At 39.3% G+C, this 72089-nt stretch overlaps 1 protein-coding gene and 1 long non-coding RNA gene across 5 annotated transcripts; one reads left to right on the top strand and one right to left on the bottom strand.

Annotated features, from left to right (window-relative positions):
- Positions 1-34440: 34440 nt before the first annotated feature.
- Positions 34441-35214, top strand: LOC110908004. Of its 2 annotated transcripts, none has more exons than XM_035982757.1 (3): positions 34441-34548; positions 34642-34787; positions 34853-35214. In XM_035982757.1, exons 1-3 carry the CDS (start codon positions 34535-34537, stop codon positions 35008-35010), a joined length of 318 nt encoding a protein of 105 aa, XP_035838650.1. In that variant the 5' UTR covers positions 34441-34534; the 3' UTR covers positions 35011-35214. The 2 variants fall into 2 exon arrangements, with proteins under 2 accessions (XP_035838650.1, XP_022008600.1); XM_022152908.2 differs by having other exon boundaries at positions 34457-34548; positions 34642-34764.
- A 14523-nt stretch (positions 35215-49737) lies between these two features.
- Positions 49738-54719, bottom strand: LOC110908005. Of its 3 annotated transcripts, none has more exons than XR_002574091.2 (6): positions 54434-54719; positions 54040-54165; positions 53831-53887; positions 52952-53072; positions 50672-50844; positions 49738-50017 (listed from the first exon to the last, which is right to left on the bottom strand). It is a non-coding gene; the product is annotated as an uncharacterized LOC110908005 (long non-coding RNA). The 3 variants fall into 3 exon arrangements; XR_002574093.2 differs by having other exon boundaries at positions 50676-50844; XR_002574090.2 differs by having other exon boundaries at positions 50766-50844; positions 54434-54715.
- Positions 54720-72089: the final 17370 nt, after the last annotated feature.

Raw genomic sequence — 72089 nt, 5'->3', positions numbered from 1 at the left:
CTAACTAAACATCAACTAACTAGTTGGAAATGAACTAAAAGCCCCCCCCCCCCCCATTGTAATCGGCCCAACTAGGAGGAGACAAGACTTGATTTCTTTTCATTATTTTAATCAAGGTGTTTAAAATCTAGAAGGCACTTGATCCATTGGATAATTACCCTATGATTTGTCTATAAGTAGTAACCTAAACCCACAAGATCATTCACTCAACTCCTCACCACCTCACACCTCTCTTTCCCTCTCTACATAGTCACGGCCGAACCCCCCTTGGCCCATCCATCCATTTTCGACTTCCACCTTGCAAGTTCCAATCATCTACAAGTGTTAAGGGTCGCATATAAGGAGCCTTGGAGCAAACGGAAGACGAAGGACCTCTCTACCTAGCTTTTATCCACGCATTTTTCGCATAGATTCTTCCCTAGCCTCGAGCTAGAGGTATAATGCTTAAAACACTCTCTCGAACTATTCTAAAGTGGTTAAAATGTTATGTAACGGTTAAAATTCGGAAACTTGCAATTTGAAGCACAAAAGTCTACTAAAAACATGAATATGTTGGTTAAAAGATCACTAGTTGTGTAAATGTTGTAGTATTAATTTTGTGTGGTTATCTAGACCCGATCTATGTTGTGGTAGCTCGGATCATCGTTTAACCCGGTTTGGTTAAGGTCATGGATCTTGACATAAGCTTGTTTCAAATGGTACAAGGGTTAAAAGGTGAAACTCTACCACACGCGAAACATGAACTTGTGTAAAAATGTTTTACTTGTAAAATAGTATTTGAAACTAGCAGATCTACGTATCTGCAAGTGGTATTTTCAAAGGACCAAGCGTCAAAGAAAATCATGTTTTCTAAAAATAGATCTTACATTAACAAGTATGATTTTTATAAACCACAAGTGTGTAAACACTTGTGAAATGAAAAGTTTCGACAAAATAACAAACTTTGAAAAAGATGACGGGAAGTTGTAAAGACGGATTTACTTTAAAAACGAGGTTTTTACGAGATCAAATTACTTTATATAAAGATCCACAAAATATAATGGAATTTACACTATAGTTTCGGAAAAACTACAAGTTCATGTACTTATGCGATTTACATACTTGTCGACTAGTTGATGTGTCGGAAATTGTTTGATTGACCAAAGAAGTTGTTGAAATTGATTTAGTAAAAGAAAATGATACGCTTGAAAGCGTGGCCACCTCCAGTTACAGAGGAAACTCTGGCGAAATTTTTCTAAAAACCTAACACTTAGAAATATTTACACTACAAGTGTTAGAATTATTTTTGACATGTTTTCAAAATAAATTTCGCCATGACTTTATTTACAAATATTCGGAGGTGGGATTTTCACAGAAACTAAACGTGATAAATATATATATTTAGTAAATATATTTTCACCACACGGTTTATGATTATTTTGTGAAAGATACATAAATATTATTTTTAGAGTAAAAATAATATTTACGAACGTTAACAGATCCAAAATAATACGAACGCCTCTACGATAATTATATGAGTTACACCGGTAATTACTATTACCACTCGAACGATAAAACGTAACTTACGGAAATATTTACGAACGCGTATTTTATCAACGTATTATTTTTGGGGAATATTATGTGAAAAGAAAATATAATATTTTTGAGAAAAATATTTATATTTTGGAATTGAAAAATAAATATATATTAAGTGAGACTTAATGATATAATTCGAACGCACATGTATTAAATCCCCCATCCTTGGGAAGGAGATTAACTACCAAGTATATACGAAAAGTAAACACGAAATAGTTGTCTAACTATTTCCCAAAAACTTTAATTATAAAGCTAAGGCACGGCCGTCTGTCTAATAGAATTAGCACATGTAGGTCGTTGCACAGCTGCCCGATTTGGAGTACTTGGTAGAGACGCACCGATTGTGAGTTCATGTCCCCCTTTTCTCTTAACTGTTTTCAGTTTTCTAAACTGCGGGGGTGAAATACATGTTACTATGATTATGAGTACTTTTTACATGGTATGGTTAGCGTAAGGAGGGTTACTACTTAGATCATGTGAGTGGGTAGGCGGGAACTGGAGGCCATGAATCCTCATTGTAGGACCGAGGGACGTAAGCGGTAGATCTATCTGGGTGTAGCGAGCCCAACCTCAGGTCTAGCATAACGGACCTTGGGGTGACTTTGTGCCCTGACGCAAAATCGCAAGGGTTGAGTCTTCCTACTTGCACTTCACACGTATCAATGGCCTTGCAAACCATTGGTGATCTCTTTTTCCTTATTTGCTACATACCAGGATTTTGATAACTACAAAGGTTTATTTACTCACTTTCGCATGAACTCGCTCAACATTATTGTTGATTTTTCAACTTACATGTATTTCAGGGAATTAAAGATCTGGCACGGTATGGCACGTTTTCCCGCTGCACTAGTTTCCAAGGTCATCCGGGGTTTAGGGAATGTGACTCTTTCCTGGACAAGTCACAGTCTTTAAACCATGTTTATGTTTTGTTTGTTTGTTGAACAATGTTCTGATTGTTAGGGTGTTTTCCCGTTAAGACAATGGTACTGTATTTGGGTTTTTAAAACTTATTGGATGATCTTGCATGTTTTTAATTCATATAGCTTTGTTATGATTAAGCTATGGTATTAAGAAGTCACACCAAATTAACCACGCTTCCGCAAAGCCAGGGCGTGACATGCATAAACTCCCAACTGCATCATCAAATATTAATCAACCTTTTTTTACCTCTTTGTTTAACAGTTGCGTAATCATTTCCAATGCATGCGACATTTTTTTGACCCTTTATCCCTTGATTTCAAAACGAAAGTTACCTTCTTTGATTTTTTTCCGTTATTGATCTACAATAATAAAAAAACAAAAAAAAAACAAAGGATTAACAAACATACAATCTCAATGAATATGTGCATTAATATTAACTTTATCATTACTATATATACTATGCACACGTGCATCAACATAAATTACATTGTTAACATATTCTGGCAAACTATGTGCATGTGCATAACTATGCACACGTACATGAATGACCTTATTACCATATTCTGGAAAATTATGCACATGTGCCTAACTATGCACATTTGCATCCATATGACTTACCATATTGAAATAATCTGGAAAAAATATGCATATGTGCATAAGTATGCACATGTGCATTAACATGACTTACCTTATCAACAGGTTTGTTTTAATAAAAAAACCCCTAACCCTTACCAAATCAAATTTCATATTACCACCAATCATAATTAACATTAATCACTAATAAAACTATTATGGAAAATTTTGCACATGTGTGTAACTATGCACATGTACAACCAAAAAAATGACCTTGTTGATAAATTCTAGCAGACTGTGTACATGTGCATAGCATAATTATGCACATGCGCATCAACATGAATGACCTTATTAACCTATTTTGGAAAATTATGCACATGTGCATAATTATACACATTTGCATCAATATGATTGACCTTATTAACCTAATCTTGCAAAATATACATATGTTCATAACTATGCACATGTGCATTAACACAGCTGACCTTATCAACAGGTTTGCTTCAATAAAAAAACCCTAACCCTTACCAAATCAAATTTTGTATCACCACCAATCATATCTAACATTAATCAGTAACAAACCTACATACAGAAAAACACATAAATACCACATTACATATTGTTCTATCAGAACAGTCGCCTCTAATCTCTCAAAAATCATATATATCAAACAATATTCACTAGTGCATATATGAAACAACGATTTAAGCATCATATTAACATATAAAAATCTGAATCGACGATTAAGCGTCATGTTATCATATAAAAGTGCAAAACAAAGAGTATAAACTTACAAATTCACGAAACGGTGTAGCGACACTCAATAATCCGACAACTAGATTACGACGAGTCCGTTGGACGTCTGTTCTTCAGATTCTCCCTAATTGTGTCACAGTCTTCGATGATTATGTTCTTATTGCCCTAATTTTGAGCAGATGACGAACGAATATATGATCAATGATTCTGTTCTTATTGCCCTAATTTCGATTATACGACGAATACACCATGAATAGTAAGATTGAGATGACGAATTTTGGAGATTTTGGTGTGTAGACGTGAACTGAGATGATGAATTTTGGGGATGTCGGAGTATTGGACATGAACTAAATGAAAAAAGATGATTTAATTGTTCTTTGAATTCCAGTAGGAGGAGGATGGACATGTAATTTAATTTTTGTTATGTATTTACACTAATGCCCTCTGTTCACATTGGTTCTTGCTGTGACAACTCGAGTTTCCAAGATTCCATCTTCGCATTAATTGCACGTTAATTGTTAGTTGTTTGCTTGCGCGACTTGTTTACCTTGTAATTGTACACGTGTCTGATTTATGTTGAGACATTTTGTGATTGTTGCATTTATATGTTTGTTGATATAACATGAGACTTGTTTGGAAAACTTAAACTGTTTAAAACATGAATGAGTCCGATGAAACAACTTCAGTTTCGCCCTAACCCACACGACGAAACAAGGAGCATTTCGCCATAAACTCTTCCGACGAAACAAGTGTGTTTCGTCACACACATCTCGACGAAACAAGTGTTTCGTCGGCCCACTGATTCGCCGAAGCCCATTAAGGGCCCAGTATGTTACGCGTAATACTTATAAAGTCCCGGTGTTTCATTCGTCACACCTTTAACAATCAGAAACCCTAGTGTCACACCCCAACCGATGGCGGAATCATCGGGGCGCGGCACTGAGCGAAACAGATTGTTCAGAAGTTTCCACAACAACTATCATACAATTCAGTTATATAACACGTCCCATACCGTGTCCCAAATAATAACAAGTTATCATAGAAATCAACTAAACAATATGGGAACTGTTCCGACAACTCAAGTTTAATTATTACAGACCGAATTTAAATATTGTTTTAAGACTTCTAGACGGCTAACTGTAGATCTTACTGACTACAGGTGCCAGTACAAGATCTACAGATAATTATGGCCCTGGAGCAGGTATGTGGACACTGTCCCAAGGTCACAGGCTCCTAGAAGCTTATTATTGCCTCGCTTCCCTAGCACGCTAGTAGCTTAAACACCTGTCACATACGTTAAAATAAAAGTCAATACATATAATGTAAAGGTGAGTACACAAGTTTGATATAGCATATATAGTTCGAAAAGTTTACGCATAACCAAGCACGTACACAAGGGCAAACGATGCATGTAAATTATCAACATGGGACCATCGATACCAACGACTTCAAGTTGACTGTCCGAGACAGTTCGCAATACATGATTACCACTGTAATCCATGCAAGTAATTGTCCTTAGCAACCCCCGTGTGAACGGGTGCTGAGTCCAAACTATAGTACTACGTTGCTAAAGCAGGCAGATAGCACTCCACGTGTAAACATAATAAACAGCAATCATTTAGTCAAGTAATACATGCAAGTAGGTTAGCGTTCAAATAGTTTGCGTTGTTTGTGAATTTGATAGATTACGTATGTAACACCCAAAAGTGCTGAAAGCAAAAAGGGATCGAGTATACTCACAGTGGTTGATCGTGGATTGAGAGGAGCACTGAGAATAGGTTAGCCTGAATAGTTCGATTACACAACGATGAGTAACGCGGAAAAGTAAACAATGTACTTGGATCGAGTAGGCCATTCGATCGGACGGCAGTTCGATCGAGTGGGCTGTTCGATTGGTTTGAAAGTCCGTTCGAACATCCATTCGATCGGCCGGCTGGCTCGATCGGCTGGTTCCTTCAAGTGGATTGTTTCTTCCTTTGATGTGAAGGATGTGTTTGTGTATGATGGTTTGTACTACCTTTCAAGTTGGCCGATCGAACGGGCTGTTCGATCGGTTAGCCCAACCGATCGGCTAGCACTTCATTGTTTTCAAATATGTCACTCGATCGGCTGGCATGCTCGATCGGGTGACATTCCAATGTTTCGAAAGTCTAAGTGTTTTGAAGTGTAGTATCTCATGATTCGAGTAGTAATGATTACAATCGAGTGGCTCGATCGATCGAATAGAACTCTGTCAATATTACACTTCATGAGTTTGTGGGACTAAGTGCTAGTCGATCGGTTAGCCTAGTCGATCGGCTGGCATAGTCGTTCGGTTGGGCTGTTCGATCGAACAGCCTAGCCGTTCGGCCAGCTTCTCGATTCGGTTAACCTATCACTTAACACTTGGTTATTCCCGTTAATTGTTGATGTTTTAGAGATATTTTGACTACGAGTTGAACCACAAAGCTGAAGTCCCTACTTAGCCTACTGACTCGAGCAGGAATCACCCAAACTCGGTCAGAGACGGTTTGGAACCCAAGTTTAACGTTTAACCCGAAATCGGTATATCTCTCGGTAGAACCCGAATCTTGAACCATGTGTTTGTTTAGATTGATTTGTAAATCGGTTCAAGTCTCGTTTTCACCTTTTTGAGTGTAAAAGAGTTGAAAGATAGATGAAAACCCATCTTCCAATCCTTTTCCACCGTGAAATGTTAAGATCTTTGGAAGATTTTAGGTTATTTATGGGGAAATCGGTTAGATCTAAGTTATTCATGGTGGAATGATGCCAAAACTTAGTGTTCTTGAAGAACACATGATGACATCACCCAAGAACACCTAGATCTTGGTGATTTCATGGATGAAATCCAAGTTTTGAAAGATAGAAAGATGTAGAATCGATTAATGAACAAAAACGTACAAGGATTAGAGCGAAATACTTACTGGTTTGAGAGAAATCTGAGATTTAGTGAGAAGAAGAGGCTGGTCGGTCAGAGCTTTTCCAAAAGTGGAAAGTTTGACAAGGACAGCCCTATTTATAGGCTTCCAAAAGAGGAAAGGGTCAGCTGATCGAACAGCATCCCTGATCGAGCAGCTGCCCGATCGAACAGCCTGTTCGATCGGCTAGCCTGTTCGATCAGGTTGCCCTGTTCGATCGGCTTGCCTGTTCGATCAGGTTGCCCTGTTCGATCGGCTTGCCTGTTCGATCAGGTTGCCCTGTTCGATCGGCTTGCCTGTTCGATCAGGTTGCCCTGTTCGATCGGCTTGCCTGGTTTAGAGTGTTTCGCGACGATTTTTGATATTTCGACTTCGATGAACGATGATTTGAGAATGATAGAATTCCTAATCAAATTACTTTTAGTCTCAACTACTATATCTAACATACGAGCATCCTTACAACCATTTCGGGTTCGATTTCCATTGAGTTTGATTCACCTTTGAGTCTTGATTGATTTTGATTGATTCACCACACACTTTAACATAAAAATAAACATGCACAAGTAACACATAAGGCACACACACACGTATAAAAGTACTAAAATCATCCACACTTGAGTTCAATGATTGATTTGATTAGCTTGATTATTGATTGACTAGCTTTATTGCGTTGTTACTTCCTATCATTCACAGTCGGTCGTTGATTCACAGTTCGATTATCGGTCGATTAGTTTGATTATACAACACTTACTCCAAATAATATGAAAATCAAAATGAAACTAAAATGAAATTAATCTTTATTGATCTTTAATTCCAATAACAGTCAACTCTTGACTTTGACTTTGACCTTTGGGAAAACACGGGGTGTTACAGTCTCCCCTCCTTTAGGGAATTTCGTCCCGAAATTAGGCCGAGAACCGTACATCGCCGTGTGATTTTTACCAATTTGATGCTTCAGATCTATCTGAACAACTGCGGGTACTTGGCCTTCATGTCACTTTCGAGTTCCCAAGTGAACTCCGCGCCTCGTTTGCCTTCCCATCGTACTTTTACAATAGGAATGCGAGAGCGTCTGAGTTGCTTGGTCTGTCGGTCCATGATTTCGACAGGCTTTTCCACGAAGTGTAGCGTCTCATTGACCTGAAGATCGTCGAGTGGTATTATTGCGTCGTGGTCGGCTACGCATTTTCGAAGGTTTGAAATATGGAAAGTCGGGTGGACATTGCTGAGTTCCTCCGGTAATTCAAGTTTGTAGGCAACTTTACCGATCCTTTCCAGAATCTTAAAAGGTCCAACAAATCGAGGCGCAAGTTTCCCTCTTTTGCCGAATCGGACTACTCCCTTCCAAGGTGATACCTTTAGGAGCACGTAGTCGCCAACTGCAAATTCGCGGGGCTTGCGTCGTTTATCGGCGTACATCTTTTGTCTGTCCCGGGCCTTCACCAAGTTTTCCCTTATCTGGTGGATCTTGTCAGTCGTTTCTTGCAGAATCTCGGGCCCAGTCAATTGTGAATGACCGACCTCGTGCCATACAATAGGCGAGCGACATCTCCTACCATACAAGGCTTCGAAAGGTGCCATTTCGATGCTGGAGTGATAGCTATTATTGTACGAAAATTCGACCAACGGTAGGTGTTTGCTCCAACTACCACCAAAATCAATAACACACGCACGGAGCATGTCTTCAATAGTACGAATCGTTCTTTCAGTCTGCCCGTCGGTTTGCGGGTGGAATGCGGTACTCAAATTCAGCGTCGTACCAAGAGCTGCTTGAAAAGTTTCCCACAATCTCGATGTAAACCGAGCATCGCGATCAGAAATGATGTCTCGAGGCGTACCATGATTCTTAATGATCTCGTCGGTGTAGATTTGGGCTAGCTTGGCCACCTTATAGTCTTCTCGTATTGGCAGAAAGTGGGCTGATTTGGTTAGACGGTCGACTATAACCCAAATACTGTCGTGACCTGATGGCGTGGTCGGAAGCTTAGTTATGAAATCCATAGCTATGCTTTCCCACTTCCATACGGGTATCGGCGGTTGTTCGAGTAAGCCTGAAGGTCTTTGGTGTTCAGCCTTGACTCTTGCACAAGTTAAACAGCTACCAACATATAGAGCAATATCCCTTTTCATCCCAGGCCACCAGTACTTGTAGCGGATGTCCTGGTACATTTTGTCCGCACCGGGATGAATGGAATATCGGGATTTGTGGGCTTCGTTCATGATGATCTTTCGCAAATCTGTCCTCCTCGGAACCCAGATTCGGTCCAGATAATAGAATATCCCGTTGGCTTTGCTCACGAGCTGAGTTCCATCGTGATAGATTCGTTCTTTCTTCAACGTACGCTCGTTAAAGCAAGCGTGTTGTGCTTCGCGGATGAGAGCTTCGAGGTTATACTGAGCCTGGATGTTTCGAACACCTATCCCGTAATTCTTTCTGCTGAGGGCGTCTGCAACTACATTCGCCTTGCCTGGGTGATAACGGATCTCACAGTCGTAATCGTTGAGAAGTTCTACCCATCGGCGTTGACGCATATTGAGTTCCCTCTGGTTAAAGATATGTTGTAGGCTCTTGTGATCGGTGAAGATCGTACACTTTGTACCATACAGGTAGTGTCGCCAAATCTTTAAGGCAAAGACAACTGCGCCTAGCTCAAGGTCATGGGTTGTATAGTTCTTCTCGTGAATTTTGAGCTGTCGAGATGCGTAGGCTATAACCTTGTCTCGTTGCATGAGAACACAGCCAAGTCCAAGGTTTGAAGCATCACAATAGACAACGAAGTCATCGCTTCCGTCCGGCAGTGTAAGAACTGGTGCATGGCACAGCATGTGTTTGAGGGTTTGGAAAGCAGTCTCCTGCGCGGTTCCCCACACAAAAGGCTTGTCTTTATGAGTAAGAGAGGTAAGTGGTACAGCAATCTTTGAGAATCCTTCGATGAATCGCCGGTAGTAACCTGCTAATCCGAGAAAAGAGCGAACTTCTGACGGATTCTTTGGCGTAACCCATCCCTTGACTGCCTCAATCTTTGCAGGATCAACGTGTATACCCCGACTATTCACAATGTGACCCAGAAATTGAACCTCCTCCAACCAGAACTCACACTTGGAGAATTTGGCGTAGAGTTGGTTTCCCTGAAGCAACTCGAGAACCAATCGCAAATGCTGCGCATGTTCGGCCCTCGATCTGGAATAGATCAGGACATCGTCGATGAATACAATGACGAAACGGTCTAAGAACGGTTTACACACGCGATTCATCAGATCCATGAAGACCGCGGGTGCGTTGGTCAGACCAAAAGGCATGACAACAAACTCGTAGTGGCCGTATCGGGTTCGAAAAGCGGTTTTGGGTATGTCTTCCTCTTGAATCCGCAGCTGATGGTAGCCTGAACGTAGATCAATCTTGGAGAAACACTGAGCACCTTGTAGTTGGTCAAACAGATCATCGATTCTTGGTAAGGGGTATCGGTTCTTGATGGTCAGCTTGTTCAATTCCCGGTAATCGATGCACATTCGGAACGACCCGTCCTTCTTTTTGACGAAAAGGACTGGTGCGCCCCATGGAGAAGTGCTCGGGCGAATGAAGCCTTTTTCAAGTAACTCTTGGAGTTGGTTTGAGAGTTCTCGCATCTCAGATGGAGCGAGTCGATACGGAGCTTTGGCCACTGGGTTGGCTCCTGGAATAAGGTCGATTCGAAAGTCGATATCACGACTAGGAGGTAATCCAGGAAGATCATCAGGGAACACCTGAGGAAATTCTCGGACAACGGGAACATCCTTGACTTCAACTTTCCTTTTCTTGTCCGTCTCTGCTACAACAATGTTGGCCAAGAAGGCTCGATATTCCTTGCGGAGATATTTGCGAGCTTGAAGACATGACATGAGCTTGAGATCTTTTGCAGTAGTTTCACCATAAACACATAGAGTATCACCACTAGCTAGCACAAAACGAATCATCTTATCGGAACACACAACTTCAGCACGGTTTTCACGAAGAAAGTCCATGCCTACTATGACATCGAAACTTCCGAGTTGCATTGGAATGAGATTAATCGGGAATATATGATTGTTGAGCTCGAGAGTACAATCACGGAGCACAGAATTGACAGCAATGGTTCTTCCGGTAGCGACTTCTACTTCGAAGGGTGACGAAAGATAAGAGCGCTTACGTCTAAGAAGCTTCTCAAATTCAAATGACACAAAGCAGTTATCGGCTCCAGTATCAAACAAACATGATGCATATATACCATTCACAAGGAACGTACCATTGACCACGTTGTTATCAGCTTGAGCCTGGCGTGCGTTGATGTTGAAAGTTCTGGCGTGAGCGGCTTGTTGTTGAGGCTGCTGTTGTTGTTGCTGGGGTTGTTGAGCTTCTTGTTTCACCACCCTGTTCGGGCACCGGTTTGCGAAGTGGTTAGGGTCACCACATGCAAAGCAGGTCCGAACATTGTTTGCCGGGGCCTGTGCAGCTTGAGGAGCTTGAGGAGCAGGTAGCAGGGCTTGGTTAACAGCGGCTTGTGCTTGCGTTTGACGGGGACCATAGCGGCAATTCGCAGTGAAATGCCCGTAAACGTTGCAGTGGGTACAGTAACGGCAGGCCACACCCACCGGGTGATGATAAGAACATGTAGCACAGAGTGGGTGGGGGCCGGTGTACGCACGCTTAGCCGGCGGCGCATTGATCACTGGCGCAGTGCGCTGTGGTTGTTGCTGTTGTGGCGGTACTGACTGAAGAGGAGCAGCATTGGTTGCGGCGGCGCAACTCTTGTTCTTCTTTCTTCTTCTCGAGGACTTGGAGGCTTGAGCAGTAGGGTTGTCGGTTGATGCGGTAGTAACTTGATGCAACGACTTGGATGGCTTATCCCAGACTCCAGCCTTAACTCGCTTGTCGTTGATCTCGGCAGCGAGTAGGTAGGTTTCCTCGATTGATGCGGGTTTGGCGGCGAACACATAATCTGCAACACAATCCGGAAGAGCACGGATGTATTTCTTGATGGTCATCTCAGGAGTCTTGACCTGGTCTGGACAGATAATGCTCAGTTGTTTGAAACGGGCGGTGAGACCAGCGTTGTCGCCCTCCTTCTGCTTGATGGTCCAGAACTCATCCTCCAACTTTTGGCGTTCGTGGGGAGGACAGAACTCGTCCAGCATGATAGCCTTCAGTTCCTCCCACGTCAGCTCATAGGCAGCGTCGTTCCCGCGCTTATTCCTTTCGGCTGTCCACCAGTCCAATGCCCGCGACTGGAAGACACCGGTAGCATTGAGAGTTCGAAGATGATCCGGGCATCCGCTTTGACGAAGGGTAACTTCCACAGAGTCAAACCAGTGAAATAAGCCTGTAGGGCCCTCTTCACCGGTGAACTCCTTTGGTCCACATGCCTTAAATTGCTTGAAACTGAACGAAGCTTTGCTGGGTTCAGTGAGGGTTCGGGATTCTTCCGACGACTTGCTGGTGTTTTCGTACACCTCACTGACAGCTTTTGCTACAGACCTCGAGATGAGCTTGGCGAGACGTCGGTCTCTCTTTTCCTGACGGGAAAGGTTTTGGCGAATTCTTGATGATGACGACATGGTCTGCAATAGACATCGCCATAGGGCTCAACACAACGAATTCGAATCTCGCACGTCTTAGTTTACTAAAGCTTAGAATCACGTCGCATCTCACGTCACGTAACACATATAATCACATAAGCACATAATCATAGAGGCACATAAGCACAGAAGCAATTAGAGCACATAAGCAATTAAGCAAGTAGAGCACTTAATTTCCTAAACACGTACGCATTTTTATCACAGAGGCGGTCAGAAAACAGAAACCTATAACCACAAGTCGAGTGCTGTTCGTTTTGCATATCGGATAGCATCACATTGTATCGTCTAACTTAGTCGTATAGCGTAGCATAGCACACTGGTTTTGTTTAGATCACATCAACAGGGATATGAATCGAGATAGGATAGCAACAAAGGTCACGCAGATTGATAACAAATGGAGTAACCAACGAATCTTAAAACACGTAATCAGGTAATTCATATAAAATCAACAAAGCAACACTCAAAATCGGAAAATGGATTGTCTGCGGCTACTAGACTTCGACTAACCATGGCAATTTAACTATTCACAGTTGACTTGTCGTCACTTTCGACTCTAGGGGACATGTTCCTGCCTCGATTCTTGGGCATTATGCATGCGCATTCTAGGCCATACTCGTGAGTTCAGGTCGTTGGAGTCCGTCAATTGCCTTGGCGAGATAAAATAAAGTTGGAATAACTGCCAAGGTTAGGGTTTCACCCCTAGCTCAGCAATTTCTTCCTTGTTTTAGGAAAATTTAGAGGAAAGTTTTCATCAAATTGCGGGTTTCAGCCCTGATTTGGTATAATTCTCCCCCGTTTGTTGTTAGGAAAATCGCACAAAATAATTGGCAAAAATTTGTAATTTAGGCAGGAATTCGCGGGTTTCACTCCTAATCCCGTCCAAATTACAAAATTTGGCTCGGAGTTCGGATGTAATGATAGAATAGAAGGAATCAACATAAAATAAGCACGTAAACTTGGTCTCTTGGTTCCTAACTATAGTCTAGGTCTCTAAGACAGCGATCCGGACTAGATCGTGTCTAACCTAATTCCCTATAGTTATGGCTCTGATACCAATCTGTCACACCCCAACCGATGGCGGAATCATCGGGGCGCGGCACTGAGCGAAACAGATTGTTCAGAAGTTTCCACAACAACTATCATACAATTCAGTTATATAACACGTCCCATACCGTGTCCCAAATAATAACAAGTTATCATAGAAATCAACTAAACAATATGGGAACTGTTCCGACAACTCAAGTTTAATTATTACAGACCGAATTTAAATATTGTTTTAAGACTTCTAGACGGCTAACTGTAGATCTTACTGACTACAGGTGCCAGTACAAGATCTACAGATAATTATGGCCCTGGAGCAGGTATGTGGACACTGTCCCAAGGTCACAGGCTCCTAGAAGCTTATTATTGCCTCGCTTCCCTAGCACGCTAGTAGCTTAAACACCTGTCACATACGTTAAAATAAAAGTCAATACATATAATGTAAAGGTGAGTACACAAGTTTGATATAGCATATATAGTTCGAAAAGTTTACGCATAACCAAGCACGTACACAAGGGCAAACGATGCATGTAAATTATCAACATGGGACCATCGATACCAACGACTTCAAGTTGACTGTCCGAGACAGTTCGCAATACATGATTACCACTGTAATCCATGCAAGTAATTGTCCTTAGCAACCCCCGTGTGAACGGGTGCTGAGTCCAAACTATAGTACTACGTTGCTAAAGCAGGCAGATAGCACTCCACGTGTAAACATAATAAACAGCAATCATTTAGTCAAGTAATACATGCAAGTAGGTTAGCGTTCAAATAGTTTGCGTTGTTTGTGAATTTGATAGATTACGTATGTAACACCCAAAAGTGCTGAAAGCAAAAAGGGATCGAGTATACTCACAGTGGTTGATCGTGGATTGAGAGGAGCACTGAGAATAGGTTAGCCTGAATAGTTCGATTACACAACGATGAGTAACGCGGAAAAGTAAACAATGTACTTGGATCGAGTAGGCCATTCGATCGGACGGCAGTTCGATCGAGTGGGCTGTTCGATTGGTTTGAAAGTCCGTTCGAACATCCATTCGATCGGCCGGCTGGCTCGATCGGCTGGTTCCTTCAAGTGGATTGTTTCTTCCTTTGATGTTTGTGTATGATGGTTTGTACTACCTTTCAAGTTGGCCGATCGAACGGGCTGTTCGATCGGTTAGCCCAACCGATCGGCTAGCACTTCATTGTTTTCAAATATGTCACTCGATCGGCTGGCATGCTCGATCGGGTGACATTCCAATGTTTCGAAAGTCTAAGTGTTTTGAAGTGTAGTATCTCATGATTCGAGTAGTAATGATTACAATCGAGTGGCTCGATCGATCGAATAGAACTCTGTCAATATTACACTTCATGAGTTTGTGGGACTAAGTGCTAGTCGATCGGTTAGCCTAGTCGATCGGCTGGCATAGTCGTTCGGTTGGGCTGTTCGATCGAACAGCCTAGCCGTTCGGCCAGCTTCTCGATTCGGTTAACCTATCACTTAACACTTGGTTATTCCCGTTAATTGTTGATGTTTTAGAGATATTTTGACTACGAGTTGAACCACAAAGCTGAAGTCCCTACTTAGCCTACTGACTCGAGCAGGAATCACCCAAACTCGGTCAGAGACGGTTTGGAACCCAAGTTTAACGTTTAACCCGAAATCGGTATATCTCTCGGTAGAACCCGAATCTTGAACCATGTGTTTGTTTAGATTGATTTGTAAATCGGTTCAAGTCTCGTTTTCACCTTTTTGAGTGTAAAAGAGTTGAAAGATAGATGAAAACCCATCTTCCAATCCTTTTCCACCGTGAAATGTTAAGATCTTTGGAAGATTTTAGGTTATTTATGGGGAAATCGGTTAGATCTAAGTTATTCATGGTGGAATGATGCCAAAACTTAGTGTTCTTGAAGAACACATGATGACATCACCCAAGAACACCTAGATCTTGGTGATTTCATGGATGAAATCCAAGTTTTGAAAGATAGAAAGATGTAGAATCGATTAATGAACAAAAACGTACAAGGATTAGAGCGAAATACTTACTGGTTTGAGAGAAATCTGAGATTTAGTGAGAAGAAGAGGCTGGTCGGTCAGAGCTTTTCCAAAAGTGGAAAGTTTGACAAGGACAGCCCTATTTATAGGCTTCCAAAAGAGGAAAGGGTCAGCTGATCGAACAGCATCCCTGATCGAGCAGCTGCCCGATCGAACAGCCTGTTCGATCGGCTAGCCTGTTCGATCAGGTTGCCCTGTTCGATCGGCTTGCCTGTTCGATCAGGTTGCCCTGTTCGATCGGCTTGCCTGTTCGATCAGGTTGCCCTGTTCGATCGGCTTGCCTGGTTTAGAGTGTTTCGCGACGATTTTTGATATTTCGACTTCGATGAACGATGATTTGAGAATGATAGAATTCCTAATCAAATTACTTTTAGTCTCAACTACTATATCTAACATACGAGCATCCTTACAACCATTTCGGGTTCGATTTCCATTGAGTTTGATTCACCTTTGAGTCTTGATTGATTTTGATTGATTCACCACACACTTTAACATAAAAATAAACATGCACAAGTAACACATAAGGCACACACACACGTATAAAAGTACTAAAATCATCCACACTTGAGTTCAATGATTGATTTGATTAGCTTGATTATTGATTGACTAGCTTTATTGCGTTGTTACTTCCTATCATTCACAGTCGGTCGTTGATTCACAGTTCGATTATCGGTCGATTAGTTTGATTATACAACACTTACTCCAAATAATATGAAAATCAAAATGAAACTAAAATGAAATTAATCTTTATTGATCTTTAATTCCAATAACAGTCAACTCTTGACTTTGACTTTGACCTTTGGGAAAACACGGGGTGTTACACCTAGAGCCTCTCTTCTGTGTGACGGCAACATTGAGTTCTTGAAGCTTTTCCTAGCGATTAATCCATTATTCATTCCATCTCGGTTAGCAACACTTTTGTTTAAATGATCCCATGATTCTTTGACTGATGGATACATGTTCACATATATGTTTTTTATTGATAATACGTTCTGTGGGCATAGGTTTTGTTATAGAAGTCACGACCATATATTGAATTAATTAGGGTTCATGAATCTTACAATTGTTATGCATGTTAGTGATGGTTAGTATAGAATCTGATTATTATTTAGATCGTAACCATCTGATAATCCTTGTGAAAAATAGCCAACAGAACTGAATGATTATCAATTGTGCATATGGATTGATCATGTAGGTTTTGGGGATGATTGGCAAACTGTTATACATAGATTACAGGCTGTATACATGATGATCATTGGATTCTGCTTCGTATGATAACTGGTTATTCATTGTTAGGGTGTAACGGCTGTTGTTGAGAATTAGGGTTTGTGTGATTTACGTAACTGTTATGTGACGTAACTGATGTCTCCACAAAACGCTGATGTCGATGAAACGCTGATGTGTTTCGTCAACATTGGTCACGGCGAATCAGGCACGGCGAAACAGGGGAGTTTCGCCGAGGGAAATCACGACGAAACAGAGGGTGTTTCGTCGAAGGGAAGTAACGACGAAACAGGGGTGTTTCGTCGAATGGGTAATCTGCACAGCAACTTAGTTTCCTTCTGTTAAAGGTCAACTGGGTTAGCTAACTGCTGTTAAATGTTAAGCCTGACTTGTATGAGTTTGAATACGTGCTTTGTGCTACTTGGTGATCACTGATTCAATATCCACCGTGATTGTACTTATACGTGAACTTCATGAATGTAAACTGATTATGTACACCTGCGTACTTTAGGACTTGACTGATTATTTGTGAGCACATACTTTAGCATACCGAGCAAACCAAGGTGAGTTCACACTCTTTCCAAGGCATGGGATTCCCAAGGGTTGGGAATGGGTAATGAACTATACGCTAATTACGACCATCCTCCGTGGGTAGGATGCCAAGAACACACACTGGACCAAACCTCTATTATTGAAGTCCCTCATCATATCGACTTAATCGCCGAGGCCTATGGCGAGCGGGTCATTAGTTAATAGCGCTATTAGGTTTAATAAACCTCACACCGTGTCGTTCGAACGGGTGTGTACTAATGGACTATGGGCAAAGGGTCAATGCTGATAGACATTGACTTAGGGCACCTCTTACATTTTCGTAGCAGTCGATACACTCGGTCTAGTAACACATGGGAAGCCCCCACTAATCTTCGCAAACATGTCTGGGAGACCGCGATACGAAATAATACGATACATGGTTTACAAAACGAACATATGCTTTACGAAACGAATACTATAACTAAACAACCAACTGTGAACTCGCTCAACTTTGTTGTTGACTCTCTGTTACATGCCTTGCAGGTCGTTAGGTACTCATGGAGCTTGCACAGGGAGGCGCGGTCATTGTGGGACATGGCAGTGTGTGCCATGCTAAAAACATTACTTTATTTCGTACTTAATACTTACACTGGGTTTTACAATTATGCTTCCGCGAAACACTTAACTATGTTTTGACTTGAAACACCTTTCATATTGTGTGGTTGAATTTTACTTATTACTTGTTATGTTCAATATGATTGGTGGCTTGATCCTGGTCAGTCACGCCTCCAAGTGGTGGTACGCCGCGAGTGGATTTTGGGGGTGTGACAGATTGGTATCAGAGCCATTGGTTATAGTGAACTTGGTTTTAATAAGGGGAAAAAGTTTTTGTTAAAACCAGACTATAACCTGAACAGTGCTCAACGATCCACAACGACGCTTCGCTCCACGTGCAAGACTCAACATTCTAGGTGATATGGTTTATGTTTTATTGCCTACTTGTTAGATACATACTACATTGCTCATGGTATGCTTAGATAACGTAGCAACTACTATTTGAAAACCCTGTTTGCTCACACTCTACTGTCATTCCACACTTGGGTATTGATACGACGCACTTCTCACTTGTGTTCTCTTACTTGTAAAGATCATGAGTAGACGTGTTAACATGACTCAAGCCCAGCTGACGGCTCTGATTAACGAACAAGTTGCTGCGGCACTTGCAGCCGCACAAGCAGGAGGTATACCCTGCAGTCGTAACTCACTGTAGGATCTTTAGATCCTACACTCCTAAACCAACTCTTGTGTTTAACCTTGTCCTGTTCTTATACACAACAGGTCAACACGCTCAGCTACCTGTTTGCACCTTCAAGACTTTCATGGATTGTCGTCCTAGCACATTTAGTGGCACAGAAGGAGCTGTTGGACTCCTCCATTGGTTTGAAAAGCTCGAGTCCGTCTTTGAGATGTGTGAATTCCCTGAGGCTCGCAGGGTGAAGTATGCCACTGGTACTCTCGAAGGCATTGCGCTGACTTGGTGGAATGTGCAAGTTCAGATGCTGGGGTTGGCGGCTGCTAATGCCACCCCATGGAACGACTTTAAGGAACTAATTAAGCGAGAATACTGTAGTAGTGATGACATCCACAAGCTAGAAGTGGAGTTCTTTAATCTGAAGATGACGGGGTCAGAGATAGAAGCATATACGAAGCGATCGAACGAGCTGGCCATCTTGTGCCCAACTATGGTGGACCCTCCTATCAAGCGCATTGAGTTGTACCTCAGAGGCTTAGTACCAGAGATTCAAAGCCATGTGACGTCTGCCAACCTTGCTACTATTCAGGATGTTACCCGTCTGGCTCATCGTCTCACAGATCAGGCAGTAGAACAGAACAGACTGTCTAAGCGTATCAGTGCTGCTACTACTACTACTTCTGCTAACCCCAGTGACAACAAGAGAAAATGGGATGGGGATTCCAGCAAGGGTTCGACTACAGTTCAGTCCCAGGCACAACAGCGAAAGACTCATAACTACCAGAGTCCTGGTCAGCAATCTTCTAGTAGTCAAAGGCAGGGTAGATACCGAGGAAATCTTCCGAAGTGCAACACATGCAACAGGCACCACAATGGTCAGTGCAACAAGGGTCGTTGTCAGAGGTGTCTCAAGATGGGTCATGAAGTTAAGGATTGCAGGAGCTCACGACCTGCGAATCAGAACCAGCAACAACAGCGGGGCAACAGGGGATGCTTTCAGTGTGGTGCTGAAGGCCACTTCAAGCGGGACTGCCCCCAGTTAAATCAAAATCAGAACAACAACAACCATAATCAGGGCAATGGGAACAACAATAGGGGAAACAATAATGACAACTGTGCTAGGGGTCGCGCGTTCGTGCTGGGGCAGGGTGAAGCAAGGAATGATCCTAATGTGGTGATGGGTAAGTTTCTTCTCGACGACTTTTATGTTACTGTATTATTTGATTCAGGTGGGGATACCAGTTATGTGTCTCTAAAAGTTAGTCAAATGTTAAAGCGCACACCAACACTTTTGAACACCAAACATGTCGTAGAGTTAGCTAACGGTAAAGGTTTAGAGGCCACACACATAGTCAAGGGTTGTAACATCGTTTTGGCTGGTCAGACTTTCTCTATCGATCTCATTCCTATAGTTTTGGGTAGTTTCGATATCGTCATTGGGATGGATTGGTTATCCCAACAGCAAGCAGAGATCCTATGCAAAGAGAAGATTGTTCGTATTCCCCGTTCTGGTAAAGAACCTCTCGAAATTCAAGGCGACAAGAGTGGTGTTGTGGTAGGCATCATCTCCGTTCTTAAGGCCCAGAAGTGTTTGCGAAAGGGTCACACCGCTATCTTGGCACTTGTCACTGACGCGTCAACGAAAGAGAAGAAGATCGAGGATATTCCAGTAGTACGCGACTTTCCTCAAGTGTTTCTAGAGGATTTACCTGGGCTACCGCCTCATCGCCAGGTTGAATTCCAGATCGAGCTAGCTCCTAGAGCAGCGCCCATAGCTCGAGCACCTTATCGCTTAGCACCATCAGAATTGGAAGAACTATCCAAACAACTGCAAGAAATCTTGGATAAAGGTTTCATTCGTCCTAGCTCTTCACCTTGGGGAGCTCCAGTATTGTTTGTGAAGAAGAAAGACGGTACCTTCCGTATGTGCATAGATTACTGCGAACTCAACAAGGTGACCGTGAAGAATCGCTATCCTCTTCCACGTATTGAAGACTTATTCGACCAGTTGCAAGGGTTGAGTTACTATTCAAAGATTTATCTGAGGTCAGACTACCATCAACTGAGAGTCCGGGATGAGGACGTCTCCAAAACAGCATTCAGAACTCGCTACGGCCACTACGAGTTTCTGGTCATGCCATTCGGGTTAACAAACGCGCCTGCAGTCTTCACGGATCTTATGAACAGAGTGTGCAAGCCTTACTTGGATAAGTTTGTGATCGTATTCATCGACGACATTCTGATCTACTCTAAGAGTCAAGAGGAACACGAGCAACATTTACGACTCATTTTGGAACTCCTCCGAACAGAACAGTTGTATGCTAAGTTTTCAAAATGCGACTTCTGGCTTCGTGAAGTCCACTTTCTAGGCCATGTGGTGAACAAGGATGGGATACATGTTGATCCATCCATGGTAGACTCGATTAAGAACTGGCCTGCACCTCGCACACCAACGAAAATTCACCAATTCTTGGGTTTGGCAGGTTACTACAGAAGGTTCATCAAAGACTTCTCAAATATTGCGCAGCCGCTTACACTAATGACATAGAAGGGTGTCACCTATCGTTGGGGTAATACACAGGAAACCGCTTTTCAGCACTTAAAGGATAGACTTTGCAGTGCACCTATTCTTTCATTGCCAAAGGGCACAGACGACTTTGTGGTTTATTGTGACGCATCAATTTAGGGTCTTGGTTGTGTATTGATGCAACGGGATAAAGTCATTGCTTACGCTTCGCGCCAACTTAAGATCCACGAAAGGAACTATATAACACACGATTTAGAGCTGGGAGCTGTTGTTTTCGCGCTTAAGATATGGAGACATTACCTGTACGGTACCAAGTGCACCATCTATACCGATCACAGGAGTCTCGAGCATATCTTCAAGCAAAAGGAATTGAACATGCGTCAACATCGATGGGTCGAGTTATTGAATGATTACGAATGTGCCATCAAGTACCATCCGGGCAAAGCCAATGTTGTGGCGGACGCCCTCAGTCGAAAAGATACTGCACCTAGACGCGTACGAGCATTACAACTTACCATCCAGTCTAGTCTTCCTGGACAGATACGAGACGCTCAGGTAGAAGCATTGAAACCAGAAAACCTCAGGGCTGAAGCCCTACGCGGTTCAAGGCAACGGTTAGAACAAAAGGAAGACGGCGCCTATTACGTAACAGGACGCATTTGGGTCCCACGTTACGGCAACTTACGTGAACTTGTAATGGATGAATCACATAAGTCTCGCTACTCAGTACATCCGGGTTCAGATAAGATGTACCAAGATATCAGAACTACATATAGGTGGCCTAGTATGAAAGCCCACATAGCAACTTACGTCAGCAAGTGTTTGACCTGTGCGAGGGTCAAGACAGAATACCAGAAACCATCGGGCCTACTCCAGCAACCAAAGATACCACAATGGTCTTGGTGCATTGAATGTCTGCTGACTTCGTCTTATCAAGTCTTTTGTCTAGATAGGCTAAACGGGAGCATAAACGAGATTAAGATAGGGTTTGTATAGGTTGAAATGATCCTGGCCGTTTGAACATAGCCCTGGCTGTTTGAATTAGCCTTGGTCGTTTGGAGTTGCTAGTCCGTTTGAGTCAGGTCGTTTGAAGACACCTGTCCGCTTGAAGCATGTCCGTTTGAACATGTTCAAACGGACAGGCTAGATCTATATATAGTTGTGTTTCTCAAACGGTCAGGAGGGTAGATGTTTTGTGTGTGTGAGCGAAGGTGTTGTCGGACTTTAATCAGAACCATTGTAAAAGCTCACAATCAGTAATAGAAAGAAGAATTGAAAGGAACAAGCTGTTTTTGACTTAGTTTACTTTGTTTCCGCCTCTGTAAACTGAGATGAACTACTTTTACTGACATTTAAGGTCATCGGAACGGTCCTACAAGTGGTATCAGAGCTCAGGACGAGGAGTTCATACCGAATACAGCTTGAAATCATCGGATTATCTCACTTCTACCTTTCTTTTCTGATTCTGAATGGTTGTCACGGTTAAAATGGCTTGAAACGTTCACATATCAAACGGAATTCACTTTTAACTAATCCTTGAAAGTTTGGAACTAAAATTCGACATAAAACTAATCGAAATTACCGTGTCCGTTTGAAACTGTTCGGAGAAAAATGACGTCATCCGTTTGAAAAGGCAGTCCGTTTGAGCGTATCGTTTGAAATTTTGTCCCATCGTTTGAAAAGGGTCAGACCGTTTGAACGTATCGTTTGAAACAAGTCCTGTCGTTTGAAAAACATCCGTTTGAAAGTCATCGTTTGAAAGTGGTCGTTTGAAACCATACCGTTTGAGTCTACCATTTGAAACTATTGTTGTTTCAAACGGAACAACCGATTCCGTTTGAAGAGAGACTATCGTTTGAAACAATTGATATTTCAAACGGAACAGTTCCTTTCATTTGAAAGTAATCAGTCCGTTTGAATCTGATATTTTTTCAAAAAACCAAAATTTTTCTAACTAATTGTTTGATTGTTGGTTTGCAGGTGATTCGAGGTGTTTTTACAAGGTGCAAATATCAAGAAGTTGAAATTGTGTGAATTTTGAACGAAAAACAACTTTTGAATCATGTCACTTAATAAAGAAAGTGATATTAAAATGTTTGATGAACAAGAAAACAAGAATCTTGAAAATCTGAATAACTGGAAAAAGGAAGCTTGGAATGAAATGAGATATGATAAAGAGGTTTATATAAAAAGATACGAAAATTTCTTGTGTGTGAAGGATGAATCAATGGAGATGTTGAAAGAAAGGTTTTGGGAATTAATCATCAAGTTAGAAAAACATAAGATATATCATTCAACGGATGAAAAAATTTTGAAATTTGTTGATGCTTTACCTTTGGAATGGGATAACTTCGTGAATGGACTGAAACGGGATTCTAGGTTATTGCGTTTTGATTTGAGAAGTTTCATCAATACAATAACAAATCATCAGTTTCATGAAAATGCAGATAAAAGGAAGTTATTGGATAAAATAAAAGAAGAATCAGGAAAGATAGATTTGAATGTAATCATTGAAATAAGAAAACGAATCGATGTGTGTCTTGCAGCAAAGAATAATATGAGATACGATATTAAGAGGGGTTGTTATATTGATGAAAGTTCGAATCCTCTTGATTTTGTTAAAAATTTTTGTGCAGGTACATACAAGATGGAAACAAAGAAAGAAGCTGATGATGGAAAGATGAATGGAAATTGCTCGAAATGCGAAAAATCAGAATCAGACAATGTCAAACTTCTGAAGGATGTAGAGAGTTTGACATTGGAAAACAAAAATTTGATGATCGAGAAGAAAGCTGATGAAGAACAGATTCTGGGTTTGCGTTTAAACTGCGAAAAACTAAGATCTGATAATGACCAACTTTTAAAGATTGTTGAAAATTTGTCATTAGAAAACAAAATTTTGAAAGAAAATGAAAAAGATTTTGAAAGTAAAAGAAAATCTTCAGAAGATGGAGATTTTTGGATAAAACTGGAAAACAAAAATCTAAAAGAAAATGAAACAAGATTTCAAGAACAGTTAACTATTTTGGAAAATGAAAAATCTGTTCTTGAAAATCTTAAAATTGAAAATGAAAATTCTATCAAGTCTCATCTTGAAAGAATATCTCAGCTTGAAATTGAAGCTGAGAATTCAAGAAACAAGATTGATTAACTTGAAAAGAAATTGAAGGGTTTTGTGACTACATCAGATAGTTTGAATTTTCCCTGTCCAAAACCAATCAATTCTGTTCCAATAAGTGACAATGTCACAAATTTTGACAAAGTCAAAATTGAAGATTATGATGAAGTATCTAATGATGAAAAAGAAAAAGAAAAGAAAAGAAAAATATTTTTAGATTTAAAAGAAAAATTTAAAAATACTGTTTTACATTCTACTGAGAAAGGTGAATGCTCAACGCAAAAACCTGTAAAGAAGAGTGTGGAACAGAAACAAAAAGATAAAAATTTAAAAAATCCTAAAAAAGAAAATAAAAGCTCATCAGATAAGTCATCCAATCATTCTCAAAAACCACAAAAATTTAAAAATGAAAACTCACAAAAAGTTGGTAATTAGTGGTGCAGGATTGACCACAGTGATTCAAAGCCAAATCCAACATTGAGGAGGAGTGCAGACTACCACAAAGCCAGACAATGCTATGATCTGAGCGTTTGGTGTGAAGGTGGTACATGGTATCATAACAGGGTGTGTTACAACTGTGGTTATCAAGGACACATCGCTGTTAACTGCCAAAGATGGAATTATGAAACGAGAAGATGCTTTAACTGTCAAATCAGAGGCCACATTGCCAGAGATTGCCCTAGGAGATCGATGGAAAGATCGAGGGTTGAATCTCAAAAAATGGCAAAGAAAACAGTCAACGTCAAGCCCAAAGAACGGAAGGTTCAAGAACCTAAAGTTCAGGAAACAAAAGTAAAACTTTCTCAGGGGCAAAAAGACAAACTGAGGAAGAAAAGGAAGAAGGCGAGAGAGTATCTCCAGAGGATTTTGTCCCCGGGTTCATCTGTTGGTAAGAATAAGGGTACTGATGAATCGCTTCACTCGACAATAAAGTCAAGTAAACCGAATTCGTCAGATGCAAATCTGAGGACAAAAGAGGAGATAAAGAAGAAGGTAACATTTAGTGGCAATGAATCTGTTTCTTCGGAAACAAAGGAGTCACATGTCGGCGATGAATCTGACTCATCAAAGTCAGACAAGCCACATTCAGGCAATGATTCTGGTACGGTAAAGCCAGAAGAGCCATTTGTTGAGGTTAAAACTGTCAAACCCAAGGCTGGTCAGGCTTGGGTGGATCTTTTCAAATGAAAAACCCTGACTTGCCGGAGTTCCCAGGTTGCTAAGTGTGGAACAGGTATCGGCATCTTTCTTGAGAAATTCACAGGTTGGTAAATGTGATATTTCGAATTACAAAAGACTAATCAAGGACATTAAGTTGTACTTGATTTCTCTTTCCGTCAAGTGATTAAAGGAAAACAATGTTATGAAAGAACCCCCGAATTTGTGAAATGACACACAAAACTAATTTTCCGAAAAAACCATTTTGATTAAAACAAACTTAAGTGTTTTGAAATCTAAATGGGAAAATAGTTTGTTGTCAGGGGGAGTTCTGATTGTTTATGCCAAATGAATGGCGAATTGAAGTGATTCGATATCAGTTTGTCACTTTATTTGTACAGTTTGTTTTCAAATTTTCCTTGAAAATCAAAATTGAAACATATTTTGATTTTAGGGGGAGAAAAATTTTAAAAAAAATTTGAAAATTTGAAAATTCCAAAAACATTGAAAAAGCAAAAATGAGTTTTGTTGAGAAAAGAGGAAATGATAGTACATCAGTGGACTATCACAGCACGCTAAAGAAATGTAATGTCAAATGTGATAAACGGTCTCACTGATGATGTGACGATAGGTTTTCGTACATTTAGTAAATTTATTCGGGATATAAACCTAAAATTTCAAACTTGTGAAATTCGTGGGGAACACTACTTGGATATATAGGTAACCCCTGAAATCTCGTTTGAAAGGTCTCGTATTCTGATATACTAGGTGTTTATACTCTATGATGTCTGGGGTATTATTCCGGGACTTCTGCTGAACGGTGGTTCTGACCTAGTCCTTGGCTAAGACTTTATCCAAAATGCTTGAAATATAGCATAAAGCCCTCAGCTGATTAGACAATAAAATTGATAATTATCTGTTGTAGCTGAAAAGATCCTCTAAAGGGGACATACCAAAGTCGAAACTGATATCTCTCTGCGCATACGGAAGTATCGACCTGAGATCCCTCAGTTCTCGCATGTCCTAATTTATGTACAGACATCATTGTAGTACAATCACCTGTAAGACTGAATATTGAGATTCTGGATACTGGAGTATATTCAAGAGGTGGGACGCATGAATGAGCTGAGTTCATAAAACATCTAAATCGTATCCTGAATAGATTGAAAATTGTGTGAAAATTTAAGAGGATAACTATATCGTCAATCTACGTGAATCGTTTAGAACTTAAAATGATTAAAGCTTAACGGTGCTAGTGATTTGTCTCAAGAACTGATATGATCCTCTTACACAAACTCACAAAAATATTATCTGTATATATTTGTTTACTGCATTTCATTCAAAAACAAAAATCCAAAAAGATTTTCGAAGTGTTTTAGCATAAATTTTTGAAAAATCCAAAAAGATTTTCGACAGCTGATTTTGAAGAACTGATATTCAAAATTCTAAGTGCTAAACATGATGAATTGGATTGGAAATTTTGTTGAAAATTCTTTGAATGACATATATAAATGGTTTGAAGGATTGTGTATTTGGTTAATCAAGGTCATTCATTTGAACTTGATGTAACTAATTTGTGTGTTAATAATATCTACCAGGAGGTTTAGTGTTATAAATTTGTGAAACTTATGTTGAGGTAAAGAATGTGTAGGTTAAACAGGTTTTGAACTTCAGTATTCTCAACGGAAGCTAACTGTCAAATCTTGAACCAGTACAAGACCTCAGATCCCAGCATACTGAGAGGGGGAGTCTGTGAGAGGGGGAGTCTGGATCAACATCCAAAGGGAAGATTGAAGATGGAGCTAGAAAAAGTTTTTGAACCTGTGAAGATTGAGTTGATACAATGTGATGACAAAGTGGTAAAGAGATAAAGACTAAAGACTTGATGCCGAAGACTTCGTCAACATCCAAGGGGGAGTCTGTTGGTGCATTGAATGTCTGCTGACTTCGTCTTATCAAGTCTTTTGTCTAGATAGGCTAAACGGGAGCATAAACGAGATTAAGATAGGGTTTGTATAGGTTGAAATGATCCTGGCCGTTTGAACATAGCCCTGGCCGTTTGAATTAGCCTTGGCCGTTTGGAGTTGCTAGTCCGTTTGAGTCAGGTCGTTTGAAGACACCTGTCCGCTTGAAGCATGTCCGTTTGAACATGTTCAAACGGACAGGCTAGATCTATATATAGTTGTGTTTCTCAAACGGTCAGGAGGGTAGATGTTTTGTGTGTGTGAGCGAAGGTGCTGTCGGATTTTCATCAGAACCATTGTAAAAGCTCACAATCAGTAATAGAAAGAAGAATTGAAAGGAACAAGCTGTTTTTGACTTAGTTTACTTTGTTTCCGCCTCTGTAAACTGAGATGAACTACTTCTACTGACATTTAAGGTCATCGGAACGGTCCTACAAATGGAAATAGGAGGAAATTTCCATGGATTTCGTTACTGGCCTGCCTAAATCTCAGCGTGGGAACGATACTATTTGGGTGATCGTGGATCGACTCACTAAGTCTGCACACTTCTTGGCTATCAAGGAAACAGACAAGTTCTCTACTTTAGCAGACATTTATTTAAAGGAAGTGGTTTCAATGCACGGGGTGCCAACCTCCATTATTTCGAATCGTGATGCACGATTTACGTCAGAACTGTGGCAAGCGATGCACAAATCTTTTGACTCTCGATTAGACATGAGCATAGTTTATCACCCTCAGACGGATGGGCAGTCTGAGCGCACTTTTCAAACCCTTGAAGACATGCTTAGGGCGTGCGTAATCGATTTCGGCAACGGCTGGGAAAAACATCTCCCGTTAGTGGAGTTCTCGTATAACAACAGTTACCACACCAGCATTCAAGCCACTCCATTTGAGGCATTGTACGGGCGTAAACGCCTATCACCTCTTTGTTGGGCAGAGGTGGGTGATAGCCAGATCACGGGTCCAGAACTTGTAGTAGACGCAACGGAAAGAATTGCTCAGATACGACAACGAATGGCGGCAGCTCGTGACCGTCAGAAAAGCTACGCTGATAAGCGCAGGAAACCACTCGAGTTCTAGGTTGGGGATCGAGTGCTACTCAAAGTCTCACCGTGGAAAGGTGTAGTTCATTTTGGCAAACAGGGCAAGCTCAGTCCGCGATATGTCGGATCGTTCGAAATCATAGAGAAAATAGGCAAGGTGGCCTACAAGCTGAACCTACCAGTAGAACTCGGTGGAGTTCATAACGTTTTCCACGTGTCGAATCTGAAGAACTGTCTGTCAGATGAGACCCTCGTAGTTCCTTTGAAGGAGCTCACTATCGACGATCAGTTGCGATTCGTCGAGGAACCTATTGAAATCGCGGACCGGGATGTTAAGGTCCTCAAGCACACCAGAATACCTCTTGTTCGAGTTCGTTGGAACTACCGTCGTGGCTCAGAGTTCACCTGGGAACGAGAAGATCAAATGAAACTCAAATATCCCCAGTGTTCGAGAACAATGCAACCACTACTGAGGCTGAAGCTACTATAGAATTTCGGGACGAAATTCCAAATCAACGGGGGGATGATGTGACACCCCAGGAAAACCAGTAAACTACACCACACAACTAGCTTCCTCACTAACCGCATGCTAAATTTCGGGACAAAATTTCTTTCAAGTTGGGGATAATGTGACAACTCGAGTTTCCAAGATTCCATCTTCGCATTAATTGCACGTTAATTGTTAGTTGTTTGCTTGCGCGACTTGTTTACCTTGTAATTGTACACGTGTCTGATTTATGTTGAGACGTTTTGTGATTGTTGCATCTATATGTTTGTTGATATAACATGAGACTTGTTTGGAAAACTTAAACTGGTTAAAACATGAATGAGTCCGACGAAACAACTTCAGTTTCGCCCTAACCCACACGACGAAACAAGGAGCGTTTTGCCATAAACTCTTCCGACGAAACAAGTGTGTTTTGTCACACACATCTCGATGAAACAAGTGTTTCGCCGGCCCACTGATTCGCCGAAGCCCATTAAGGGCCCAGTATGTTACGCGTAATACTTATTAAGTCCCGGTGTTTCATTCGTCACACCTTTAACAATCAGAAACCCTAGAGCCTCTCTTCTGTGTGACGGCAACATTGAGTTCTTGAAGCTTTTCCTAGCGATCAACCCATTATTCATTCCATCTCAGTTAGCAACACTTTTGTTTAAATGATCCCATGATTCTTTAACTGATGGATACATGTTCACATATATGTTTTTGATTGATAATACATTCTATGGGCATAGGTTTTGTTATAGAAGTCACGACCATATGTTGAATTAATTAGGGTTCATGAATCTTACAATTGTTATGCATGTTAGTGATGGTTAGTATAGAATCCGATTATTATTTAGATCGTAACCATCTGATAATCCTTGTGAAAAATAACCAACAGAACTGAATGATTATCAATTGTGCATATGGATTGATGATGTAGGTTTTGGGGATGATTGGCAAACTGTTATGCATAGATTACAGGCTATATACGTGATGATCATTGGTTTCTGCTTCGTATGATAACTAGTTGTTCATTGTTAGGGTGTAACGGCTGTTGTTGAGAATTAGGGTTTGTGTGATTTACGTAACTGTTATGTGACGTAACTGATGTCTCCACGAAACGCTGACGTCGACAAAACGCTGATGTGTTTCGTCAACATTGGTCACGGCGAATCAGGCACGGCGAAACAGGGGAGTTTCGCCGAGGGAAATCACGACGAAACAGAGGGTGTTTCGTCGAAGGGAAGTAACGACGAAACAGGGGTGTTTCGTCGAATGGGTAATCTACACAGTAACTTAGTTTCTTTCTGTTAAAGGTTAACTGGGTTAGCTAACTGCTGTTAAATGTTAAGCCTGACTTGTATGAGTTTGAATACGTGCTTTGTGCTACTTGGTGATCACTGATTCAATATCCACCGTGATTGTACTTATACGTGAACTTCGTGAATGTAAACTGATTATGTACACCTGCGTACTTTAGGACTTGACTGATTATTTGTGAGCACATACTTTAGCATACCGAGCAAACCAAGGTGAGTTCACACTCTTTCCAAGGCATGGGATTCCCAAGGGTTGGGAATGGGTAATGAACTATACGATAATTACGACCATCCTCCGTGGGTAGGATGCCAAGAACACACACTGGACCAAACCTCTATCATTGAAGTCCCTCATCATATTGACTTAATCGCTGAGGCCTATGGCGAGCGGGTCATTAGTTAATAGCGCTATTAGGTTTAACAAACCTCACACCGTGTCGTTCGAACGGGCGTGTACTAATGGACTATGGGCAAAGGGTCACTGCTGATAGACATTGACTTAGGGCACCTCTTACATTTTCGTAGCATTCGATACACTTGGTCTAGCAACACATGGGAAGCCCCCACTAATCTTCGCAAACATGTCTGGGAGACCGTGATACGAAATAATACGATACATGGTTTACAAAACGAACACATGCTTTACGAAACGAATACTATAACTAAACAACCAACTGTGAACTCGCTCAACTTTATTGTTGACTCTCTGTTACATGCCTTGCAGGTCGTTAGGTACTCATGGAGCTTGCACAGGGAGGCGCAATCGTTGTGGGACATGGCAGTGTGTGCCATGCTAAAAATATTACTTTATTTCGTACTTAATACTTACATTGGGTTTTACAATTATGCTTCCGCTAAACACTTAACTATGTTTTGACTTGAAACACCTTTCATATTGTGTGGTTGAATTTTACTTATTACTTGTTATGTTCAATATGATTGGTGGCTTGATCCTGGTCAGTCATGCCTCCAAGCGGTGGTACGCCGCGAGTGGATTTTGGGGGTGTGACACTTGCGGTTCTTGCAATAAAGGTGGTTCTCGCATGAACCCTACCCTATATATATATATATATATATATATATATATATATATATATATATATATATATATATATATATATATATATATGGGAAGGTTCATTTGAAAAGAAAATTTAATTGAAAAGAAAAAGAACAAAGGATAATTTTGTAAAACATTAAATAGTTTTTTCACTGGTCTTGTTTATTATCATTTTGACTAATTAATTAGTCATAAAGACTAGTATCCTCCACACTAACTTTTTTTTGCCTACACACCTCAAAAGTTATCTTGCATATATATATATATATATATATATATATATATATATATATATATATATATATATATATATATATATATATATATATATATATATATATATATATATATATATATATATATATATACACACTAACTTTTTTTTGCCTACACACCTCAAAAGTTATCTTGCATATATATATATATATATATATATATATATATATATATATATATATATATATATATATATATATATAGGGTTAGGATCATGAGTGAACAACATCCTTGTTTGTGAACAGAGTGAACTAATCTCAGCCATCCATTAGTTTTTTAATTAATAGGATAGGATTGTAATTTTAACTTTAATTTTCATGAATTAGATTTAAATCATTTTGTTTTAATTCTTGATTTCAGTTACACGTTTCCTATTTAAATCATTTTGTTTGAATTCTTAATTTCAGTTACATATTTCCTATTTTGTACAGATTATACATTTTCTCATGACATATTTACATATATGTACTTTTTAATTTACATGTGTATGTATGTGTATAAACAAGATATACATATGTGTATAAAACAGTTTGGCTGAATAAAAACTGTGTATAAAATATACACAAACAGAACTAATAAATGGTTTATACACATATGTATTTGTATTGGATACTCAAAGTACACATATGTATTATTCAAATTACATATGTATGCATGTGTATAAAACTGATATACGTATGTGTATAAAACAGGTTGGCTGAATAATAATTGTGTTTATTTTTAAATTAATAAATTAGTTAATTGGTGAGAGAAATGAAGAGAGAGAATGTAATTAAATATGTAATTGGAAAGAGAACTAGTTAATAATTTACACTTATACCTTTTTCATTTATTTCCTACACATAAATAATTAGGAAATTGTCATTATTATAAATCTCAAGATCTCCTAAATCAATGGACAAGATTTGTTCATTTTGTTCACAAAAACAATATGGTTAACTCTTGAACCCTATCCTATATATATATATATATATATATATATATATATATATATATATAGGGAGAAGATCATGCGAGAACCACCTCTTATTGTGAGAACCGCGAGAACCAATGTGAACACACCAAAAATGCCTAAAAATAGCTAAAAATCACACAAAAATTTTTTTTTTGAATTTTTTAATATTTTTTATAAAAAAATCGCTACTTTTTTTTTAATTTTTTTTTTTAAAAAAAAATTTTTTTTTGGCTTTTAAAAGTAGCGATTTTAACATAAAAAATATTAAAAAATTCAAAAAAAAATTTTAGATTTTTTTTTATTTTTTTAGATTTTTTTTGATTTTTTTAGGTTTTTTGAGGGTTTAGTTTTTAGCATTTTAGCTTGGGGGGTGGGGGGGGGTTTAGGTTTTTGGGGGGTGGGGGAGGGGGTTTAGGTTTTGGGGGGGGTGGTGTTAGGTTTTTTTTAGCATGAGCCCCTCCCTATATATATATATATATATATATATATATATATATATATATATATATATATATATATATATATATATATATATATGGGAAGGTTCATTTGAGAAGAAAAATTAATTGAGAAGAAAAAGAACAAAAGGTAATTTTGTAAAAATTAAATAGTTTTTCACTTATCTCATTTATTATCATTTTTGACTAATTAATTAGTCATAAAGACTATTATCCTCCACATTAACTTTTTTTGCCTACACACATCAAAAAGTTGTCCTACATATTTCGAAATTCATCCTACACGTTGAAATTTATCTTACACAACTCGTAATTTATCCTACACAACTTCTAATTTATCCTACACTTTAAATTATTTTATTTTATTTTTTAAAAAAATATATATATTTTGAAGATAAGTTACAAAAAATTTAATGTATTAGCTATTAAAGAGGAAAACTACAAATTGATGACGTATGTAGATTTACCAATGTACCCTTATAGTAACATTAAATACTTATATTAAATGAAGTAAAATAAAGCATTCTTATTGGTTGAAATTTGTTCTTTTTTCTTCTTACAAAAAATTTCTTCTCATTTGAACTCTCCACTATATATATATATATATATATATATATATATATATATATATATATATATATATATATGTGTGTGTGTGTGTGTGTGTGTGTGTGTGTGTGTGTATAATTAGCAAACTTTGTGAATCGTGTCCCGTTTTTTATTTTCTTTTTGTTCTTTTGTCCCTTTTGTCTTCTTCGTATTTTTTTCTCTACTTTTATCTCTCAACTTTTAGTATCGACACTTATTACCCCTTAACTTTCTAAATATTTTGTAAGCGAGTTTTACGTGTTTATATTTATGTACGTGTCAGCATTAATTTATGTTGATTTACGTTTCAACGCAAGTTTTTCTCAAAAAAGAGTTGGGTCAAATATAATATGTTATTATGCTAATTATTTTGTATGTTTTGACGTGAATTTTGTTCGGAAACAACCCTGGTTTAATATATTACGTTTTCTTTAAATGATATAAATTCGAGTCACATTTCATTTCAACACTGACGCAACACGTCATAGCATTCTTTAACTTAAAAATACAATATTACATGCTTATTTTTATGCATGTGTCGTATAAATTCAATTTGATTTACATTTAGACGTAAATTTTCATTATAGTTATATTTAAGATAGCGTTTACATTTCCATTTATAAGAAATTTAAAATCAACCCGTACCACTGTCCAATTCAAATTTAATTTTATGGTTTTTAGTGGATGTAAACGTGTAGATATTGTTTTGAGGATATTTTTTTCATAGCCATATTGTACCAAAATAGATATGAATTGAAACCTCGTAAGTAACTTAGCAAAATTTTGTAATACCAAACACGGCCCGGTTATTGTTTCGTTTGACCATACCCGTTAACCGGGTTTACTTCAAGGCCCATACTGAAATCCTGATTAATCACTAACTAGTACTATTCCCAAGCCCACTATATATGGCACTACTCTTGCATGGTTGATTACACTTTACAGCACACAGAAACACGAGGACAAAAGAAAAGTTATATTATATTAAAACATGACGCACTTAGTGACGTTTCAGATATAAAATAAGGGTGGCTTCTATTCCAACAAGATAAATAAACGAAGTTGCTTTAAAAAAGGTTGAAAACGACAAATTTCGTTGATGATAAATACCATAAGACACAACATGCAACTTCATTAATTAATACTCGCCAAATATGGAGTCTCCAAGGTTAGTATTGTCCACGTTCTCATTTAAGCTTTTGATACTAGTTGTAATAACTTATTACAATCCATGCTAACAACCAGTACGTAACTTGTGCAGCACCGATAACAAGCCAAACTGCAAGTGCTCAGAAGGATGGAAATGCACCGTCACCAAAACTGAGCCATCCCAGACTGGCAAACCATTCGCAAAATGTGGCGGCAGCGGTTGCACCTGTGTCACGTATATATGTTCTCTTTCTTATGGTACCTACACTACACTTTGTTTATAAAACTAACTATGAAACTCACTCTATATGGTCATGTTGCAGTGAGACAGCTTTGGTGCAACAGCCATTGGAGATCTCTGCAGCAGCCAAAGCATTCTGTGAGTGTGGTGAAGGTTGGTCTTGTGTTGTATCCAAAACCGAGGGCCCCGATGCTGGCACGAAATACTTTGAGTGCGGTGAAGGTTGCATCTGTGTCGTAGATGAATCAAACAATGTGAAGGTTGTATGCGCCTGAGTTGCATCATGTCCTTGAAATCTCACAGAGAACATACCACCTTGTTCGGTGGTTTCTGCTATTAAGTTACTTTAAGATATTGTGTTTTGCCTAAAATAAGCATGTGAGATTTGTAATAAGCTACTATTTGTGTGTTGCATAATAAATGAAGTTTGTGTTTTGTTAATAATATTTTTGCACGATCTTAGTTACTATAAGCAAAACTAAATTGCTATCACTTGTTGGTGCTCAACATGATCCACATCCACAGATAGGGTGCTCAACATGTGATTAAAAATATTCCTCAATTAAAATATTGAAAAGAACAAATAGATTAATAAAGATTAAAGAAAATAAAGTGATAAATTAACAAACTAATCATCAATTAAAATTAAAAACCAATTAAACGTTCTTTATCTTATTTGATGGATTAAAGCATTTTATTTATACCAGTGGGTGGTGGTCCATTGGCAAAGGTGAAGTCTTTAAACACTTTGTGAGGGGGAGGTCTTGGATTCAAGTCCCACAAACGATATTAATAAAAAAGAAATTTGCCGTTCAAAAAAAACATTATATTTACAGATAAAACATAGATTTTAAGAAGAGAAATTGAGGCTACTGTCTATTAGCGTCACTAGAGTATTCAATTATTGTTTAGATACTTTCAAGTGTTCCACTATGATCATGTGTAGGGGTTTATGTTTGGGCATTTTTCTTTATGTGGCGTTCACATCTGCATAGTTAGTTTTTTTAACCAAAAGATATTGTAACGATTTTCATGCCTCTTCCATCACTACCCAATAATTAATTAAATTTACATTTTTATTTAACTATTTTAACAATATAAATGAAATTTGGAAAATAATTAATAAAAACATCATTGACATCAATGTAAATGAAATTTGGAAAATAATTAATAAAAACATGAGTTAATTACACAAATGGGTCTTGTGGTTTACACCTAGTTTCGCCTTTAAGTACTAACTTTTTTTTAACATGATAAGGTTACATGGTTTACGTTTTGTAACACATTAAGGGTCTAAGCTTAACGACTGTTAAAAACAAACTGTACACGCCCTTACGTGCACATCACGTGAGGGTATTTTCGTCCACTGCCACTTATTTAAAACCCTTGCACCCTTCTTTATTCTTGTTTACCCTTAACACCCTGTTCAGACGTTCATATCATCTGCTCCTGTTCAATCCAAGATGGTGATGTGTGCTTGTGGGATTTCGGCTACGATACGAACCTCATGGACAGACAATAATCCCGGGCATCGATTTTATACTTGTCCCCAGCAGATATGTTTTTCCTACTCAAAATTGATTTCAATCGATTGCCCTAATTTGTTGATTTTATTTCAAAGTGACATGTTAGTTTGTACAATCTGATAAGAAATGTTATATGTTAACTATATAGCATTAAGAGATTCCCTGGTAGGAAATTGGTCAGTATTAGTTCGGTTCGTTAGTGTACCGGCACTCGCGATATCAAATCGAAAGAGGAAACAAAAAAATAAGCTGTGATATGTCTAAAAGATATTGATACGCGTTGACACTACTAAATAATATAATTTACTTTGAGACCAATTGTGTAACACAAGGGTATTTGAAACAACCCGTTTCACTCATGGTAAGTTGTATATCGCTTCATCGAGAGTAAAAACCCGATATGGAGTCAAGCTACAAATACTAGATAATGGCGGCAAACATACGGATAAAACAACAAATGTCATGTATAAAGAAATCTTTAACGACTTGTGAATTTTTAATAAAAATGTTTTTCAATTATTCAGTGTAATTAATATTTGCTTTAATTCATGAACATATATTTAATTAAAATATTTATGTTAACATTGTTAAATTACTCTCCCCAGCCAAGTTGGTCCCATGTGGTTGGGCTTGTGTCTTCCTTTGGGAGGTCACAGGTTCGAAACCCGGCTGTGGCATTTCGGGGAGAGGACGTCCCAATGATGGATCGTTCCTACCGAGGCATGGTGCGGTCCTGAGGGCAACCCGGTTTTACCCAGCTGTTACCCTAGCGAGTCTCTCGTGTGGGGGCAGTATGGTTTCCGGGCGAAGGTCAGCTTGCGCAACGGCCGGGCCCCGATCGAACATCGCGTCCGGAAGAGCGGGGCTGACGGGGGAATGTCATCGACATGAACCCGGTGACCAATAGGTCCTATACATAGAAAGTCACCCTTCAAAAAAAACAGATACTTAGACTAGTATAGATATATACATATATAATGATATATTTACTTGATGATTATTTATTTGGCAAAATTGCAGAAATTAACCTTTATGTTATATTGATGTGTGTAAAATGCAACATATAAAACACATCAATTAAGGCATAAAACTAACCCTTTTTAAGTACTAATGTTGGAAAAAGAGTGTTTTTGTCTTTCTTTTGTATTTTCAGGATGAAATGAGCTCAAAATCACAAAAGAAGCAAAAAGACCACTAATTCTGCCATAAATACAAGAAAAGGAACAAAAGTAGACTGCCCGGACCCTCAACGGCACCTCCCAAAGCAAAAAGAAAGAAACAGAGTCTGAACACGCCCCGTGTCCAGCGAACACGGGGGCGTGCCCAGGAAGCAGCAGAAAAGACAAACCAGTAGAAGCTTCCATTGCCCACCATGGGGCCGTGTCCAGCGAGCACGGGGGCGTGGTGAAAGTACAGCAGGCGCATTAATTGTAATTCGCAATTACAATTAATGAGGAGAGAGAGTGTCAGGCGGGCACGGGGCCGTGTCCAGCGGACACGGGGCCGTGTCCAGCGGACACGGGGCCGTGTCCAGCGGACACGGGGCCGTGTCCAGCCCTCTGTTCAGCCTATAAATAGAGGAGCTTGGCTTCATTCTCTCTCCTCCCTTGGCACACCACCTCTCTCACACCTCATCCACCACCCACCACCACCATAACACCATCATCCACCACCATCATCCATTGTCCATCGTAGAGTGTGTGAGTCGTCTCGGGATCCAAGATTGATCGTAAGAGTTCTTGACAATCAAGGCCATGTTTGCCTAAGTCTCTTACATCACTTGGTGAAGACAAGTGTTTAGTATAATACTTTTTATTTTTAATCTTTTGCACTTTTTATTTGGTTTTGTATTAATGACTTTAATAACTAGTTACTTATGTTGAAGGTGATCTTTCCTTATCGTTTGTCCGTGGTGTCTTGGCATTATTTTACTGTCTATATAAAATAAAAGATTTTCACCATTCATATCTCCACGGTCTATATGGAGGTATGTTGGCTACCTGGTCGGGGGTTAAGGGAACGGTTTGGTAAGGGTCTTGCCCTTGTTCAGCGTTTAGAGGTCCTGCTTGGGACCTGGGTCAAATTTAGTAGGATCTCCTTCAATTCCCATAGGTATTGGATGGCGGGGATCCAAACTCTTTGACCCCCTCATAAGTTAACTACTATTAATACTATAACCCGGCTTTTTAGGACTGTATCCCTGCTGACTCAGACTACTTAGCCGAGGGTAACGTCACCGCCAGAAGCGGGGCCTACCACAATTTGCATTAATAACTTAATTCATTATCTTTCAATAATCCGACCCTTTAGGATTGTATCCTTGCTGACTCAAACTACTGGGTTGTGGGTTGAGGGTAACGTCGCCTTCAAAAGAGGAGCCTACTACAATAACTAAGATAATCTCTTAAACAAGTGCGAAAGTGCGAAAATAATCAAAGGTTATACTAACACACGTGTCGGATCCAAGTGATTCATCTTGTCTATCTGTTTTTATTTTGTTTTTTTTTTATTTTCAGCATTTAGTTAGTTTTTATTTTCTTAGTTTAAAACATTTTTCTAACCTTTTTGATTTGATTAGACGTTGAGGATAAACCGGTATTAAAAGCTCTTGTGTCCTTGGACGACCTCGGTATCTTACCAACACTATACTACGTCCACGATGGGTGCACTTGCCCATATGTGTGTTTAGTGTTAGTGAGTATCGTGTTTTATAAATTTAAAACTTGGCTAAAAGTGTAAAAAGGGCTTAAATATACATCAAAAATATATACACACTTCACGCACATCAAGTTTTTAGCGCCGCTGCCGGGGACACAAGGATTTTAAGAAAGCTTAAAATCGACGGCCTAATCAGTTTTTCAAAACCTTTTTAAAACGCGCGCATTTTTCTGCATTTTAGTTTAGTTTTGCATTTACAGTAGCCTGAACACGGGGTCGTGCTCGCTGAACACACCCCCGTGCTGCATATTTTTAGAGTAGATACCCAGATACAGAGTCTGAACACAGGGCCGTGCTCACTGAACACGCCCCCGTGCTCAACGTGACCAGTAACTTTAATTAAAACGCCCAGATACAGTCCCTGAACACGGGGCCGTGTTCACCCAACACGGGGCCGTGTCCAGCTTCTGTTTCCGTCTTATTTTTGTTTTCTGGTCCCGAGACTCAGTTGTGGTCTGTTGAGTGATTCTTATGGATCAATACTCAAGAGGTTACAACTACACCTATGATGAGGATGATTATAGGGGTAATTATTGTACTAGTTGTCGTAACGCACGCTCGGTTCAATATAATAACTCATATCAACCATCCAATTCATACAACCATTATGAGGAGCCCAGGTACGAGCCATCAACTTCATACACATCCTATGAAGACCAAAGGTATGAACCTACTCCCTCATACTCATATTTTGATGAACCAAGGTATGAGCCTTCATACTCATACTTTGAAGATTCAACATATGAGCCACCACCTTCATACTCTTATTATGAGGAACCATGGCGTGAACAACCCACCTCATATGAGTACTATGAAGAACAAAGTTTCGACCCTTATCCATCATATACTTACAATGAAGAACAATGGTGTGAACCATCTACTTCATATGAGTACTATGAGGAGCCAAGGATCGAACAACCGGATTCAAGCTTTGAGGATCCAAATTCTTTCAATCTCACCGAAGTGACCAATAGGATATTAGAACACATTAAAACTATCGAACGTTGCATAAAAGAATCTCGCGCAAGGGAAGAGGAATCCCGCGCAAGAGAAGAACTAAAAAATGATAATAACGTAGAGATAGTTGAAAATGTAAAAATGGAAGAACAAGAAAGTGAAAAACCGACACATGAGTTAAACAACAAAAATGGTGAGTCCGATAACGTTAAAATTCAAGAAGAGTCTAATTTCGAAGAAATTAACCTCTTGTCACCTACTTTCGAAAACCATTGTTTAATAACCCCTCATGCTAAGTTTTTAAAAGAGTTAAACACTAGTGCTAAAATCAAAGACTTGGTAAGTGTTAAGTTAACTAATGATCAAACCTCGCTAATAAAAGAAGATCCTTTTGAAATTAACATTACACCGGTTCCATGTTTCTTTCAAAATTTATTTATTAGTAATATCACCATCGATAAGGATCTTTGCGTTAACATAATGCCTAACTATATTTTTGAAAAGTTAAGTGTTAGTGATTTTACTCCACTTCAAATACCCATTTTTCTATCCAATCGGAAAGTAATAAAATCAATCGGTGTAGTTGAAGATGTTTTGGTTCAAACAAATCAAATGGTAATCCCAACCGACTTCGTCATCTTAGATGATGCCCCCTTAGTCTTGGGAAAACCTTTTGTACAAACTCATAGAGCTTTGAAAAACCGGAAATTCAACAATCTACCTCTTCAATTAGGGGCATTCAAAAGGAGCATAGATCTTGAGCGCTCAATGAAATATCCTTTTGGCAACAATGACCCCCTAATTGAAGATGAAGCTGAACCACCCGATACAACCAACGAAGAGGACCACTTTGTCGAGGAAGAGATAGCCATAGAACAAACTTTTAAGGTTCTTGATCTAGATGAGCCACAAAATAAGGTGTCTTCTAAAGACCCACCCATTGAGCTCAAAGAACTTCCTAAAGGTTTGGAATATGCTTTTCTAGGCAAAGAAGGTAGTTTACCCGTAATTATTTCATCTAAATTAAGTAATTTAGAAAAAGAGAAATTAGTTAACTTACTTAAAAAACACAAAAACGCGATCGCTTGGAAGCTTGTAGATATTAAAGGAATAAGCCCTTCCATGTGCACGCACAAAATTTTAATGAATGATGACTACAAGACGGTAATTCAACCACAACGAAGAGTGAACCCCAATGTTCAAGAAGTGGTTAAGAATGAAGTCATCAAGCTACTCGACGCCGGACTAATCTACCCTATCTCCGATAGCCCGTGGGTAAGTCCCGTTCAAGTAGTCCCAAAGAAAGGAGGTATGACGGTAATAACTAACGAGAAAAATGAATTAATACCAACGAGAACCGTCACAGGATGGAGAGTCTGTATAGATTATAGGAGATTAAATGAAGCAACTAGGAAAGACCACTTTCCTTTACCCTTCATTGATCAAATGTTAGAAAGATTATCCGGTCATAAATTTTATTGTTTCTTAGATGGTTTTTCAGGTTACTTTCAAATACCGATAGCACCGGAAGACCAAGAGAAAACAACTTTCACATGTCCCTACGGAACTTTTGCATATCGACGCATGCCATTCGGTCTATGTAATGCGCCTGCAACATTCCAATGTTGTATGGTCGCCATTTTCCATGATATGATCGAAAAGACAATGGAAGTCTTAATGGATGACTTTTCCATCTTTGGAGACTCATATGACCAATGCCTCGATAATCTTGAACGAATGCTATCCCGATGTGAGGAAACTAACCTCGCCCTTAACTGGGAAAAATGCCATTTCATGGTAACAGAGGGAATAGTACTCGGTCACAAAATCTCAAGCGAAGGAATGGAAGTTGATCGAGCAAAAATAGAGACTATTTCTCGATTACCTCCTCCATCCTCCGTGCGAGCAATCAGAAGTTTCCTAGGACATGCCGGATTTTATAGAAGGTTTATCAAAGACTTTTCAAAAATTTCAAGGCCTCTAACAAAACTACTTGAAAAAGATGCACCCTTCATCTTTGACAAGGAATGCAATCAAGCATTTCTAACCCTCAAGGAAATGCTAGTCAATGCACCTATCATGATAGCGCCAGATTGGAAATTTCCTTTCGAAATCATGTGCGATGCAAGTGACTTTGCTGTTAGAGCAGTCTTGGGACAACGAAAAGAAAAACATTTCCACCCAATTTATTATGCTAGTAAAACTCTTAATGATGCGCAAGAAAATTATACAACTACAGAAAAAGAATTACTAGCGGTGGTATTTGCTTTTGATAAATTTCGTTCTTATCTTGTTCTTTCTAAAACAATAGTCTATACAGACCATGCAGCCATCAGGTACCTCTTCAAGAAGCAAGACGCAAAACCCCGTTTGATAAGATGGATTCTACTCCTCCAAGAATTCGACATTGAAATCAAGGACAAAAGAGGAGCAGAAAACACTGCTGCAGATCATCTCTCACGCTTAGAAGACCCAGCTTTGGAGACAACCAGGGACGAGCAAATCAACGAAAAATTCCCCACGGAATCCTTGGAAATGATAGAGAGTAGACAAGAACCATGGTATGCCGACTACGCTAATTTCTTAGCTAGCGGTGTAGTCACCAAAGGATGGCCACATCATCAAAGAAAGAAATTCTTTGCTGATGTAAAGCATTACTTTTGGGAAGACCCCTATCTTTTCAAAATGTGTGCTGACCAGCTCATCCGAAGGTGTGTCTATGGTAATGAAGCACGAAGAATTCTCCATCATTGTCATGAAGGTCCATACGGAGGACATCATGGTGCCGCAAGTACCGCACGAAAGGTATTTGATTCAGGATTTTACTGGCCGACCATTTACAAGGATGCACAAAACCTTGTAAAGACATGTGATGCATGCCAAAGATCAGGTAATATTTCTTCCAAAAACGAAATGCCTCAAAATGGCATTCTCGTCTGTGAAATCTTTGATGTGTGGGGACTCGATTTCATGGGACCTTTCCCACCTTCAAAGGGAAACAAATATATACTTGTGGCAGTCGATTACTTGTCTAAATGGGCAGAGGCCGAGGCTCTTCCAACAAATGATGGGAGAGTGGTGGTAAAATTTCTGAAAAAGCTGTTCTCTCATTTCGGGACACCAAAGGCTTTGATAAGTGATAGAGGTACCCATTTTTGCAATCATCAACTCGAAAAAATATTAACAAGGTATGGGGTCTATCACCGGGTCTCAACAGCATATCATCCTCAAACAAATGGGCAAGCCGAAGTGACTAATCGAGGTTTAAAACGAATACTTGAAAAAACCGTAGGAATAAATAAAAAAGAATGGGCCGATAAATTAGACGACGCCTTATGGGCTTTTCGAACTGCTTATAAAACCACTATAGGCACAACCCCATATAAACTCGTCTATGGAAAAAGTTGTCATTTGCCAGTAGAAATAGCTCACAAAGCCTACTGGGCAATAAAAAACGTAAACTTAGATTTGGAAAATGCCGGTAAAAATCGATTTTGTCAAATAAACGAATTAGATGAACTTAGGAATTATGCATATTCTAATTCCGAAATTTATAAGGAAAGAATGAAAAATTTGCATGATAAATATATTAAATCTAATGAATTTCGGGTTGGAAACCAAGTTCTGTTGTTTAATTCACGACTTCGATTATTTCCTGGTAAGTTAAAATCTAGGTGGTCAGGACCTTTTTCCGTCACCCATGTTTTTCCACACGGTGCAGTAGAAATTAAAACTCGAAATGGGACACCATTTAAAGTTAATGGCCAACGGCTGCAACTCTACCGAGGATCCATTGAGGATGAGGAAGAGGAGATCTCACTTCAAACGGTTAACGAATAAACTCGTACCCGACATGTTACAGGTAAGTGTACGTTTAAAAACCGGTAAATCATTTTTCGGAAATAAGGGGCATGCACACGAGCACATAAAAAAAAAAATTCAAAAACTTCGCCCGGCACGGGGCCGTGTCCGCTGGACACGGGGCCGTGTCGAGGCGACTGTCGGGATAAAACCCTCTTTTCTTATCAGTTACACCATTCCACACGCCCCGTTTAGCCGAAAACTCTCTGGTTCGAGGCGATTTTCTGCAGTTTTTCTACGTCACCACCGAATCTAACAACGTCAAGGTATGATTCTATCTTCATTAGTAGTTAGATTAGTTACTTGCATGTAGTTAAAACATCAAAAATTGGGGAAAAATCTAGGGTTCTTCATGTTCATCCGGATCGAACTCAAAATTTTTGATGAAATTTGTTAGTAGTAGTTTAGATTAGTGTAGTAGAAAGTAACTAGGCAAGTATTGTTGATAGATTTGTCCGATTTCCAAATAAAACCCCAAACCCTTGTTCTTGAACCGAAAAACACGAAATTGAAAGGGTAAACGGTTTGTTATGGAAAAAATGACACTTAGGGTTTCATTTTCGGGGGAAACCGCTACTATTGGGCTAAAAATTTTTAGGTTTTCGAAACCGGGACGAAAAATGAAATTTTTGGGTTACAGACGCCTGGACACGGGGCCGTGTCCGCTGAACACGGGGCCGTGTCCAGCCCACTGTTTGCAGTTTCACTCTGATTTTCCTTGTTTCGTACTAACTTTTTATGTATTCTTTTCAGATGTCGAAATTCACAAGGTTTGGCGCAAATGAACTGGATTCTAGGGCACGGTACGAGGTTCTACAAACACGACCGGAAGAGTACCCAAGGCGGGCGTGTACTGATTTGCTAACCATGGTGAACCAACTTGACCGCTTCAACAACATTGTGAGGGGTCCACTGCATGCCGCATTGACCACCCGACTACGGTCGGTCCATCAATGTACGATGGAGTTTTATAGCACCTTCATTTTCAACTCGAGATGCGAACCGTTTGATCACGAGGCGGTTGAATTTCGATGTGGAGGGACCACCTATAGAACCTCCATGGCGCAGTTTGGAGCCATCATTGGGCTATACAAGGATGAAGAAGCAGGGAATGAAGAGAATACCGGGGGATTGCGAGACTTGGATGCGACCGAACGCCAAGCCGCATGGGCTCAAATAGGTGAAGGAATCTACAACCCAAGCAGCACCAAAAACACCAAACTGAGGGACCCGTTATACCGCTACATCCACAGGCTCCTCACGTACTCGCTGAACCAACGCCATGACAGTAGTGGCGTTGTTGGGTTGAAAGATTTGGTTGTCCTTCACTGCATTCACAACCAGAAGCCCCTCGATGTTCCTTACTTCCTACTGCGAAACATGCACTTGAACCGCCTTGCCTCTGCTCCTATACCAATCTTCTTCGGGGGATGGGTGTACCGTCTTTTCAAGCACTTCACGAATATCCCAAGGTCCTTCGAAAGGAGTCCATGGTCAGGACGGGTCGATTATCATATTTGCCGAGCCATGAACTTGCTTTATGAAGCGGAGGACGGGACGGTGAGCTTTCAGAGGACGCAAGGCTACGCATGGAACCCGCAGGAGGCTCTAGTTCTTCATGCACCACCTCCACATTTTCAATACCCACCCCAAGGCGATCCGGGTCAATCCTCCTCTCAAGGAGGCGGTTTTCCTAATTTTCAAAGTTTACATGATCTTTTGCAGGAAAACCTTATGTGCACCAGGAACACCTACAACCTCGCCAACAACACATACCACCGGGTTGGAGCTATCGAGCGCAGCGTCAACGATATACAAGATGATATCGGTAGCATCCGGGAGTACATGGCGAGGCAAGGGGGCGGAGGTGATGGTAGTGATGAAGACATGGAGTAGGAGGCTTGGAGGAACAACGGGCTGGCTGGTGATGAGCCCACAGGTTTGAATGCCCTTCTTATCTATCAAACAATTCATGGCCTGCGTGCCATTTGTCGAACAATTTACTTTCCCGAACTACTTTTTATCTTTATTTTGTTTTTAGTTTATGTTTGGATAATGCTTGACAATGGTAAATTAGGATGGTTTGTGCTTGGTTGGTTGGTATTGAATGATTAAACAGGTGCAATGCAAGGGTTCGAGTGCTAAACATTAGCACTTGCAGCCCCAGGATGGAGAAACCGGGAGAAAAACCTATTTTTCGGGCTAACAGACTGTCCACACGGGGACGTGTCCAGCCGACACGCCCCCGTGTCCATCTCCCAGATCTGCTGTTTGGCTACTGACCTGCAATTTTTTGCCCGACACGTGGCCGTGTTCACCCGACACGCCCCCGTGTCCACCTTCTGTAAGTTATCGTTACTGGCAGTTCACCACGGGGCCGTGTCCGCTGAACACGGGGCCGTGTCTAGACTGCCAGTAACATAAACCTTTGCTTTTTAACATACTTTTATACATTCTAATCAACCAAAAATATTATTTTTGGACACATTGAGGACAATGTGTAATTTAAGTGTGGGGGGGATGCTAAAACCTTGAAATTTTGCAAAATCCTAAACACAAGCCTTACACAAAACTCTATTGGAACCGCTAAACACCCCAAATTTTTTCAAAAACTTTTTCAATTTTTTTTTATTTACTTGTCTTAGTTTAAGTTGGGAATAACAAGTTCTAAAAAGGTTATATTTTTACAAGTTTACAACCGATAGCGTCGTGATAAAAAAAGGAACCAACATAAGAAAATTATGAAACGGCATAACAAGTCTAGTTTAAAATTCGATTATATATGCTTGGTCACATTAAAACCCATTCCCACAAAAGTGAGTTTTGAGCCTTTATTGAGCATAAAAATACACATATTTAGATTAAATGCTCATTTTTCGTTTCTTGTGTGAATAGCCGCTCGGTCCTTACAAATCTAGAACTTGCCACGACGATACATTCCCGGTCCTTACCAACTTAAACCCAAGTAAGTAAATGATGGAGGCATTAGGACTAACCATTTTTCTTTCAAAACCATTATTTTTCATTTTTTTTTACCTACCCAAAATCCCCCTAGAAAACCCTTTTGAGCCTAAACCTTTCATTTCATTACCCCAAAACCCTTTTTACCCACCAAAAACCTTTTTATTTATTTTTTTTTTAGTAACAAGTTCGCTTTTTCGTAAACTCACCTTTTTATGTGACGAAAAAAAAAAATATGATGATGAAGTCAAAAACAAACAAAAGCTATAAAAAGCTTGTTTGAGAAATACTTCAAAAATAATAGGTCACTAAAAACAAGGTATTTTACGAAAACCGACACTTGCTACGATTTTCGCCCTTTTTACTAACCACTAACCAACCACCCACCTTTAAACCCAAGCCTTCACCCAAAAAGTCCTCTTGATATTTACAAAGGTAAAAAGTTAAAAAGGAGGAGGATTGATTGTTTGGCAAGCCTATGGAAAGACGTAAGTTCCGTGCCGCTCTCGAGTGATTCACTAAAATATACACCTTCGGCCGAGTGTTGAGTGATCTCCCGTGAGGTATGTGAACTTGTATATAAATGGAATTTTAATAAGGCATGCTATGCCCAATAAGTAATTTATCTTATGAAAAGTTCAAAATAAATCATAACGAATAGGATTGTAAATAAATAAAAATAAAGCCTATAAAAACCTTGGATTCCCGACATTCTAGGACAAGCTAAAAAAACTTCTCTTCTACCTATTCCATTTGGGAGTGTAAGCCACATATAAAGAGTTTTGCTTGAGGACAAGCAAAAGTTCAAGTGTGGGGGTATTTGATGTGTGTAAAATGCAACATATAAAACACATCAATTAAGGCATAAAACTAACCCTTTTTAAGTACTAATGTTGGAAAAAGAGTGTTTTTGTCTTCCTTTTGTATTTTCAGGATGAAATGAGCTCAAAATCACAAAAGAAGCAAAAAGACCACTAATTCTGCCATAAATACAAGAAAAGGAACAAAAGTAGACTGCCCGGACCCTCAACGGCACCTCCCAAAGCAAAAAGAAAGAAACAGAGTCTGAACACGCCCCGTGTCCAGCGAACACGGGGGCGTGCCCAGGAAGCAGCAGAAAAGACAAACCAGTAGAAGCTTCCATTGCCCACCACGGGGCCGTGTCCAGCGAGCACGGGGGCGTGGTGAAAGTACAGCAGGCGCATTAATTGTAATTCGCAATTACAATTAATGAGGAGAGAGAGTGTCAGGCGGGCACGGGGCCGTGTCCAGCCCTCTGTTCAGCCTATAAATAGAGGAGCTTGGCTTCATTCTCTCTCATCCCTTGGCACACCACCTCTCTCACACCTCATCCACCACCCACCACCACCATAACACCATCATCCACCACCATCATCCATTGTCCATCGTAGAGTGTGTGAGTCGTCTCAGGATCCAAGATTGATCGTAAGAGTTCTTGACAATCAAGGCCATGTTTGCCTAAGTCTCTTACATCACTTGGTGAAGACAAGTGTTTAGTATAATACTTTTTATTTTTAATCTTTTGCACTTTTTATTTGGTTTTGTATTAATGACTTTAATAACTAGTTACTTATGTTGAAGGTGATCTTTCCTTATCGTTTGTCCGTGGTGTCTTGGCATTATTTTACTGTCTATATAAAATAAAAGATTTTCACCATTCATATCTCCACGGTCTATATGGAGGTATGTTGGCTACCTGGTCGGGGGTTAAGGGAACGGTTTGGTAAGGGTCTTGCCCTTGTTCAGCGTTTAGAGGTCCTGCTTGGGACCTGGGTCAAATTTAGTAGGATCTCCTTCAATGCCCATAGGTATTGGATGGCGGGGATCCAAACTCTTTGACCCCCTCATAAGTTAACTACTATTAATACTATAACCCGGCTATTTAGGATTGTATCCCTGCTGACTCAGACTACTTAGCCGAGGGTAACGTCACCGCCAGAAGCGGGGCCTACCACAATTTGCATTAATAACTTAATTCATTATCTTTCAATAATCCGACCCTTTAGGATTGTATCCTTGCTGACTCAAACTACTGGGTTGAGGGTAACGTCGCCTTCAAAAGAGGGGCCTACTACAATAACTAAGATAATCTCTTAAACAAGTGCAAAAGTGCGAAAATAATCAAAGGTTATACTAATACACGTGTCGGATCCAAGTGATTCATCTTGTCTATCTGTTTTTATTTTGTTTTTTTTTTATTTTCAGCATTTAGTTAGTTTTTATTTTCTTAGTTTAAAACATTTTTCTAACCTTTTTGATTTGATTAGACGTTGAGGATAAACCGGTATTAAAAGCTCTTGTGTCCTTGGACAACCTCGGTATCTTACCAACACTATACTACGTCCTCGATGGGTGCACTTGCCCATATGTGTGTTTAGTGTTAGTGAGTATCGTGTTTTATAAATTTAAAACTTGGCTAAAAGTGTAAAAAGGGCTTAAATATACATCAAAAATATATACACACTTCACGCACATCATATATCCAAACTGCACTTCATATCTTTCACTTTGAAATTGACAAAAACCAATCTTTATGTTCATGTTTTGATACAGGAATCAACCTTTAACACTAACACTATTAGATTTCTTGGCTATGTCACCTCACATGCAAAGCATGTGAGGGTATTTTAATTGTTTTAAATCCTTATTTAAATAAAAGTTATTTTTTAATAAACTACAAATCAACACCTTCTCTCATCTTCAACCTATAACCACCGGCACCTTCTCTCGTCTTCATCCTGTTATAACCACACTACCTCCTACCAAATTTCACTACATCGACCACCACCGTACACTGCTCCATTTAACCACCACATCCACCTGTCACTACCATCAAACCCCGTCATCATCACTTACACCAAAACAGCCCCGTTCTGAACTAAAGCTGGGATCAGAATAGTATGTGTAACTGAACCAAACCATGTCAAATCATGAAACATCAATATCATTATCTTATGTAGCCTCTGGGTGGTAAACTAAAACAAATATTTGGAGTTTCCTGGTTCACCTTTTAACAGATTTCCCAATATTTTATAGATTCAATAAAATCTAAAAAAGCTAGTGTCCCTAATCTTGAAAAAAATACCAACAATTTTCCTCTGTAACTATTTCCCAACTCTCTTCAAAAGCTCCACAGTCGAACTCCCAATCTTCAATGCCCCATCGTCCAAAATCTCACCTTACTTAACACTTCTGCAACAGTTCTACATCATTCAAAAAAGAAAGACAATAATCATATATCATCATGAACAAAACTAATATAAAAATATGGATGAGTGGAATATATAATTGTAATAATACAGTACATAAGTTACCAAAATTCAAGTTTCTGCTTAACAACAATTTTTGGCTTTATCAATCCATGAAAACAAAACTTATAAAACTTAAGAACATCTCTGTTGCCGACAATCACCATCATCACCGGGACTGTATATCGAACCACAACACAGTTGCCACCGGTCCGGTGATACCACCACCATCATCAACAATAAGTCAGTAACCTCCGCCTCTCATTGTCTCATCATCACCGATCATCTTCCTCGTCATCTCCGACCACCACAATCTCCATTCGGCTATCTTTGGGAGGTTGAATCAGTGAAGGAGGGTGGTTGCAGGTTTACAGAGAGAAAGAGCCAGTGAGAGGGGGTGAAGGAAAAGAGTTTTTTTATATAATTACTAGGTTAGTTACCCGTGTAATACACGGGTTGAACAATGTAAATAGTATAAACTAAAACTCTATAAAATATCAAAATATAAATGAAGTTACATATATTATATTAAATAAGAAAATTTTAAATTAAAGCACATATAAATCTAAACTCTTAACAAAGAACAGTCATAAATAAAAAAGGCAGTACCTACATTTCAATCGTTACTTGGTGATGATTATTTAATATATATTTCTTTATCAACTGAGAAAAAGTACTCTTGATCCTTCCTTTTAAATTCTACCTTTCAATGCTGCCAGTGGTTGTTGCTATTTCAAATTTTCAAAGGGTTCAAATGGGTCCATATCCTAAATCCACTTCCCCTGTAAACAAATAAAAAAATACAAATGAGGCTGCAGTTTCATAAACAGCTGAGTGTAGTCCTGACTTGTTCCCTTATCCTTTCTACTTTGACGAACCATTTGAGATGAAACATAATTACACAACCAAAATCTATCAACTCTTAAGTAGTCGGTTGAAATTGCCACTTATAAAAGCGTAACGAATGAGCAATAATACCTTACGATCTGACTCTTTCACAGTAGCTGTCAAGGCCATTACCAAAACATTTGAAAATTCTGCTTAAGACACCACGATACTCTATAATCTGGACGAAAATCATGTCCTAGTTGGTTGATGAACAAAGATGATGGGGTGCATCCATCATAGTTGCCAGAAGCATATATTATGGGTCAAAGAGTCAAAGGCTCATAAGCATAAGTCATAGTTTCCAGCTTGGTTTAAAAAAGCGGGAAGCGCACAAAAGCGATGAGATCTAAAACCGATTTTTAAAAAGCGAAGCGCAAAAGCGGTGAGCTTTTCGTACGCAAAGCGCAAAGTGATTATATAATTTATTTTATATATCCCATAAGTGTTTAGCATCCAATACCTATGATTTAGCTATAATTAAGCTTTATATATGTTTTAAAATGAAAAAAACATAAATGTACAGCATAAAAAGCCTGTTGTACAACACTCAGAAGCATAGAAACACCCCATGTACAAAAAGCGTGCGCCTCAACTGCGCCTTAGGTCGATTTTCACCCTAAAAAGCGTGCCTCAGCTGCGCTTCTTGTACATCGTGCGCCTTATGTCACACAAGGCGATGGGGTTTGCGCCTAGATGCGCCTTGCGCTTAAGCGCGCTTAAGGCGCGCTTTTTTAAACCAAGGTTGCCAGAAGCATAATGGTCAATGAGGTGCATCCAACTCGCCTTAATCAAGTTGCAATAAACAACCAAACCTATAGCTTTGTCTTCTTTGAAAGACAGTCATCACAATCAAAGGAAATAAAGGACTTTGGGAAAGTTGAGGGCACTTTAGGTAGGGTTTTAAACAATTTAGAAACTGTATGTTTGTGCACATTTGACATTTGAACTTCTACTTAAATAAATACACAATCATCCATATGAATTTGACAAATTCCGATGATAATCATAATGTTAAAAATTGCACCATTATGTTCACGAGTTAAACTCTATAATAAACTGTAGCATTTTAACAAATAAAAACCAATCACATTTGCTAGAGAATATAGATTTGAAGTGCCTCCTTCAATTGCTTTGTCAAAAACAAACTTTGCGAGCTTTGGGATAACCTTTGAATTAGTCTCATAATTCGAAGGTAAATCCATGTCGAAGAAGAGATTGTTGTAACACGTGCATTATTCCAACTACTTCGCCAAAATTAGTCCATGAATTAAGGTGTGACAATGAAAAATATACCAGGTTTCAAGAATGGACTAAAATGTGTTGAGTGAATAAGATATTAACAGAAAAGCCAACAGTTAAATTAACACGTGCATTATTCCAACTACTTCGCCAAAATTAATCCATGGGTGTAAAAATGAAAAATATACCAGGTTTCAAGAATGGACTAAAATGTGTTGAGTGAATAAGATATTAACAGAAAAGCCAACAGTTAAATTGATGTGGTAACAATGACTAAATCTCTAAATAAAATTTTAAAGGAGGTAAGATACTTGATACTCGAAAGACTATTGGCTTTGGTGACTTTCAAGCAGTTTCAGTACTCTACCCAATTGACATGTTCCTTTGAGCTATAAAGTATTTAATTGGTTTAAGATGGAACAACCCAAATCGACCCATTTCCACTCTTATACAAACTGTATTGTCAATTTCATATCATAATTATTTTTCCAAATTCAAAATTAAATAACACTTTTGAACCATTTTCAATAGCAATTTCACATATTTTTCGAAAAATTCAAACCTAATCGCTACCTTTACAGGTTACAATAGCTAATTTTTATTTTAGCAGTTTTTTTGTTGATAATAAGAAAAGTTTAAAACAAAATTAGGGATAATGAAAAGAAGAAACCTCTGGATCATAAAGTAACAATATGAACATTAACAATTAACAGTATGAACTGTGAGATTGAGGAAAAAACTGGACATGGAAATTGAACTTACAAGGGTTTAAATGAAATTCCTGCAAGAATGATGGTGACCGAAGTAAATGACGAAGTAGTGTTGTGCAATCCTTAATTTCCTTTTCCCACATATTAGGGTTTTCTGCTAGAGAATTGCAGCTCTGGAATGAAGAAACCGATTAGTGTCTTACAGATTTATGTTGACATTTTATAACATCAACTACACAAATATCTAACCAGATACTTTAATAGATTCAAAGTTTTCTAATATAGTGAAAGATTTGGATGATCAATCAGAAAACTAAACAGTAATATAGTCGATCCATCCTTGATTAGCATCTCTACGGTGATCATACCCAACAAAAACACATAGAAATCTGCATTTCAACAGCTGATTGCTATAAATGCACCCTATATATTAAAAAAGACAGATTAAAAAAACTCTGATTAGGAGTTCAGACATATGATTCAACATCAAAATCACATAATACAAACACACGTACAGTTCAATAGCCAGGTTAGAAGTTCATAAGCAGAAATTAACATATTATTCAACACAAAATCATAACATACAAAAGCACATCCACTTCGAAACTAAGTATTGAATCAAATTACGAAAAACATATCACATTGCCAGAAAGCAGAGAAGAGCGTTGATATATGCCATATAAGTTAGTTGAATAAATCATCTTCGAAGTTTGGAAATGTTCAAATATTACTTTGGACGTTTCAACCTGCTTGACCGGTTTCATTTTTTGTTAAGTTTCAAATTTATACCATTTGACCCATTGGATTTAAAACTTCAGACATAAGGCAAATCAACCCATTTGTACTTAATGGGTTGAACTCACAACTTGTGCTAAATAAGAAATAATTGATTTTGGTAAACTAGTGTTAATTAAAAAGAGAGATAACATACTCTTTGTTTGAGGCAAGCCGCTAGCAAACCATGTGTTGGCACCAACAGAGGCTAAAACTAATAACGAACAAACAAAAATTGTGCATCGGTCAATTATATTTAAATAGGCGGACATATGGGTATGAGTTTGATGACAGGATGTAGTGGTAACATGAATGAAAAGAGATGGATATCTAAACACAACTCTTTAACCTAGATACACAAAATACCTTTGGGGTTTAGAAACTGGATGACCGTTTCATCATTAAAGATTAACTTCCTCAATTGATAGGATTGTGTTTACAGCTATCCTCTTCATAGTACTTTGCAGCCACTTATGTACAACCTTCTTCTTTCTGTATAATTTAGATCAACTGAACATGTAAAAAAACATATGCATTCAAAAATACAATCAATCTAGGAAGTTATCAGCACAGGTTCTTTGGAGTTAAATTGAAAAGAATTACTTTTAAAGATTAATCCCAGACAATTAGTCTAAAGATAAACCTAAAAATAGAAAATTAAAAGAACCTTAATTATGATCCTAACAATCAATTCTCTAAACCCTAACAATTCATCAAAAACAAATAAATTAAATTAGAATCGGTTTGAATAGAGAATAACCTTGAAGATAATTCAAACTCGACAGTCAAAGGAAACGTTGTGGAAGATGTGTTCTCATACCATAGACTGTTTATTGATTATCGAACCCTAACCAGTTGAATTGATTGCAAATCTGATAAAGTTTGAATACGCAGTATAGAAGATTGGTGTTGGAGGTGGAGAAATTAGGATTTTGGATAATGGTTTTTGTTTTGAACTAGGATTATTGCCGCGCGTTGCGGCGAGTGACGCTGCATGACTCGACCCATATCGGCTCAGTTTGTTATGAAACTGATACGGTACCACCAGTCATTTTAGGAACAAAAAAAACCCATAAAATAAAACTTGTAATATGATTCGGGTTTTTCATAAGGAATTAAAGGATTAGGATCAAATACAAAGGATCCTAATTGTAAGAAGTGTAAGAATGACCCACTACACAAAAAAACCCCACTACAAAAAAAAAAAAAACCCTTAAACATCCACCACCACCAAAAACCTAACCCCCCCCCCCACACACATCACCCACCCTAAAAAAAAAATTTTTTTTTTGCCGAGGGGGTGGGGGTTTAGGTTTTTGGGTAGGGGGGTTAGGTTTTTTTAGGTTTTTGGGGGGTGGGGGGGGTTTAGGTTTTTTTAGGTTTTTGGGGGGTGGGGGTGGGGGGGAGTTAGGTTTTTTGGGGGGTTTTTTGGTGAGGTGTAGTTTTTTTTTTTTTTTTTAGCCCGGGGGGGGGGGGTGGGGGGTTTAGGTTTTTGGGTGGGGGGGGGGGTTAGGTTTTTGGGTGGTGGTGGGGTGAGGTGGGGGTGGGTGTTTAGGTTTTTGGTGGTGATGTAGTGGGTTTAGTTTTAGGTCATTGTACACTTGTCACTCTATAAATCCTTCTTACACTTCTTACAATTAGAAGCCTTTGTAGAATAACTTGACCCAGGAATTAAATATTAAAAGACCCGAAAAAGAAAACAAACAAAATAAAAGGGAATAAAAATCGAAAAATATCCAAAATGATATTGATCGTTGTTTTTTTAATTATTTTTAACTAGAGTAAACTGCCATTTTGGTCCCTAAGGTTTGGTTACTTTTGCTACTTTAGTCCAAAACTCAAACCTTTTGCATCTGGGTCCCTGTGGTTTCAGTTTTATTGCCATTTGGGTCCAAAAATGAAATCAGGTTATACTTATCTTATAAAATCCTGCAATTTTGTCATTTTCCTCAGGGGCAAATCAGGTCATATTTGTCATATAAAATATGGTATTTATTTATAAAAAAGAAATGATCATTTTGCCCCTGCGGAAAATGACAAAATGGATTTTATAAGATAAATATGATCTGATTTCATTTTTGGACCAAAATGACAATAAAACTGAAACCGCAGGGACCTAGATGTAAAAAGTTTGAGTTTTAGACTAAAGTGGCAAAATTGACCAAACTACAGGGACCAAAATGGCAGTTTACTCTTTTAACTATAAAAACCAAATAAAAAGAAAAAGTGCAAGAAAAAAACAGCAAAGGTTTGAATAGTAGTCACGTGGCATCCCTGACGAAGACCCATATTTTTCAAGTTTAGTGGGTCTTATTCATCTTTCTCACATCACTCCATTTTTTACTTTTTTTTTGCTGTCTCACACAGTTTCACTCAAGCCTTCACCATAAAAAGAATGGTAGAATACCAAAAGCGCTCTCTCTCTCTCTCACTCTACTCTCTGTCTTCTGTATCACCACCAGCCTTGGTCAACCGTCCTTGCCCAGACAACAACGACGAGGAAGCCATCGTTTGCAGGCGGCGACGACGGCTCTGGTGGGTATTGTGTTCATAGCCACGACCTCTGGTGAACGGATCTACTATTGCATGCAGTTTTGTCGACCCGATTTGTCTGCCCGGAAAACATAAGGGTTAGATGTAGTAAGAGAGGTGGTCACCTGTAACAACTGCCACTAAAATCAATAATTAGGACGATAATTAGTCAATAAGGAAACCCTAATTGAGACACCCAAGTGATTCTACACTAGCCCTAAAATTTTCAGAATGATCGGAATCAGGATCAGGGCCCCTAAAACTCGAGGGGGGGCAAACCCTGGTTGATAATTATCTAAATATAAACGTTGCTATGCTCTGATTAGTTGAAAAGTTGAGTCACCTAGGCTATGCAGGCGACAAGGCTACCCTAGGCCATAGGGGTGTGCCCCGCGATACGCGACAGGCACGGGCAAACCTGTCGCGACACGCGGGAGATACCAAATTCGGGTATATATAGGGGGGTCTGGGACTGAATCAGATTGCTCACTTCGACGTTAAAACTCATAATATACACTGAGTTATACGTAAATTACTATCAAACACACACAAATCACGGAACGCTGCCACAATCAGGGTAATAACTCGATCGCTATTACGATTCAACGTCCGATCGATTATAACTATCCAACGATTGTCTGAGTGCTGCTCAAATTGAGCTTGTACTTTGTTATTCATTGTGATTTCGACTTGAATGTTTGAGTGCTGTTCGAATTCGGACTATGCTCTGTCATTCGTTGTGAATCCATTGAATTGTTAAGTATCGCACTTGATAATAGTTGTGAAGGTTTAATCTCGTGAATTGACGTAACTGCTGAATTAGTTACTAATCCCGTTTGTGTGTGCATTGTTATTTAAACTAGGTTAGAAGGCTAATCAGTAAAGCTTATACTCTGCTCGTAAATCTGCAAAGTGAGTCATTCCTCTTTTATAAACTCTTTTCTCACTGTTTGTGAGTCATTCTCTTTTTATCAACTGTTTTACAAAACTCCAAGTTATTTTCAAAGGTTATAATTACATGGATTAAGTCTATGTAATCACCAAATTACAGCCGGTATGTGGGGTTTTGTATACATTACTTATTTCCCGTCACACTTGGACAAACGGGTGGCCAAGGGGTGATCTGACCACAGTCACAGACACCATTGGACAAATGGGCTAGCCAATGGGTGGTCGAGTGACAAATACTGTGGGTAGTTGGTTTGATATCAGAAACATTGTAATTCCCCTTAATACTGTAGATTATAACAAATGTGTCGTTTTCAGTAAACTAAATGATTCACTCAGTATTTCCCCGCTGACAAAACCTTTTTCAAACATGTTTCAGGTGATCTGGTATGAGCAAAGAAAAGTGCTGTGGAGCACTCCCAGCTTAGAAAAGTGGCTCAATGTAAATAAATAAATGAACATGTTTTGAAAATAAAGATTTCCCTGAGAAATCACAGTATTGTAAATTTCGGGAATTTATCCCTAAGTTATGAAACGAGCAGTTTGAATTATTAAAAGATCCTGTTTTAAAAAGACTTCCGCTGTCGCCTAAATTAAATACCACGGGTTTCCTGTCCCACGACTCCTGAAACGGGTCAAACCGGGTCGGGGGCCGTGACAGGAAAAGGTGGTATCAGAGCCACTGTTTCAAGCTTACTGATTAAGCTCATTGTTCTATTTGATTTAAATCTATGACAAATAGGAAAATATTTATTTGTCATTCTGTGAATATATGCTTATTAACTAATTAATTGTTAAAATTACAGTATGGGTAAACAAAAGATTTCTGCTATCTACCGCAAATTAGATAGTATACCCAAAGAACAGGGAACCTCTTCTTCCAAAACTTCCGTCAATGTAGAGGAAGGAATCTTTGTCCGTAAGACAAATTATGAAAACCCACTTACACCGGAGAAAAGGAATTCAATCCTTAGAAAAAGGTCAAGAGAAAAAGAAACCCCGAACCAAGAGAGTGAGGTTTAACCCAGAAATTCAGGAAATTAGTAATAATCCACCAGGGGAAAATAACTTAGATGAAAAATGGGCAAATCTGTATCTGCTCGCTACTGTAGCAGAAAATGCAAATCTTTAAGTTTTAAACCTAGAAATATTTACTTCCCAGTAAATAAATAAATAGATCTGAGTATGTTCTGTTTGCTGTATGTTATACAAATTGGTGTGCAATAAAAATGTTTATTTGTTAAGCTTTGTTCCAAAGTTTTAACTTAACATTTTTGTGCATTTTGCATATATGCCGTACAACATGAATGAGATGTCGGAAGCATTTCAGAACCTCAACCTCAACCTCTATCCTGTGCCCCTCCTGTGCCAATTGAAGTCTCCCACAACTTCACTGGTTACATTGCTGACATAGAGGAACCGCTAGAATTCCAAGCTCCACCGTTGGAAAAAGCAAAACCTAAAAAGAAGAGAAGATATGTAGGGTGGCGAAAGGTGCGCAGAAGAAAACCTAGGAGAATCCCTAAAATAGAAAATCCTGTGAGTATGAGCAAGGGAAAAGAAATAGAAACCGGAGAAAGTTCCAAGCCAGCAGAAATAGGGATAGATCTAAAGCAAAAGGGAATAGAGATCGGAGAAAGCTCTAAACAGTCTGAGGAAATCACATTCCAGGACGAAATAGACCGCCTACTGGATAATTGTGATGTTCTAGAGCCTATTAACGATAATCTCTTTTCTTATCCTGCTACAGCCCAATTTCCAATAAACCTAGGACCAGCTATTCCAGACCCACTAGTTCACACCCGACCATTAGGCCAAATGGAGGAATGGTGGACCAATGACTGGCAATTCCAAAATATAGTTAATAGTCCCTATAGTTTTCTCCCATAGTTTGATCCAGAACCTGTCCCTAATCCGCCAATGAGCTATGAAAATTTAGCTGAACTACGTTAGTTTGGTGAAGAACTGATAGGCACCGGGAATAGGATCCGGGAAATGGGGGAGCAGATTTCCTGGAAGTACGACGAGAGGGAACGTCGTTACTGAAACTGCCAGTGGACCAAAAGATAAGAAGGGTTGGAAAAGTTTGTTTGTATTATAACTAATATAGCAAAACTGATTCTGTAAAATGGGCAATAAAACACTGTAAGATAAAAAGTGTGTATTGAAGCAGTGATCGGAGAGTCGCGCTCCGGTCAAAGATAATATTTATATACCCTAATTACCCTTAACAAATAGCTAGTGGTAGCAAGGGGTCGAACCACGAAGAGTATGTGGTTTGCGAATGGACTTTGAATGAAATGCAGAAAATGTCACATTTATGAAGCTTGCTAAGATATGTTTTTGTATTTTTGTTTGATTGGAAGATATAAATTATAACTACTAAAAAAAACGAGCAATTGCAATAATGTAAATGAAGGTTTTGACAAGATAGAGAAAACAAGGTTCACACCCGGTTCGGTTATTGCAATCCTAGGGTTCTTACACGTTTTAGATTTAATTCACTTGAATATGTTATTAACGGATTTCTATCATCAAAGCTTAGGTGCCAATTGTTATCAACGCATACACGGACTACAATGCACTTCGTTACTTCGGACAAATAAAACCTTTTGAATGACAAGGCATAATTGCACAAACTTATTTCGCAAAGTCAAATTTCATAACTCACTCGACAATTCACAAATATAGTTCAAATGCAAGACAATTGTCAATCAATTCAAATACAAATCAAGTTGTCACAAAACCAAACTAAAACATTGTTCAAACCCTAGACTTACAATTAACCTACACCGGGGTGAAACCTCCGAGGAATTAGCCGCTCATGGTGTAAATGGCACGATCAACGGATGCACGACACTTGAATTGGATCATCTTGGGACTTGAAGATGGATGATGGAATGGTTAGGGTTTGGAATGGTTGGTGGTGATGAATGGGTTGAATGGTTGTAATGGTGATGAACTAGGGTTTAGATTTGGATGAGAATTCGGGTTGTTGAGAGGATGGATTCTTGATTGGGGATGAAGTGGTAGTGAAGGATAGGTGAATAATGGCTCCCAACCTTGTTTTCAAACTCCAAATGAAGTGTAACTCCCGTTTCTTGGTCAAAATTGATGTTATAACTCGTCCCCAACTTAAAAATCAAGTTTTTCGCGATATGAGAATGCAGATGGCGTCGCCGACGGCCATTTAGGGCGTCCCCGACGGCCCTTGGAAGTCTTAGTTTCGCCCGACGGCTTAATTAGCTGTTTACGGAGGTTTTTGGCCGACGGAACAATCCAGAGGGCGTCGCCGACGGCCCTTTTGGGCGTCCCCGACGCTGCCTGGTTTTGTCGGTTTCGTCCAAAACTGTTTTCTTCATAACTTTTTCGTTATAGCTCCGTTTTACTCACCGTTTTCGCCCACGTTCTCGTAATTCAGCCCTCTATCATGCCATCTTCCAATATATTCATTTTAGATCCATCAACATTCCCCAAAATACATCCAATCTTAGTGATTAACCCGGTTTTCTTCATTTCACATCCCCGGTTGATCCGTTTCGCGTCCCGGTGCTCCGTTTAGCTCCCGATTAGCTCCTTAAACTCTTTTAGACCTGTAAAACACAAATCTCATTAAAAGTAGGCTATTCAAGATTAAAAGCTACGTAAAAACATCAACTTAAGCATATACAATCACCGGTTTTCAACTACGTATCACATCCCCACACTTGTCGTTTGCCTGCCCTCAAGCAAATCTGTTTTTCACTTTCACGTGGGTCGAACAAAGAATACACTCTCCATCCCGAGATGAAGGTTAAGGTTTAATGTCATATCCAAGTTCAAACTTTTTTACAATTTCCAACATATTTAGCAATAATTGATTAATTATGTAAAAAGTAGTTATCCAAGATTAACCCGCCCGTGAAACTAACAAGTCATACATATCCCTCACAATGTTCTCTCCACTCGGCTTGTAAATTGGCTAATGTTTATAATGTATTAGCACTTCAATGAATATTCACTCAAAACCGATTAGAACACATACCCGCATAAGCTTGCAACTCAATCATTCTCCACCATCGATCACGAATACTAAGCACAAGTCATAAGGTCTTTGTAAGGGTTGTAACGGGGCTAGGCTAAGGGTAGGAAATAGGATATTTTAAAGTGGCTAAGGTGATGAAAATTCGATTTTTATTACAAAACAACTAATCTAACATAATTAACTATAAACATCAAGCTAAGAGGCAACGAGTTTCGCCTTTTATTCAATAACTACTACTCATATTTTTTTGTATTTTCTCAACGATTTTTTTTTATTCTCTTTTTTTTTCGCAACATTTTCTGATTGATTTTTTTTTTTTTTTGCAAACATAACTATACAAACAAATAATCCTACAATCGAATTTTCATCACACGGGTTTAAAAGAAAAGGTTTAACGGTTATGGGCTAAACGGGTTGTCAAACGAAAGGTTTAGGCTCAAAGTGGGCGACTAGGGGATTTGTTTGGGTAAGGATAAATAATTGGTGTAAAACGGAAAAGGTTTACCTAATGCCTTGATCATTCTTGTGCTTGTATTCGGTCTATGGTCTCAAACGTATCGAAAGTTGCAAGTTCTACAATACATGACTAATGGTCCACTCAAACAAAGAAACACACATATGTAATTCTATGATATAAAAGTGGCTCAAAACCTCACATATCTAAAAGGGTATGGTATGTGACATGCATAAAATACTAGTTTCTTAGGCGGATTATTCCCAAATAACCACCCGCTAAATACCCGTCATGCTATTAATTCGAACTTGACCATGACAACAGACCAAATGGGTTGTGACATCCCTCGTTGACTTAGTTACTTGTGCTTTAAGATTGCTTTTTTAAACAAGACATTTTTGAAAATTTTTGAAATTTTCCCCCATCCCCACACTTGAGGTAAACATTGTCCTCAATGTGTAGTGTTTAAATGAACGGGTCAAAAATCGAAAAACTTTTACTACTCCCCCATCCCCACACTTGAGGTAAACATTGTCCTCAGTGTGTAAGAACTAGAGTTTTTTAAAAACGCACAAGGGATGTGACACGACTAACTTCCCCAAAATTTCTCCCCAGAAAAATAATATACAATTTACATTCCACTTATTTGCTAAACTAAGAATCAAGGTAAAAAGGAAACGCATGCACCTGATTTTTTTCGTTTGATGCTGATGTCTTCTTCTTCTCTTCATAAAAACGGTTGTCTCTCGAACATCATACACCTACAAATTCTAACCCTTGTGTAGAAGCATGCTTCTCACAACCATTGAAATTTGTTAGGAGTTTAGTTCTACTGTTTTTATAAAAGTATTACCAAGTCATACGTTAAATTACCTTGATTTTTGTGGAAAATAAATTACAACAACAACAGACCTAACTCACTTTCGTAGGAATCACGGTTGCATTTAGCTCATGCAACAAGCCCTTTTAAACCCCCCAATAGCTTGGGAGGACGAGAGGTCTCGTTAGGGTTATATAGGGAACACACCCACAACGTTCATTTAACTACTAAAACGAAATAACATCATACAACAACAACAAAACTACAAAGAAAAAACTAAAACTAATTGCGAAAGAAAATATACAACAACAATTGACTTACCACCTCATGGTGGTCGAATGGCGTGCTTGCCGCCTACGAACTCCTCGAAATCACCCACCGGTGATTCATACCATTTGTTGCCAAACGGCCCAAACTTCCTCACCTCCTCTTCCTTCTTCTTTTCTAGAGGTGACTTCTTTGCCTTCTTTTTCTTGACCGTCTTCTTCTTTGTTTCTCCACACCTACCAACCATAGCACAAACCTTTTTGTTTGGATTCATGTCCTTTTTAGGACACTTATCCTCACCGAGTGGGTTAGTAAATTTTGGAAAAACATTTAAATTTAATTCCTGATCCCCAAAATTCATGCTTACCGTTCCCGTTGCACAATTTATTATGGCATTAGCAGTTGCCAGGAATGGTCTACCCAGTATGACTATCGGTTGGGTGTCCCCAACACACCCAACATAATCTACTACCAAAAAGTCAACTGGGTAGTAGCAATCATCCACCTTAACAATCACATCCTCCACCATCCCCCTTGGATGCGTGGGAGTCTGATCGGCCAATACCACGGGAGTATCAAATTTTTTTAATGGACCAAAATCATATTGGTCATACAAACTCCCGGGCAAGATGCTCACACAAGCTCCAAGATCGAGGAGTGCCCTCTCGATTTTAAATGTTCCGATTTGAATTGGAATAAGAGGGTCTCCCGGATCTTGAGCTTTTTGGGGAAGGGCACTCGATAAAACGGCACTCACATGAGATATCAAATCAACCGGTTCGGGTAATTTGTTGTGTCGTTTTTCGATGCTTAACTCCTTCAAGCATTCCACATGAGCCGGAACCTTTTTAATATCATCAAGTAACGGCAAATTAATTTTAGCTTGTTTAAAATTTTCCCACCCCTCGTCCTTTGGTGGGCACCGTTTTTCACTTTTCGATGTATTAAGCGGGTTAAGTTGATTTAAACAATTTTCACAAAAAACATTTTTAGTTACACTTTCAAGTGTACTTTGTGAGATCGTTTCTTGTTTATTTTCATTTTCTGGCTCATCACTTATATCTTCCACTACACCATCAACGAATTGTGGTGGTGGAATGCTTTCAACACTACAAACTTCATCATTTAAAAGAATACTTACCGCGCTAATGCGTGCATTCCTCACGTTGCTTGTGCTAGAACCTTGATGCTTCGGGTTCATTGTAGTGTCACTTGGAAGCTTCCCCATGCTTCCCCTGATTTGAGCCATTTCTTCCGCGAGTTGGCCCACTTGTTTTGCTAATGCTTCATGCGATTTGTCCCGAATTTCATTCTCTTTCTTGGACTCTTGCATCATTGAAAGCATTGCATCCATCTTTGCATTCAAATCACCACCACCTCCTTGATTATTCGTCAACCCGTGACCATCTTGGTTGTAACCTCTTTGGCGAGTTTGGTGCGAATACCCGCCTTGATTTCCAGATTGGAAATTCGGATTCATTTGGTTAAAGGCATTACCATACCTAAAGTTAGGATGGTTCCTCAACCCGGGGTGGTAAGTGTTAGAGTTCATATCATATTGCCTTCGGTCCCCATACACTTGATTCACCTCCACGGTGGCTTGACAATTCTCGGTCCGGTGACCGATGTCACCACATTCTTCACATACGCTATATTGTACCGCACCCACTTCCTTCTTCTTCATGCGGGCCAATTCCCGCTCCAACGTATCAATCCGATCCTTAGAACTTGCATCACGATCGGGCCATGACCTTGAGGTAGGGTGCTTTTTGGCTCGTTCGGCCGATTCCTTTTCCTTTGATCGTTTGCTCATCCGCTCCAAAAACTCCCAATCGTCATCCTCATGATTGCTCAAGAGTGTACCATTGCTTGTCGTCTCAAGCCGATTCCAAGTTGCATCATCCAAACCCCGTACGAAGCATTTCACCAATTCCCATTTTTCTATTTGATGATGTGGGCATCTCCTCATGAGTTCTTTGAATCGGGTGAATGCTTCATGTAAAGGCTCACTCGAAAGTTGACGAAATGACCGAATTTCATCTCTAGCATCATCGGTCTTGGCCATGGAATAGTATTCATCCAAAAACGCTTGTTGCATTTGTTCCCAAGTTCGAATACTATTGGCCGGAAGTGTAAGGAACCACTGTTTTGCTTTATCTTTCAATGAAAATTGAAATAGCCGAAGCTTCACTTCCTCTAGTGCGAAATTGTGCCCTCCAATAGTATCACAAATAGACGAGAACTCCGTTAAATGAGTGTACGGCTCATCATTGGACCTCCCGTTGAAATGAGGAAGGATGTTGATGTAATGCGGCTTACAATCAAACATCCTCCTTTCGCATACTATCGGAGAATTGTTCTCGGTCACTATCGGTCGGAAACGGTCATTTACTCCCCGTGGAGGTTGTTGACGACGTTGTGGCCCATTAACTTCTTGATCGACCGGTCTTCGATTATCCCGTCTTCCACCCCTTCGATCCTCTCTTCGATTATCCCTCGGGTTACCACCTCCCACAAAACGAGGAATCCGGTTAGGGTTTACATTGTTGTTGTTATTATTGTTGTTGTAAAACCCTTCATTCCGGTTCCGTTGGTTATTGTTTTGTGGTTGACGGTTGTTCCCATAGCCATCGTTTCTTCCACCTCCGTACCCATAATCATCTTCCCCAACATAATTGGCGTTTTGATACCCAAACTCCTCATCGTCGTACATTCGAGCATTGTATACGTTTCCCCTATTCACGTAGCCCCAATCTTCATCATCATTAGCTCGATCATCGTAATACCCCCCATCGTCCGAATTTTCCGTATGAATGCTTACGTGTTCCGGCGATTGATAACCGGGAACACTATACGGTTCGTCATCGGGAATTGCATTCCTTAAATCGTCGATGTTGAAAAACGGGTCTTCATTTACGGGATTGCCGCGATCACGGTTACCTCTTCGATCGGAGTTGACATTCCGATCATCAAGATTGATAGGTAACGATGCTTGTCGGTGAAGGGGTTGTTGTTGAGGTGTTCGTTGGGCGTTGTTGGTATTTTGGTTTCGGAAAGGTGGAGTGGGTGGTCTTGCATTGGTGTTACCACCCGGTTGCTCTTGAGCGGGACAAAAGGTTCCTCGGGATTGGAATTGATTTGGGTGGAGGTTTTGGTTTGGGTTAAATTCTTGGTTGGAATTTTGGTTTGCCATTGAATCGGTTTCAATGGTCGGTGTGAGTGGTGGTGTTTGGTTGGTTTGATTAGAAGCAAGAGTTGCTTCTAACCGGCTTGCTAGGTTTCTTCTTGCTAGTCTTTCAATTTCCGGTTCGTAGACTAGAGGTGAGGTCCTCCCGGAATTTCGTGTACGCATGCACTACCTGTAACCTGCACAAGTAACACACCCCGCGTAACAAGGAAAAATACAATACAAAAAGAAAACAAAACAAATTAAACAGTTAATCACAATAATTCAAACAATATCCAAACACAAAGCGCACGCACTCCCCGGCAGCGGCGCCAAAATTTGATCGGAGAGTCGCGCTCCGGTCAAAGATAATATTTATATACCCTAATTACCCTTAACAAATAGCTAGTGGTAGCAAGGGGTCGAACCACGAAGAGTATGTGGTTTGCGAATGGACTTTGAATGAAATGCAGAAAATGTCACATTTATGAAGCTTGCTAAGATATGTTTTTGTATTTTTGTTTGATTGGAAGATATAAATTATAACTACTAAAAAAAACGAGCAATTGCAATAATGTAAATGAAGGTTTTGACAAGATAGAGAAAACAAGGTTCACACCCGGTTCGGTTATTGCAATCCTAGGGTTCTTACACGTTTTAGATTTAATTCACTTGAATATGTTATTAACGGATTTCTATCATCAAAGCTTAGGTGCCAATTGTTATCAACGCATACACGGACTACAATGCACTTCGTTACTTCAGACAAATAAAACCTTTTGAATGACAAGGCATAATTGCACAAACTTATTTCGCAAAGTCAAATTTCATAACTCACTCGACAATTCACAAATATAGTTCAAATGCAAGACAATTGTCAATCAATTCAAATACAAATCAAGTTGTCACAAAACCAAACTAAAACATTGTTCAAACCCTAGACTTACAATTAACCTACACCGGGGTGAAACCTCCGAGGAATTAGCCGCTCATGGTGTAAATGGCACGATCAACGGATGCACGACACTTGAATTGGATCATCTTGGGACTTGAAGATGGATGATGGAATGGTTAGGGTTTGGAATGGTTGGTGGTGATGAATGGGTTGAATGGTTGTAATGGTGATGAACTAGGGTTTAGATTTGGATGAGAATTCGGGTTGTTGAGAGGATGGATTCTTGATTGGGGATGAAGTGGTAGTGAAGGATAGGTGAATAATGGCTCCCAACCTTGTTTTCAAACTCCAAATGAAGTGTAACTCCCGTTTCTTGGTCAAAATTGATGTTATAACTCGTCCCCAACTTAAAAATCAAGTTTTTCGCGATATGAGAATGCAGATGGCGTCGCCGACGGCCATTTAGGGCGTCCCCGACGGCCCTTGGAAGTCTTAGTTTCGCCCGACGGCTTAATTAGCTGTTTACGGAGGTTTTTGGCCGACGGAACAATCCAGAGGGCGTCGCCGACGGCCCTTTTGGGCGTCCCCGACGCTGCCTGGTTTTGTCGGTTTCGTCCAAAACTGTTTTCTTCATAACTTTTTCGTTATAGCTCCGTTTTACTCACCGTTTTCGCCCACGTTCTCGTAATTCAGCCCTCTATCATGCCATCTTCCAATATATTCATTTTAGATCCATCAACATTCCCCAAAATACATCCAATCTTAGTGATTAACCCGGTTTTCTTCATTTCACATCCCCGGTTGATCCGTTTCGCGTCCCGGTGCTCCGTTTAGCTCCCGATTAGCTCCTTAAACTCTTTTAGACCTGTAAAACACAAATCTCATTAAAAGTAGGCTATTCAAGATTAAAAGCTACGTAAAAACATCAACTTAAGCATATACAATCACCGGTTTTCAACTACGTATCAAGCAGGTATAATATATGAAACAAAACAGAAGTCGAGGCATCGACAATTTTGGCTGTGCTTGCATGTTATGCTGATCTATGTGTTTATCTGTATATTTATCTGTGAGTTTGGCATTAGTAATTAGACACTAATAATTTCTATTAATACTAATTAGCAGATGGAAAACGCTAATAGTGAACCAGTTAATGAAGTAAATCAGTCTGAGCAAAATCAGGAAGATCAATATATAACTAGACAAGATATTGAACACTTTATTGCTCAAGGGATAGCCAATGCTATTCCAGAAATCGTGGCTGCTGTTCAAAAACCTGCCGAACCACAATTAATTCCTAGTAAACGTATTCCGGAAGATAACGGCAGTAACAGCATAAATGGAGGCGGCAATCATGACGATCATGATCCGCAACAGGCCCCACTCCCTAAGAGAATGAAAGCTGCAACGCCTGGTTGCACTTACAAAGAATTTCTTGCCTGTAAACCCGCAGAATTTGCAGGTAATGAAGGCGCAACTGCAACACTGCGTTGGTTAGAGAAAACCGAGGCAGTAATTGCAATAAGTAAATGTACTGAAGAAGATCAAGTGATGTATGCATCAAACTTGTTCAAAGAAGGGGCATTAGAATGGTGGAACACGGTGCTACAAACAAAAGGAAGAAGGGTAGCCTATGCGATGAATTGGGAAGAATTTAAGAGTCTTGTAGAAAGAAAATTCTGTCCCGAATACGAGAAGGAACTAATGGCAAATAAGTTCCTGAATCATCGTATGTTAGGTGTAGACTGTCGAGGATATACTTCGACATTCTTCGAATATGCAAGAGGGGTACCTTCCCTGGCTTCGCCAGAACCGGTACTTATTTCCCGTTATATTTGGGGATTAATCGGAGAAATCCGTAACATCGTTAAAGCTGCGAGACCACGCACGATTGACGATGCTATGGAATTAGCTAATACCTTAACCGATGAACTAGTCCGCACCAGAGAAGAAGATCGCAAGAAGGAATTGGCTCAGAAGATTACCCAAGGATTCCGTGTGGGTAATAATAGCAATAAATTCAAGAAAAGAGGAACCGGGCAATACTCGTCACCTCCTTTCTGCCGAAATTGCAAAAAGAAACACTATGGACAGTGCAATATATTTTGCAACTTCTGCAAGGCGAAAGGACATCGGGAAGAAGACTGCAGAAGGAAAACAAGAGTTTGTTATAACTGCAGAGAAACAGGACATTTCCAGTCCGAATGTCCTAAGTTAGCTAAACCAGCAGACAGTAGAGCTAAAACAACTGAAGGAACTACTAAGAAAAATGCACGAGCATTCCAGCTGACCACTCAAGAAGCCGAACTCATTCCAGACGTGATAGCGGGTACGTTCTTAGTGCATAACGTCTATGCAAAAGTATTATTTGATTCTGGTGCAAACCAAAGTTTCATTAATACTGCATTCTGTCAAGCTCTTAACTTACATCTAAATACCCTTAGGCAGATCTTTACTGTTGAAACGGCAGATGGAAATTCTGTCAACATAGACAAGGTTTTGCAAGAAGTACAGATAGAGCTGTTAGGCCATAAGTTTTCTGCAAACCTGTTACCTATGAATTTAGCCGGATTCGATGTAGTGTTAGGAATGGATTGGTTAATAGCCAACCATGCTCGAATCCTGTGTGATAAGAATTCTGTAGAAATCCGTACCTCCACAGGAGAAGTAATTCTAATTACAGGAGACAAACCTCGAAAGCCACTGAAATTCATTTCAGTAATGAAATTGGCTAGTTATTCAAGGAAACAAGAAATGGTGTATATGATTTCTGTAATCATTAACACAAAAAGTAAGGAACTCCAGGACATCCCTATAATTTCAGAATACCTAGATATCTTTCCAGAAGAATTACCTGGTTTACCACCTGATAGGGAAGTAGAGTTTAGAATTCATTTAATTCCAGGTACTGCACCAATAGCTAAGACACCTTATCGATTAGCACCTACTGAAATGCTAGAATTGAAAAAGCAATTAGATGAATTACTAAGCAAAGGATTCATACAACCGAGTTCATCCCCTTGGGGTGCACCAGTGTTGTTTGTGAAAAAGAAAGATGGATCAATGAGAATGTGTATCGATTATAGGGAATTGAATAAAGTTACAATTAAGAACCGATACCCATTACCTAGGATTGATGATCTTTTTGATCAATTGCAAGGAGCTAGGTATTTCTCTAAGATAGACTTAAGATCTGGATATCACCAATTGAAAGTGCAAGAGGAGGACATACCTAAAACTGCTTTCAGAACTAGGTATGGTCATTATGAGTTTACAGTCATGCCCTTTGGATTAACAAATGCTCCAGCTGCATTTATGGACATGATGAATCGGATCTGTAAACCATACTTGGATAAATTTGTAATCGTGTTCATTGACGATATACTCATTTATTCCAAAAGTCGGGAGGAACATTGTGAGCACTTGCATGCACTCTTAACATTGTTAAGAAAGGAAAAGCTTTATGCCAAATTCTCGAAGTGTGAATTCTGGCTACAAGAAGTGCAATTTTTAGGTCATATGGTGAATCACGAAGGAATTCACGTAGATCCTGCTAAAATAGAAGCAATCACGAATTGGAAAGCTCCACGAACGGCTATGGAAGTTAGAAGTTTTCTAGGATTAGCTGGATATTATAGACGATTTATTAAAGATTTCTCTAGGATAGCTGTACCTTTAACTAAGCTAACCTGTAAAGCCGTTAAGTTTGAATGGGGATCTAGACAAGAGGAAGCTTTTAGGATTCTAAAGCACAAATTGACAAATGCTCCAATTTTAGCTTTACCCGAAGGAACTGATGATTTTGAAGTATACTGTGATGCTTCAAAATTAGGATATGGATGTGTGTTGATGCAATGCAAAAAGGTAATTGCGTATGCCTCTAGGCAATTGAAAAAGCACGAAGAAAATTATACGACTCATGACCTAGAACTAGGAGCTATAATTTTTGCTCTTAAAATTTGGAGACATTATCTGTATGGAAGTAAGTTTACTATCTATACGGACCATAAGAGTTTAAGGTATATATTTGGGCAAAAAGAGTTAAATATGAGGCAAAGAAGGTGGATGGAAATCTTAAGTGATTACGACTGTGATATTCAGTATCACGAAGGAAAGGCAAACGTAGTCGCAGACGCCTTAAGTCGTAAGTATCATGAAAAGCAAAAGCGAGTCAGTGCTCTTAGGTTAAATCTACAATTAGATTTAATGGAACAATTAAAGGAAATTCAAGAAACGGCAATCAAGGACGATGCCGAAGGAATGAAAGGTTACCTAAAGGAATTAGAACAAGGAAGAGATGGAATTTGGAGATTCCACAAGAAACGAATTTGGGTACCTAAGCAAGGAGAATTAAGAAATAAGATTTTAGAAGAATCTCATAAATCTAGGTATACTGTACATCCAGGAAATAATAAGATGTACCAGGATTTAAGAAATAATTTTTGGTGGATAGGAATGAAAAAGGATATAGCCGAATATGTATCTAAGTGTTTAACCTGTTCACAAGTTAAAGCCGAACATCAGAAACCTTCAGGACTACTACAACAGTTAGAAATGCCTGTATGGAAATGGGAACTCATAACAATGGACTTTGTTACTAAGTTACCCAAAACCAGAAAAGGTAATGATGCTATATGGGTAATTGTGGATCGATTAACCAAATCAGCTCATTTTCTACCAATGAAGGAAACCTTTAGCATGGAAAGGTTAGCCAAGTTGTATGTAGATGAAGTAGTATCCTTACATGGAGTCCCACTCTCCATTGTATCGGATAGAGATAGTCGTTTCACTTCCCGTTTTTGGACAAGTTTCCAAGAAGCAATGGGAACTCGACTTAATTTAAGTACCGCATATCATCCTCAAACGGACGGACAAAGTGAAAGGACGATACAAACCCTGGAAGACATGCTCCGAGCATGTGTAATTAACTTTGGTGGTAATTGGGATAACCATTTACCATTAATTGAATTCTCCTATAACAATAGTTATCATTCGAGCATCGAAGCTGCTCCATTCGAAGCACTGTATGGACGCAAATGCAGAACTCCCGTTTGTTGGGCAGAGATAGGAGAAAGTCAGTTATCAGGTCCAGAGATTATGCAAGAAACTACTGACAAGATATCGCAAATCAAAGAAAGACTAAAGACTGCTAGAGATCGTCAGAAGAGCTATGCAGACAATCGCCGCAAGCCGTTAGAATTCCAAGTCGGAGACAAAGTACTATTAAAAGTATCTCCTTGGAAAGGAGTAGTACGATTCGGTAAGAAAGGAAAACTGAGTCCCAGATATGTTGGACCATTCCCAGTAATC

The sequence above is a fragment of the Helianthus annuus genome, chromosome 14, assembly GCF_002127325.2.
Source record: "Helianthus annuus cultivar XRQ/B chromosome 14, HanXRQr2.0-SUNRISE, whole genome shotgun sequence".
Classification (NCBI taxonomy): Eukaryota; Viridiplantae; Streptophyta; class Magnoliopsida; order Asterales; family Asteraceae; genus Helianthus; species Helianthus annuus.
Note: the sequence above shows the minus strand (reverse complement) of the source record. Positions and strands in the feature narration are given on the sequence as shown.

Excerpts from the sequence above, each read along its gene's own strand:
- LOC110908004 (XM_022152908.2), top strand. Across the intron at positions 34,765-34,852 it reads AGCGGTTGCACCTGTGTCAC|TGAGACAGCTTTGGTGCAAC; the intron begins GTATATATGTTC and ends GTCATGTTGCAG.